Raw genomic sequence first — 60,948 nt, 5'->3', positions numbered from 1 at the left:
TAGATGCGGTCTCCTCAAAAAACCTTGCACATCATAATAATCACACACACACACCCTATTTAACTTCCCCTGCCCTAGTTCTCTTCAAATTCCATTGCAATCCACCTAGACCCTGAACACCTACTGGCCAAATGCTAGTCAAAAATTGTAACATCTAGTATAGTTTAGCTTCCATAAAATATTATCTATGATCGGCTAATACAAAAATTAAAAATTCAGGTCTTAAAATAGGAGTTTATGCTTTTATATGTTCATTTTAGACTTCGGTTTTGGAGGGTTTTACTGACGAAAGCCTGGTAATTCTACCAGTACTTGATGCTTTCCCAGTGCACATCCATTTAGTATCTTCCCTTCTGCAGTGATAGCACAGTGATTCCAACCTTCTTCTGCTAATTAGACTAGGATGCTTCCACCATTTTTCAGCTATCTTCCAGTGTTTTATTGCATTTTTGTAATAAATAATATTTTATTAAAATATTACATTATAGGTGAAAACCAGTATGCATGTTTTATAAATATAAATGACATTCACCTAATTATTTGGTCAGGCTAATCATCACCTGCACCGCTTCACTTTGGGATGGAACACGACGTAAAGGTATTTCCCCCAGTGCTCTAAGTTCCAGGACTTCGTTGCTATGAAGTTACAATGCTCCCTTGCTTCATCTTACTGCATCCACTTTTCCAAGTGCCACGCTGAATGCAGCTGCTCAAGTATCTCAAGCACAAAGTGACTGGTGTCCTTGACGTTACTTCTGATATACGAGTCCCCACTTGTATGCAGTTCAAGCCCTGGTGGTTGGAATAGAAGGGCCACTGGCATTTTAATCTTTTGTGCTGGCACCTTTATTAACTGTTCTTAGAAGGCTACCAGTTTAAACTTAGGATAGAAAGGCTTGTGGATTTCTTTAAGAGGCCCACTACCATTTCTCCATAATAGTTCAAGCCAGTTTTGTGCCCTTTTAAAAACCATGGGAGCAAACCAATAAACCTTTAAGGAAGAAAAATACTGCAGCAAACACTAAAAAGACAATGGAACACCATTTTGCAACCTTTTCTAAACCCCAGACAGATTCCTTCCCCGTTTTTTGCTTGAAAGAAAAAAGGCAAACTGTCCCCAAACATCAAGCAATCTTCTCAATTCATTTTACATTAGGACAGTTCATGCTGTCAGTGCATTTGCCTTTCAAGTTCTCTGATGATCTTAGACAAGCCACAATCTCTCACTCTACTGAAAACATGTTAAAGTTTAAATACCAGCTTAACATTCAACTGGCTAAATACGTTCCTAGTTCTGAATGTGAAGTCTGCTTTCAAATAAATGTTAATGTAACATCTTCAAATCTCACTGCTGTTGTCTGTTTGCTGCTGCTACAAAGACAAAAAAAAAACCCAAAGCAAATTGAAATAAGAAACAATATTACTAAGTCTACACATTGGCTGTGTTCACAAATCATGCTAAATCATGCTTTAGTGAAATAAGCATGGAGCAGGAAGAAGCCACAGCAAGCCTTGGGCTCTCACACTCCCCCATCTCTTTCTTCCTCCTTCATGGCTAGGTCCACAACTTTGGCAAAGCTTACTTTCAGTTTCCTTGAACCCTAGCATGTCATGCCACCTAGACCACAAATGATGGTTTATCCCTATCTATGGTTAGTTTGATGGATGGGAAGCGGGTGGCACTGTGGGTTAAACCACTGAGCCTAGGGCTTGCCAATCAGGAGGTCAATAGTTTGAATCCCCACAATGGGGTGAGCTCCCATTGCTCGGTCCCAGCTCCTGCCCAACCTAGCAGTTCGAAAGCATGTTAAAAGTGCAAGTAGATAAATAGGTACTGCTCTGGTGGGAAGGTAAACAGCGTTTCCGTGCGCTGCTCTGGTTCACCAGAAACAGCTTAGTTATGCTGGCCACATTACCTGGAAGCTGTCTGCGGACAAACGCCGGCTCCCTCGGCCTATTGAGCGAGATGAGCGCCGCAACCCCAGAGTCGTCCGTGACTGGACCTAACGGTTAGGGGTCCCTTTACCTTTACCCTTATGGTTAGTTTGAACAAGCTACTGTACCAATAACTCACAGTTCTAGGTTGGCTTGTTCAGAAACTGACCATATGCAGCAGGAATAAATAATAATGCATGATCAGCACAACACAATAAGCAGAACTTTAGGGAAACTGAAAGAAAACACACCCTCCTCCACATTTGTGGAGTGAGGAGGCAATGATGAAGAGAACATGCGAGCACAAGGCTCAATGTGACTCTGTCCTGTCCCTTCGCATCTCACAAAAACATGATGTAGCATTATGTGTGAATGCAAATGTTTTTAGCTATCACACTAAACTTCAAACCCAACTGCTTCCTAATTTCAAAAGAAACTGAAAGCTACACAAGCATGTAATTCAGTTTAGAGCAAACCAATGATCTTGAATGAAGTCCTCCTCTTTCCATTAAGAATCAAGAGTGCAGCATCTATATTTAAACAAATTTTATTAACATCGTCAAGCAGTGATTAACATTCACATCTATTGTCACATCATACAAATGTAAATACAAAATTACTACATTACAATATATATTCTCTGCATGATCCAAAATATTTGGTGGCCCCAAAAAACTCTTTAGAATTCAGCAGCTTATCAAAAATCAAAACCATATTCTATTTAGAATGAAGTTGTGTTAGCAGAGGCAGACAGGAAAAATCAACTCAATACAGCTTTAGAGGTTGTGGAAGGATGTTTGAAGGGAATATTCTAACATACAGAAAACACATTCAATTTAAAGCTTTCAAGCATAACTCATACAACCTAAGTTGTCAGCAGAAAGATCTGGCTACTTCAACTATTGTTAGTATATCCAACTCTTAACGATTAATTTTAGGACAGGTAGGAGTTAATTGAGAGAACTTTTGATTATGTTTTTTCCCAGAGGGGGGCATGGAGAAGAAAGAGTGCTTTTAAGTTTTGGAGAGAGTGCCCTCAAAAATTAGCCAAGGATTTGTACCTTTGCTGCACATCCAAAAGAGAACTCCATTCTTAAATGAACTGACATAAAGATGTGGCATGTGTGGAAGGTAACATACCATGAGTCCTGAAACTGATTTGCAAAATAACTGTTTTGCGTAAGAAGTGCATTTGTCCAGCAAAACTAAACTAAACTAACCATTAGTTTCCCTGTCATGCACACACAGATCTAAGTATCTTTTAGTTTATTCTCTTAGTGAATAAAAGCTGCAGTGTATGCCCTTATTAAAGTTTTATTCAGGACAGTCCAATCCTCATTTGCTCTGACAAGTAGAAAGAGCAAAACTGGGCTATGCACATAGTTCTGAAATGAAGAGTTATCTGAAACTGAGTGCAGTGTTGAGCAGAATTGTATTAATATGTAAAGATTATTTCTATTTTCATTTCAACATTAAAGTATCCCAGACAGCCAAATGCTTACATAGTACATAATAAATCCATATGCAATAAATCCATATGCAAACAGCAACATTATCTTACAAGATTACTGCTTGGTATTCAGTAGCTCACAAAAGCAGTCTGATCTCTGCTGAAGTTAACTGCTTAGTACTGCATTAAGAAGTGTTATTCTTTTGACTCTACATACTATGCTAAAAAGGTATAGGCATCTATACAAGAAAAATATATCAGAAGGATTTATGCCAAGTTATAATTAATTTTAAAAATCAGGAACTTAAACCTTTGCACTGCACAATATGAAGCACTCTTTATGCTGATTTTTAGGTGCTATTCTGCGCAGGTGCATTCTTCTCTTAAGAAGAATGTTACAAATCTCTGTTAATACATTCAATATGAATAAAATAGGTGACTTATATTGAAGCAGTCATTGCTGTTCCACAGTAAGTTAATTTAGATATGAGAGTTTAAGACATTAGGCAGTTCCTATATGAAAGACAAACTGGAACACTTAAGACACATTAGAAGCCTCTAGTTGAACAAAATGGGTAGAAGAGTATTTTACCTGAGATAAAACTAGTATGAATAATTCTTATCCAAACAGCAACATAAGTTTCAGCTTTGGAAATCCTCTTACAAGTAGTATAAATCTAAATTACACAATATTTATGTAGCTTAAGTAATTCATGCTAATGCTAAATAAAAATTCAGAATTATCACAGTGTGTATCAATAGTGTTTGTTACAAAACTAAAATTACTTTATGTTTCTTTTTTTAAAAAATCCTATTGGCTATGTATTTGAAAACATTATTCTATGCATGTTGCTATGACTGCACCCTTTTATGGCTGCCATCCTCAGCATACTTACTTGGAAGCAAGTCCCATTTAAAGGAATAGAATTTGCTTCATCGTAAACATGCCGAAGCATCAGGGTGCAAGAGATAGGATCTACATCTTATAACTGATGTCTACACACCAATTTAGAAAACAAATCAAGCTTAAAAAAACTTACAAAATGTATCCATTCCCCTTAGATTTAAAGAAATGAAATGAACATTAAGATACTTCTTTCCCTTAATAGTGAAAGTGTACCACTAGAAAACCCTATAATATTAGACAAGTTTAACTGCAAAAGAGATGCATTTAAAATGTTTTAAAATACACTTTCTGTTACCAACTTAGGTTGATCAGCAGCTTTATTCACTGTTAGAATCCTTCAAAGCAAGGGGCCCTTAGACATGAAAACAAAGGCATATATAAAAACAGTAAACACTGACCTCCTGAGGTTCCTACAACAAAAATATTCAAGTAGAAAATCTACATCACTTAGCAGCGGCTATTTCTGTAGTTTTGCACACTAAGCACTTTATTCACTGTGTAAGGAGCAGATTTAGTAAGCCGTGCTTGTAGCATGCCAAGAGGCAGAGAACACTGGAATGTAACAAAGACAAACTCACAAGTCTACCAGTATCAACATTCAGTCAACATTCAAATAACTGTCAAGACTACATGAAAAGATGCTTTATATATCCCATGATGCAATATAGTTGAATTACAATTGTTAGTGTTGTATCAGAGCTCTCCTCATCTCAAATTCTAACCCAAGTGGTTTCTGCAAATATGCTATACTTTACTCAGAATGAATGTTTTGGTTTGCTATGAACTTAATAACAATAATTACCATTTTAACCACAATATTGCTTTCTTGTTTGTTACTTTTCTGCCTGATCAGCTAAGTCACAGTATAACAGTCACTTCCTTCTACATTAACCCATGTAATAAAATTATATATATGTGTGTGTATATATATTTATGTAAGTGGCTACTTAACAGTTCAACTTCACAAGGGTAAAACAAATAAGTTTGTTTTAGAGAATTCCATATAGAAATTTTGGGCTAATGCTCTGTCTTCAGAAAGATTAATGTAAACCCTTGTCTAAGGCAAGTTTCACCCTAAATAATTTTTCAGATTTCCTTTCTTAGGAATTGATGATTGGAAAAGCTACAACTAGAGTTTTCAGCCAAAAGAAAAGTTGTAGCTACTGACACAGCAAGTTAATTTTAAAGTAGATCACCACATGCAGTTTTATTCCAGTAGATTTCAAGACCTAGTAGCATTAATTCCATTCTTCAAAGGCTTTCATATAGGACATGTATTAAAAAGGTCATTTTCAAGCATGTTTAATCCACTCAAATTTGTAAAGCAAAAAAAGAGAGAGGAATGTGTAAGATTTATACATGCTACCGTGCATCAAACAAAAATTTGAAGCCAGATTTCTTAAATTCACTCACACAAGATTGAACGTCAGTGCAATGGCTAAATCATCCAACAACCTTTATAAGAACCAAATCATGCAAAGTCAGACCCTGCAAAAACAGTTTTCCAGTAGTTGTTTTTGCAATGCAAAGATGAGAAGCAAAAATGTAAGGCGGCTGTTATGGCTTTTTTTTTTTTTTGCACAGATTAATTTTGCAGCACTTAAGGGAAAATGGAAAAGTGTGGCTTTTGCCTCTGACCAGCAGAGTTATTGTCCCTCCATTTTCCTTTATCATCATGGGATATTCTTTATTAATCACAACTTCCTTTTTTTTTTAATAGTAACACAAGATCAAGTGTACCAGTTAGGTTTTCACATTCACAGTACGTAAGAAAATACACATGGAAAGAAAAGTAAAGGGTTAACTTAACAAGGATTTATTCACAGGAATACAAGTGAGTAGAGGGGGTGGGGAAACAGAAAAGCTAAAAACAAATGAAATGAAGAGGATCCAAACCAACTTTCACTCTGTAGCGTTTAACTTGCACCATTGTGTCCTCTCTAGGATACAAAGGGCCACCAACATGCGCCAATACAGTGTAGATACCCTGCTTTACATCCACCAAATTATGCATCTCTTAAGATCATACTTTGCGGAGGAGAAAATTATAGAAAGGTAATACGTTGGGTGGGAATAAACACTGAAATGTAGCAATCATGTCATCAGTTTTCTACCATTGTCTTTACGTGCCAACTAACATTTATGTAGCCTTTAAACAGGTCTTACCATGTTAAGTCATTTTTAGGTTTGATAAAAATCACTAGTATAACCATGCAGAAAGCACATCACACTGACAGCACAGAGGCAATACTTTGCACAGCTATATCAGCTTTCCACATTGTGCAGGTTACACAATACAATATCAATCTTAATCCTAACAGATCCTAAAAAGATATTTGGAGGCCTAATTGTCACTACAGTATTTTATACCTCTATTCCTAAGAAAAAATAAAATCCACAGAATCATAAAAGGAATTTTAAACGCAGGGCTATACTGAATTGGTAAACTGCAACACAAAACTGGCGCAACATAAGAAAATGTATACCACTCTCACCCTTTGATGCAAGCATGCTACTTTCCCACTAAAAATACGCTTGATCACTATGATCCAAAATGCATGCCTGAACCTTAAACGGCACATTAAGAATTATGCCTTACTCTAGAAATTAAATCTAATGAAGTACAACCATCAAATCATATCCACTACCTTTGCAGTTTCAATGTTTTTTTTAAAAAAGATTCACCTTTCTTCTCTAATGCCCCTCCCCCCACCCCCAAAAAATGAAAAGGAGTGACTCATTTGGCATCTTGCAGGTTGCTTCATTTTGTTCATGTTAACCTTTATTACTTTATTATGGGGTTATTAAAATTTGTACACTGCAAGTGCCTGCTCCTAATACAGGTAGCAAGCTTTATTTTAACTGTACTAACTTCATTTGTTTAGTTCTTCATTAACATGCAACACCTAGGAATCCCATCAAGATGAAACAATGCAGAAACCCCTTATTACGACACACCTTTTACTCTCTGCAATCGCTACCCTTCGGTTTCCTTTATCGTGTTCACACAGTGTATTTCCTCTTTACATATCTCTATGGTTCAATTTTATAGTTTTCATTTTGGTACAGTTCCCCATAATATTGCAGAATGTGCTGTTGTAAATATATATATATATTTATATATATATTGAGCTTCTTCACATCCAGTGCAGAGTTGTAACAGGAGACAGACTTCCACCCACAAAAGCTCCAGATGTTAAAACATTTCCCAACATCGGCTTAATACAGTGACGGCAACACCTCCCTCCCGCCCCTCCCAGTAGGCTTGGGATTGTACTGTATTCCCTACTGGTTTACCCTTCCCCCCAGTAAAGGGTAACATTTTTTTCCCTGGGTGTCGAGGCTCCCTCCCAGTCTTCCAGACTGAAGGACCTGAAAGAAGCAAGCAAGTCACAGATTTAGTGTTCAGAAAGCAAGTGTTTTAAAATAATGTTATTACTAAATACACCACTATCTGAATACATAGCCAAAAATGCAAAGTGATTATGTTAAAAACATAAGAAGCTGCCTTATGCAGAGACAAACCTTCAGGGTCCATCCAACTCAGTACTGCCTACACCAACTGACAGCAATTCACAAGCGTTTCAGCCAAGGGCCATTCCCAAACTTCTTTGGAGATGCCGAGGATTGAACTTGGGACTTTCTGCATACACTAAGCCAGGCTTCCTCAAGCTCAGCCCTCCAGATGTTTTGAGACTACAATTCCCATCATCCCTGACCACTGGTCCTGCTAGCTGGGGATCATGGGAGTTGTAGGCCAAAAACATCTGGAGGGCCGAGGTTGAGGAAGCCTGCACTAAGCTACGGCCCTTCCCCAATGTGAACCTCCAAGAGAAGCAGTACTAATATATTTAGAGTGATGTTCTATTTCCTTTCTTTTTATTAGCAAATGACAAGCAGTTTTCGCAGGTGGTACTCTCCCCTTTCTACTCTAGTACCTTCCAACTCTATGATTCTATGCTCCTGAAGTAGACTCTTCTACATACTTTAAATCAGTGTTTCTCAACCAGTGTGCCTCCAGATGTTTTGGGACTACAACTCCCATCATCCCTAGCTAGCAAGACCAGTGGTCAGGAATGATGGGAGTTGTAGTCCCAAAACATCTGGAGGCACACTGGTTGAGAAACACTGCTTTAAATCATTCTGGGTTTAAAACATCACCTATGACGTTTTACTGAAAGCTCATACCATTGTGATGTTTGTCCCAGACAAGCAACTGACAAAACTTCTAGCAGGATAGTTATAAAGCTATATGCAGAACTACTAGAATTAAGGTATCAGATATATTTCCCTCTATTTCAGCCCCTGCCAACAGAAAGGGGGCAAATTCCATGTGATACGGATAAAGGGTCACCCTGCTATCAATGATTCTATGTGCAGATGCCATAAATTCATTTCCTTGCTTGCAGCAAACAACTCTTCCTCACTTGGCAACTGTCCCTGTCCTTCCTGCAAAAGCCTTGATCTTCACCCCAAGTTCTTCAAGGAGTAAATGAGGGGTGTGGCTTCTCTTCCATGAGGTGGGATTTTGCAGGAAGAACCCGTAACCCTTCAGAAGAGACCATGGAAGAAGATAAGTAATGACCATTAATGGTTGGAAGTTTCACCTCTGCAACTCTTGCACTTCATATATGAAGACTGCTTTGTACCCATGCAAGGGTATGGAAGGTTCCATAAGGTAATTTAAAAAAATGTGAAGTCAACAAAAAAAGCTTGCAGAAGAGAAACTAGCTATGGGCTTAGCTCAGCTGAATAAAGAGAATGCTGAATAAAGAGAATGCAGCAGTTTATGGCCTTTGGCATGTTTCCATGAGAAGGAATAAATCCGGGGAACCTCCAACCCACAGGCCAGATTTGGCCTATGAGTCTTCCCCATTTGACCCATGAGGCTATTTTAGTCAAGCCATGCTCACCTACCCTGCACCTGACATCAATGTGGAGCAGGCAAGGGTGGGAGCTCGGCCAAAAGGGGCTTTGCAGGCATGGTGATCGGCAGTGTCTGCAAACCCCCTTGCACACCTTTCAAAGTGCTCACCAACCAGCTGGTTCTTGGGAGCTTCTGAAACTTTGTATAAAAGAAGATTGTACACCTGTGCATCAGCTGATAACTTGGGGTGGCCAATCTTGTTTGCTATAGATGCTGAAGGGACCTGCACCTGCTCCATTTGGCTGTACTTTGAAGTGCTGACATAGGGACTTGAAAGCACCAAATCATTTGCCATGCTAGGTGATGTGTCCAATTTGGCCTGCAAGTAGTAGTGATTGGTGGGGCAGTACAGCGATGCTCACTTGCCTTCACCAGCCATCACTGCCGATTACAGAGAGGGGCAAGGTGCAGGTGACTCAGTGCGGCAGTAGGGTTGTCAGATTAGCTGCACTGCTGTGCCCACACTATGTTGAGCTCCCCACCTCTCCCTCTCAGAAACTGACAGCAACACTTGGTGTTTGGAAGGCAGATGAGCAACGCCATACTGATCCTGATAAGTGGGGCCAAAAAGGTCCCCAGTCCTGGAATAAATGAACAAACAAAATCTACTAAATGAGTCTCCTCCATTAGCTGTTGCTAAATAGGTGAAGAGACATGGTTATTTGAGGGAGATTAAAACTTCAGTTTATCTACCAGTCAACATACACAATAAAGAACAATTCATGCACTGGAAAAAGGGAGGAGTCTTGAAAATCAACCCAGCTTACCCCTCATTATGGTACTGCAGCTTGAATACTTTAGGTTAAACTCCATAGTAAGCTGCAAGGCGTTCTTTTAAGGGAACAGGAAACTGGTCAGAGAAACGCCTCCAATTTTCATCTCCAACTTGATTTTTAAATCCATGAAGGATCTAAAGGGGAGCAGAAAGTTAAATGTTTTCTTCAAAAACCAACTAAATGAAAAGTCTTAGAAGAGTGACCATCTGACAACAGAAAAACTAGATGCACATTGCTAATGGTTACAGTGTCTGCAAAAAGTCACATACTAGATCCAAAACTTCTTTTTAAAAATGAGTTCTATTTGAGCTACAAGTTTATCTTCCATCAAAAAGCCCTAGATTCTAGGCATATATTCATCTCTTCTTGCACACACATTCCATTCTCCAGCTGTTTTACTTAGAAAAAGATCAAGAGGGGTAGTGATGGAACTGTGTGTATTAACAATTCTTAGTTTCTGGAAGGAGCTATCAGGCTATTAGAACTCATAATGAATTCACCACTAATTATGAATGCTCAGATAGAAATACTGTAGAGCAATTTTTCAGAACACCAGAATAGTCTACATTCCTTTTGTGCCACTTTAAGTACACTCTAACCTCACATGTTCTAATAATACAGCCCCATAAAGCAAAAAATGTGAAATAACTCATTACCTTACAGAACATGTCTCGAAGATCATCTTTTGGGCTAATCCATGATGCAACAGCATCACAAAAAAATATAAAGTCCTGCAAATGTTTTCAAATGTGCAAATTAGAGAGGACTACTTACAAATAGACAGATTCTGCACAGAAATATCAATGTAATCAAATTCTAGGGACCTATCGGCACTATGCATTTAAAGAGCTATTTATACCACTTAAATCGCCATGGCTTCCCCCCCAAAGAATCCTGGGAACTGCAGTTTGTGAAGAGTGCTGAGCGCTACAATTCCCAGTTTCCTCAGAAATTCCCTGTTCAACCACTCACAAGAATTTTAACTCTGTGAGGGGAAGAGGAGTCTCCTTACAACTCTCGGCACCCATACCAAACTACAGTTCTGATTATTATTTGGAGGAAGTAATGACTTTAAAGTGGTATGATACTGCTTTAAAAGTATAGTGCAGATGAGGTCTAGCTCTACATTTTATAGTTTCTCCATCAAACATTTAATTATCTCCAATAAAAAATCTGAAGCCTTTTGCACCTACTGTATGTCAAATTCCTTCTCCTGTATCCTTTTTATAGGGAACAGTAGCAATGATTTCAGTAACAAATCTGTGATCTGCATAAACATTCAAATGGGTAGCTGGGCTCCAGACAGTAACTCCAAGAGCTCCATGTGAATTTTGAAACACACGCAGGGGCTTGGGTCAGGAGAATGGAGTTAGTTAAGGTTAAAATGATCAACTGTGAGAAATGTGCAGGGTTCCTCTTTGTAGCACTTGATCTGAAAGCAAGTCCCATTGATGGTAAAGCTAAGCAATAAATGTTTTTAGAACTGAACTTAGCATCTAGTTTGACCCCACTGGAGGAAGAAGCAGGAGTTTCACAATTTGAACTTCCACTGTTTCCGCCACCACTTCTGAAAAAGCAGCTGTCATGGGGGTGGGGGTGGGAATATTTCGACCAAAAGTCATTGTCCCCCCCCCCCCAAGTTCTACCTTCTGCAACTAAACAGCTGCAGGGGATTTAAATCAGAGAATTAGTGGTGGGTTACACACACACCCCGGCCCTAATCCAAATATCCCTTGCCAATCATTGCTTTCAAAAAAGGACAAAAAGTAGGGAGTACCAAATCACAGAACTCCCATGTAAGATGTAGTTACACCCTGTCTAAACTCTAAATATTTATTTCAAAGTTATTCCTGTTAGAAGCTGATCTGAAGAATGCAAAATGTAAGATTTTAGATACTACAACCCCACCTTTCTTTTTACTCATCATTCTAAAGAGAGAACAACACATCATCATATCACTAAATTAACTCACACTAACATTTTGAAGTGTCCACTTTCAATTCTGGTATTTGAAATAGTATATACTCATACCAAGCCATTAACAATGTATTTTGCAGTGACCAATCCACAGTGAAACAGACCAACACTTGATGTTCTTTGAAGCCAACTGCGACAAACACTGTGTGTGTGTGTGTGTGTGTGTGTGTGTGTGTGTGTGTGTGTGTAGATATCAAAATCAAATGAGACAACAAAGTGATAGAAATAAAGGTGCTGACAGTCGCACTATCTAGTTCTTGCTTACAGGTATTCTAGTCTGGCAATAATCTAAGAACTGTTATTCATAAAGGGATTTGAATACATGTCGGCCAAACAATACCTCAATAAAATAAAGACAGAGCAGAATTCCAGCATTTAATTTTTTCAGAAGTGGCTACCATGAGTAACAGAATTAAGAGGGGGTAGCTTCCTGAGGCATTTTAGAGAATCATTATTGGTTTGATCCAACACTGTGTGAGTGCAGTTCTGCTCATGCAATAGGAGCACCACTTTGCCTCCTTCAAAATTTGTTCTGGATAGACTCCCAGTCCTTAGAACAGATTTTGGGTGTGTGCAAGTTACTGCAGTGGGGAGGAAAGGAAGGTGAAGTCCCACTGCGCAAGGAGAAGCCCCTTCAGCTTGTGTGTGAACACCATTGGTTTCATCCCATATGTATAGTTTAAATCTGGTATCTAAATAAGATAATGTAACATGGGGCAGAGGATCAAATTTTAGACCATATGCCTGGCTTAAAGGGTCCTACCAATCTCTGATCCTCACTTTTTAATGTCTCTCAGCATTGTTCCTACAGTACTTTGGGCAGTACAGTGGTACCTCTAGTTGCGGACCTAATTTGTTTGGGGTTGCCGTTCGCACCCCAAAAAGTCTGCAAGTAGAGCGCCTCTTCTGCGCATGTGTGTGGTGCGATCGAGCACTTCTGCGTGTGCGCGAAGCGTGCAGATCGCTTCTGAGCATGCGGCAAACTCGGAAGTAAACACTTCTGGGTTTGCCGCATTCGTAAGCTGAAAGTGCATAACAAGAGCGGAAGAAAACACAAGGTATGACTGTATGTGTCTTGATTTTTTCCTAAAAATACACACCACCATCTCAATTCTTATCTGCAACCAATGGGGCAATGTGTTCATCTAAGCCAATCAAGACCAACACAAGACTTACTTGGACTACTCCACTTGGATTGACAGTGATCATGGTACAAATTCCACGGAATGCTGAATCTTTTTCTTCATTATCCCTTATGTTTCTGAGAGAGGTGCACCTATTAAAACAAAGAACAGAGGGTTAGATTAATCTCTGCGTCCAACTTTAGCTGGTATTGTATTTGATGGAATAAGTGTTCCAGTGAAGCTTAAGGATTATGCAGCACATACTGTCAGGTTTCTTACTTTGTATCCCTACTTTGTACACTTTCAACCTGATTTGAAACCCAAAGAATTTTATAGATGCCAGATCAGCCAATTTCAAATTCTTTCTTGTAGTGCAAGTGACCTATATTCCTATTTTCTGCATTGTATCATTATTAGCTTTCATTGCTAAAAGCAGCATATACTGCCACAGTATGAAGTCTATCAAATACCAGGAACAGAACATCTCTCACTTGTTTACAGCAGCAAGCAAGCTATTTTGGTACAAGTTTATAAACATGTATTTCAGACAGCAAGTCAAATCGCAAATGAGTTTGAAGTAATGTAATGCGATGTTTTAACGTTTTATGCTATTTGCATGCACATCATCATACTGGTGGATTTTTAAAAATGCTTTTAATAATCAAGCTTTAACACATCAAGCATGTGACAATCTTATCCCATGCATTAATTAGTTGTTAGCCACAACATGAAATATATACATGACGGTACTGCTAAAGAAACTCACAAACCTGATAGGACAAGATTAGTCACATGGTTGGCAATGATTAAGAATAGTGATTTTTGTAACCAACTGAAAAGTATATCTAGAAGTGAGATAGAGAGAGGAAAGAAAGAAAGGAAGGAAGAAAGAAAGAAGAAAGTGAAGAAAAAATGAATAAAAAAAAGATTGAATAATACACACCAGGGTCTTATAAACTGCTGTAGCATGGGGGCCACCTCTTGAGGACAAACGTAACCAAGACGACCAATTGTTATTGCTAAGGTAACGCAATCACGGTTATACACCACCAAACGCCAACCAAGACATGAGCAAATGAGGGGGGAAGGAGAAAAATAAAGAAAAAACAACAAATAACTCAGAAACAGAAACCAACAGAACCTGTGTATGATAATAACATAAGATTTCACCAGTGCTGTTCATTACCACCCCTAAAAATAAGGGGTAGCAAATGTGGCATACTATTTGGAGAAGGGGAAAAGGAATTAAGCAAATGAGAGAACACCAAAAGCACAAATTAAAATCCAAATGCTCAGTTTAAATAATATGGTTCAAACTGTGACAACACTATTTAATCAAAAGGTATTTTGAGTCACCTTTAGTAACAAGTCACTATTATTTATTACACTTAGTTCCTAGCCTATTTCTCAGGGTTAAAAACCCATAGCTACTTAGCTTCCTTGAACAAATACTATTTGTAATTAAATTTTAAATGGCAGATCTTAATTTTAAAATCAAAGTAACGTAAGCTTTTAAAATGTAAGATTTTCCAGGGAAAAAAATGGAATTCTATTCATAATGCTCAAAGAATTATTTTAAAGATAAAAGCTAAATTCAGCAGGAGTCACGGGGTTCTATCTGTATTAGCTTTTCATTACAAGATACGGCAGCTTTTAATTTTATTATCTAACGATTCAACAATTGTCAGAATTAATCTCTGAAGTCAAATATCTTTCATAAATATGAAAGAATCTGTTCAGTGTGAACTGATCTGTCAGGCACCTGGCCGTTCATGTGAAGAGGCTGCTTGGACGGTGACCCTGTGTGGCTTTAATGGTGTTCTCTCAACTCGCAGAGTAATTCTTCAGAAAAGGGAGAGTGTGGGTATGTTTAAGGATTATTTGAAGCAAACTACATGAATACTAAAATCCAGCAGATTCATATGAAGCAGAGAAGCCTATGCTTAAAAGACATTGTGCAACACTCCAGAACAGGCATTTGTGAACAATCTCATGAACACATGCAATAAAGCAGATGATGCTCTTTTCACTATGAGATTTGGTGTAGGATATACCAACACTATAAAATGGAATTACAATTAATATGGCTAAAGGAAATATTCGGCTTTGTTTTCCAATTGTGCTATACACGAATCAGCCTCTAATATTAACAATTCCTACCCTACCATTTACCAGGGATGTTATAGTAGTGGATTTCCTGCGTCAGCAAGGGACTGACCTAGATGACCTTTGAGATCGCTTCCAGTGCTATGGGCAACAAGGCCGCAAAGCTCATTCAGTTCCCATTGGAATTACTTATTTAAAGAATAATGGAAATGATGTACTGGTTGAGAATACAGAGTGGAATTTAGACTACAAAGCCTGTTATTTTGGGCAAGTACTCTTACAGAGTTCATTTCTTAAGCAGCCTACAACATAAGAAGCCAATTAGGAAAAGCACTCTAATGTTAAAAAGGTGCTAGTTTTGGTAGATCGATGCATGCTGCATTGAGATTTCAAGTATGACAACATCCTACAGTATACACCAGAATATCCCACAACAAACCTAAAGTACAACACATTCAACATTTATCTGTAGTATCAGCCTTTTGGATATTTACAACTAATATTTAGAAGTTATGGTGAGGGATCAAATGTCTCTTAACTTCTGCACTGTGTAAAAAGCAAGCACTACAGGTAATGTACCAATGACCATAAAGAACATGTACAGGTGTCACTCCCAGTTATTGCTAGGAGGCTTCTTTGATTTAAAATAATTGTTCCACAAGACACATCATGTGTTTGTACTGTGAATAGTGCAATACATAATGTGCCAAATTACCATGTCGCTTATCTTCCAGTTTAACATAAAATATACTGTTACGGTCTTTGCACTCATTGCTAGATATTTAACAAACATGCAAAGAATATAACCTGACTCACACCCACAGCCGTGAAGGCAATGGCCAAGTTATCAATGTCTAGACTGAAATTCTGGTAACCATTCATTTTCACTTCGGGCTGTAACTATAAATCTGCATTCATATTCTTAGTATCACTGGTATCAGATTACAGTGCAGACAGAGATAGTCAGAGATGACAATTAGCATTTTTCAGAAAATGAGAAGCTTTTTTAAAAAAGAAAAAAAAACACAGAACATGCTTTCTACTAGCACAGAACAAGCCTCAAACTCAATTTTAAAAGGTCTTTTAATCTTCAACCAATCTGCAATTTCTAAGGCCTCCATTTAAGAGCATGCTATATTTAATAAACTATGTAACAAGTTAGCAAGATATATATAATATATGATAGTCAGCTACTCTTTTATTTTTAAATAGCAGTTTGCTTGCATCCTCTTGCCAGCTATAGTTAGAAGGCTTCTGTAAATTAGCTATGTGCACAGAACACACATACAATTTGTACAAAAAAGTCAAATTCTATGCTACCTTTAAGTCCTTAATCAATAGCATCTGCTAATTGAAAATTAAATCTGTTTAATCTGACACTTAATTGCAAGACTGAGGTTTGCAACATCATCCAAACTGAGTTGCTTTTTCCTTTAAAACTGATGCAGTTTACCTACGACTCTCTGAATAGTCTGGTTTACAAACAGAAACCTGCATAACTTCATTCACTGCAAAGAGTTCAGTTGTAGGATACCTGTGTTTTCTAACAAAGTCTTTGGTGTGTTGGGTCTGTTAATGATTTCTACAAGCTGGTGCAAGACCATAGGAATATAAGGCTGCATCTCTATACCTAGAAAGAAAGAAAAAAAACACCAACATAAAACAATTCATTAAGAACCTGAATATATGCTTTCATAACAGGTACATAAGCGCAATTGAACACCAGAATTTACAACTGGTAAAAAATTTAATCTATACCATGCAAAATCCAAACTATAACTTTAAAGAAGCAAACCTTACCCATCTGAATAGAAATTTCTCCAATTGCCCATGTGGCATTGTTACAGACAGAAATGAACTCTGGGTTAAGGTTGGTTCCTAAAATAGGCATGAAGTCAGCTGAAAAGAACACAAGCCACACTGTTAAAACTCTCCCACAACTAAAATTTCACACAAATGTTCAGTTTCATATAACTTCAGCAGAAAACCCATGTGAAGGACAATCACTTTTTCCTAGCCAGAAACTCTTCCTAGTCATAAGCAACTCATGGCACAGTCCAGTAAGTTAAATTCAATTCCACTGCAAGCAAGGGATTTCAGCTACCAATTTGAGTGGGATGCAGATACAACCACAAGTGTTCAATGAAACAAAACAAAAAAAGCAGTTTCAGACATTGCCAACATTTTGAACAGGATCTTCTGCTATAAAGTAAGCATGTGTATACTAGGCACTGCCTAGCCAGAAACAAGGTCCTGGAGGAAAAGTTCTACATCAAACTTAGATGGCAATAATATATTCTCTTTTGTACCATAAACCGGTTAGGGGGAAAAACAAAACTCTCAAAAATTTCCCTTTGCACATAGAAGGAGCATTTCTAGTCACAATGATGCCATGCACGGACAAGACCCCAAATTTGAAGAATTTGCCTTGCTAAGTCACATACCAATGCATGGCTTCACATGTTGAAAACATGCCTTTGTCAGATCGCCCAGCAAGGCAAAAGAACTCTGTCGTACCTCGGGCATTTTATCCTAAAAGAGAGAAACAGAGTAAGTTTGTGTTTTTAAGCATTCTATTTCAAAAGCGAGGCAGGAGAAGGGGATTATTTGCCTCACCTGCATGCACTGGTACATGAGTGTCAGGATATTGCTCCGAGCCACTAGCTGTTCAATGTTGCCTCCGAGTCCTTCAGCTAAACCACTAAGTAAATCAAGAGCCACAATCATGAAGTCTTTATCAGGAGCTTCATACTGGTCTGGCTGAGCATTGTGCAACTGTAATAAAAACACACAGTTGGACACTGCTTAAAAGGCTTAATTACGTGACATACAATGAACCATTTTTGCTATTAACATTATTTTAAGTTGGTGAAATAATATTACAAATCTCTCCAGAAAACAAGTTTCACTTAAAATCCAATTGAAGATAAATTTCCCCATCCTCCAAAGGCCAACAACAGAAAAATACCATGGCTTGTGCAAGAGTCTTCTGTACCAGATTTACACAGCGCTGGTACACAGGTTCACAGTATGGAAGGAAGCCAGATTGCAAGGCAGTGGCAACCGAAGATAGGCACTGAAATACAGAAGATAAAGTAGTGAGTATCAGGGATATTCAACTGATATGAGCTTTCAATTGCGGGCATGCACGTTTGCTACAATTTCTTTTAGAAAGGCCAACTTTTTGAAGTATATCAACTGCAGAATTAAGGAACTTCGTAACAGCGTGGCCAGAGTTCTAGCTTTGGCCATGCCAAGACCCATGCAATTACCAACATCATTAATTGATACAGCTCAACCCTATGTGTCCTTCCCTCAAAATATATCCTGAGCTCAATGCATTCTGCTACACATATAGACAATAATCCCACCAAGTCAGAATGGGGTTTATTCCTAAGTAAGGGGGTGTAGAATTGTAAACGGGCATAGAATTAATCTCCCAGGAGAAGCTTCTCTCACGTATGTATATCAAGGAAAACTGCAAAACTGCAGCTGGAGGAGGAGGATAAAGAGAGGACAGAGGGTGAAGAAAGAGCTGTGAGTGGACTGGGGCCCTTTCTCCCTCCTCTGGGTTCCCTGAAAAACTCAACAAACCTGCTCTATCTGGAACTGGGTGTGGAGAGTGCAGCTGAATAGGACACAGCTGTGGGGGAGCTTGAGAGAGTTCCCACCCACCTTGGGCATGCCCATAAAAATCAAGTCTAGAGTGAGAGACTAGCGTTATGTCTGCTATTTCCAGGAACTCTTCCCATTGTGAGACTTTTCTCGGTGAGCTGAGAGTTTGCTTGGACTCTCAGCAGGAACCCAGAGGCTTAATGTCAGAAGGAAATGAAACATTTTTATATGTAACTGTGTATTTTTGTAATATTTTGTTTAAGTTGTCTGTTGTTGCTTCTTATTTGTATGCGGCTTAGAGATATTTTTAATATATTAAGCGTTAAAGAAATTAAATAATCAACCAAATACCTCTAATAAAGGGAAAAGATCTTTATCTTCATCCTTCAACATGTTCCATTTCTGGATTAATGGAGGCATAAGCATCTGAATATATTCCTAAAGACAATGAAATAAAATGACACATTTAAGTAAGCCATTGTAAATTCCATTAAATCCAGCATTGTTTCCACTTCAAACATCTGACACCTTTTTTTTTTCAAAAAATCCAGTATTATCAAAATTACAGAGGAATAATCTCCAAAAGTTTACCTTACCAAATGACAATCACAGACTCCCAAAAAGGAGTGTCATACTTGGTCTGGAGGCTCCCAGGTTTATATCTCACTCCATAATAAAGATCACTGGGTAATCACTAGCTCTCAAGTCTAACCTACATGACAGGAATGTTGCAAGGAGAAAGTGCACAAGTTCCAGCTTGTCAATATCCTCCATAATTTGTTGTGTCCAGAACTGGACACAGTACTCCGGGTATTGTCTGAGCAAGGCAAAATAGAATGTTACTATTGCCTCCCTTGATCTGGACACTAAACTTGGTGCAGCCTATAATAGCATTAGCCTTTTTTGCTGCGCTGCTGCATTACACTGTTGACTCGTGTTAGCTTGTAGTCTACTACGACCCCCAGATCCTTTTCACATGGCAATCCAGGTGTCCTCCATCTTATATTAGTGAAGCTGGTTTAGAACCTTACATTTGTTCCTACTGAAATTTTATTAGCTTTAGCACAGTTCTCCAATCTGATGAAGATAGCACCATAGATTTCATAATATTTCATAACGAACAGAAAGGAAGCAATATTCAGGACAGTGAAATATATGTTGAAATTTTGTTAAAGGATGATGAGGCAAATTGCTTGGTAGTTAAACAATGGAGTGTGATGAAATATACCCTCTTGTAACACACCAAATTAAGGAAATAAGCCTCTAGAATGTAGGACTAATGGAGAAGTGAACAAAATTATCAGTTTAAAATGAATGGAAGGATAACAATACTTACTGGTTTGTTTAGATGATGGCCTACAGAATCTGCTAAAGTTCCTATGGCATCGTAAAGAATGAGCAGATTCTTATGCTGGTATTTACTAAATGCGAAGACCAGAGTATCAAGTATATAAGCAAGATAAGGAACAAGTTCTGTACAAGCCTCCTCTTCTAGAGTAGCAAAGGCACTAAGAAGCAAAACAAAAATTTAGTTTGCAGTAATGCACCCTTCTCTTTGAGACAAACTTTCACAGCTTTTTTTAAAAGGTCACATGGGGGGGGGGAGAACCCATTCTGGTGAGATGCACTGAAAGTTGGCTTTGCATTTATTTTCACAGGTCATATCACCCCTGTGGATATAGAAACCCTACTTTAAACTGAAGGAAAGATTTTGCTCTTCACCCAAGTATCTGATTAAAGTGATTAAAGTGCTGATTAAAGTGCTTGCAATATATAAAGTTATATTTTGTCTGGTTTCACATTAAACTGTATTTAAGTGAAATACTGTTCTATTGTATTTATTGTATTTCAAAGTTGTTTGTTGCTTTGGGATTGGGTGAACAATGAAGAGAGGGTAGTAAATTATTTTAATAATAAAACAAAGCCATAAACCCGAAGAGTTTTCAAAAGTCCCCAAGTTTCCAAGTAAAAGCTAGGCTGCAGCTCCAAAGGTATGGAAATCCGAAAGTTCTAGTGGGTGTGATGGGTTACTTGAATGTGTCTCTGGATTAAATTCTTAAAATAATACCTAGAACAGAACTTGCTGACTTGACAATACACAGCATTCATGTTCTGTGCAAAGTGAGGATCAGTGACAAATGTTATCATTCCCACAAAAAACAAATAAAAGCAGCTACAATGAACAAGGGCATTTAGAACAGAAGAGAAACTCCTAAGACAACTTCAAAAGTAAGATGTTTGTCTAGACTATGGTAATGTTTGTTCAAGATCAAACAGAATATTACAGCACAATGAAAAAGGGTTTCACATCTTCACCCTGTTCTTTGAGGACCACTGGCAATACTTTTATGACTCTGACCTACCTGCAGGCAGCTTCTTGTACTCTCTTGTTGCTATCCAGGATGCGCTTTAGCAACTCAGTCATTAATGGCTTCAAGTACGTGTCTGGGGGTTGACTGACTACCCAGTGTGCATAGCGGCTAAGAGTCCAGCAAGTAATGGAGCGCACAAGAGCCTTTTTATCAGAGAGGCACTGAATAAGGTGAGGGATTAGCTCGGGAAGATATGGAATCATACCCTGCATACAACCTGTAAAAATAGGTTACAAATTAGAAATGCCTAGCAGAATTTGCCCTCCACACACACACACACAAAGGAGTGAAGCCAGCATGAAAAAACAATCCATAATATTAACAAACTTCCAGGAGGCAACATATTTTAGCAAACACAAGTGGTGGCTGTTGCCCACTGGGGATGGTAGAGAGAACAAGAAGGAAAGAAAACAACAGGGCAGAGGCAACTAACAGCAGGTGGAGTTTGGGGCAGGAAGAGCCAGAGGTCACAAGAAGCAGACAGGGTGAGGAGGAGGGGGAGAAAAAGCATGGCCAGGGGCTGGCGCGGAATATAGGATGCTAAGCCTGTCTTTGAAAGTACTGACTAACCTTCAGCAATTGCTCCTAGTACTAGGATGCCTGATTCTTTCACAACCCACTCTGGATGAAAAAGCAGTTCTTTTAGAAGGGGCAAAATGTGTGGCAGCAATTCATCGCGGAATACATTGGCAAGGACATCAAGAGCAGCAGCTGAACACTTCCCTAAAATAGATACACAAACACACATTCAATACATCTGAGACACATTTTAGTCATAAAATTTCAACTCAATGCTGCATTCGTATTAATTGTAGGCCACAAAAACTTTATAAAATAATCAAAACAAAATCACTCCATGCATATTATCAGAAGGTTTAACTGCTCAATTAGTTTTCATTACAGCATTCATGAAGGCAATTCACAAGATGTGCAACATGTTTTGAATGCTTTTATTGAATAACATCTGAGTAACACTCAAGACATGTATTAAGTAACAGAACTTTCTGAAAAGCTTGAAAAGTTTTATTTGCTCAACTGTGAGCATGATTTCCTTAAAAGGCTCTCAAGCCCCCATTAATTTCAATAGGGTTTGTACTTCATAAATGTTTTTCACACCTTTTATCGAAAATCTGCAACAATTGCAAAAATCCAGAAGAAATATTCTACTTGTGCTCAGTGACTGATAAATTACAAGTACAGAACATAATCCAGAGGACTTTTAAAAAAACTAGAATTTTTACAAAGTTGGCAGTACAACTTCAGAACAATTGCTGAATAGGTGAACAATAATATAAGGACAGTTGGTAGACTCTTAATCACAGGGTCGTGGGTTTGAGTCCCACATTGGGCACTGCAGGGGGTTGGACTCGATGACTCGCAGAGTCCATTTCAAACCTACAATTCTACAAATTCACCACATAAATATTTTGACTGCACAGTATTTTATATGGCCTTACTTAAATTCCAGTCAGAAATAGTATCATCGTCATCCAGCTCATCCTCTTCCTCCTCCTCCTCTTCAATGCCATCTTCTTCATGCTGCTGTGCTACCGTCCGTGAACGGTGAAAGCGGGGCCTTATGTCTTGCTCACTATCTGGGATAGCTTCATCTTCTTCAACATCTCCCTGTAATCAGAAACCAAAATGACAAAGAGCCTATACATGCTGAAGTAATGTCGGTGTATTTGTTTTTGTACTATCTGTGCAGAGTTGAGACTTCGACATTATGTTACTTGCCCTAAACCTCTGGGCACTGAAGTAGAGTAAAAGTGTGATTTAAATCTATTTGCAAAGTGAAGGACTTCTGAGTTTACAACATATAAGCCCAAACTGCCGTATCTCCAAAAACTGATCTTACTCTGGAAAATCCAGCTTGCCTTAAATTTTAGCTTCATAGCCACCCTGCACCCAATCCCATTGTTTAATTCAGTGCATTGCGTCTTCCCTTCATAGCCCGTGAAACAACAAGTGGGAAGGCTGCAAAAAACAGCAATGTTGCAACAAAGCGGTCGGAGTCCACAAATAATCAAGAGTTGTTTGAATGTTGTGTGTGCTGCTGCATATATTGTGCATGTTAAAGGCAAACATTGTAAGAGTATCTAATATAAGGGGCAGTGGCATATCTTCAACAAATGAGGGGGGAAATCATGCTTACCTTCAGGAGAATTATATCTATCTCTGAGTATTTCATGCCATTTACCAACACAGGTATCAACCTAAAGAGAAAGGACATTTCTTGAATATCAGCTGGTTTGCAGCTATATAATTTCCTTTGCATCCAATAAAATATGGAGGTATCCAGGAAGCATTCATTGAGGCAGCTGTGGTTTCTGAGCCTCTAGCACTTGCACTTACAAGGACACCCCCCTTAACCCCACTTGAAGGCATAAGATTTCAGCAGCCTTGCATACATTCCCAGTATTAAAAAGGTGTGCCAGTTATCTTCCTTGCACACACTGAAACACCACCAATGATCACTCTCAACTACGCTACCATCAATGCAAAAGAATGTATAAGTTTTATACGTGGATTCTTGCCTCTTGTCTGGTCCCAAAATCAATTTTTAAAAAAAAGACACTGAAAGCATGATGCAAATAAATTCTGAAACTATTAGTAAAATTATGGACGTAGGATCAACTTACTTGGTAAGATGCCGACACAGAACATCTTTACAAATTGGCTGTTCAGCCAAAGTCAGCCAAAACTCACAAGCCTCCAAAGCCACATTTTCATCTTGGTCCTGAGTCCTTTGTAGCATATACTACACACAATGTCAAGGGAATGAAATTGTACAGGTGTCAGTTTCTTTGTAAATGTGATCTAATTCAAAAGAGTTTAATGTAATAATCCACCACCAATGGGGTTGCTTACAAGAGTGTGTTTGTTTTTTTTACTGAAAGTGCCAGCTAAGCGTGAACACCACAGTTAATTCTTTTTTCCCCCACTGCACTGACTGACCCTTTATGATAATATTTTTGTGCTCAAGCTCAGATTTCACAAACAGCTAACCATGTTGGTAGTATGAGTGTGTGCATGTGCATGACAGAGAGAGTGCTCCCCTAGATTATTCCACTTCCCCTAGATTTGAGCCATTCTGAATCAGGAAATTCACAAAATGTGTTTATGTATCCACACTTCACACAGAATTTGACAAATGGAGAAACAGCTCACAAACATAAAACAGAACATTTAGAACAACCCTCAACTGTATATTTGATTTTGCAATGGACAGCCAATACATATTTAATCTAGTGCAAAAACGACTCAAGGCAAGATTACTGCAATACATAGGGCTGCCTCTGAAGATGGTTCAGAAACTTCAGCTAGTGCAGAATTCAGCGGCCAGGTTGCTCACCAGACCAAGACAGTTTGAGCATATTACACCAATCCTTGGTCCGACTGCACTGGCTACCAAATAGTTTCCAGGTCCAATTCAAAGTGCTGGTTTTGACCTATAAAGCCTTAAATGGCTCAGGACTGCAATACATCAAGGACTGCCTCTTTCCATATGAACCTACCCAGACCCTGAGATCATCTTCTGAGGCCCTCCACCGTGTGCCTCCTCCTCAAGAGGTCCGGAGGGTGGCAACATGAGAACAAGCCTCTCTGCAATGGCTCCCAGTCTGTGGAATGCTCTCCCCATGGAAGTTCACCTGGCGCCTTCGTTATACACCTTTAGGCACCAGGCAAAAACATTACTGTACTTTTAAACAGGGTCCCCAAAGTAAGGCCCGGGGGCCGGATGCGGCCCAATCGCCTTCTAAATCTGGCCCACGGCAGATCTGGGAATCAGCATATTTTTACATGAGAAGAATGTGTCCTTTTATTTAAAATGCATCTCTAGGTTATTTGTGGGGCCTGCCTGGTGTTTTTACATGAGTAGAATGTGCCCTTTTATTTAAAATGCATCTCTGGGTTATTTGTGGGGCATAGGAATTCATACATTATTTTTTTCAAAATATAGTCCGGCCCCCCACAAGGTCTGAGGGACAGTGAACCGGCCCCCTGCTGAAAAAGTTTGCTGACCCCTGCACGTTGTAAACAAGACCTTTGGTTGATTTGATTGACATCCTATCCCCTTTTAAAATGTGGGGGTTTTTTTGGGGGGGTATTGGGTTGTTTTTATTTTATGTATTTTGTGGTTTTATATTTTGATTTTTTTTTCTGTGAACCGCCCTGAAACCTCTGGGTATAGGGTGGTATACAAATTAAATTAAAAAATAACCCCACATATGCAGAAAAATCACTCAGTGAATTTAAATAGTATGGCTTTCCTTTTACATTTGACACACACATGTATGTCTGAACATATGTGAATCTTACCCATTTACTTCTCCTCCCTCTCCTTCTACACACAAAAAACTTCTATCATGTATTCATACAAATACAAAAACTTCTATCGTGTATTCATACAAATACAAAAAAGTTACCTCAACAATACTAATCATGTGAGGAAGTAAGCGGTCCATTCGAACTTCCAGGAGCATCACTAGAGCCCGACACACATTTTTGCGTACTTCAGGCTCCTCATCGCCCGCCAACGCGAACAGATTCTGTTGAAGGGGAAAAGGTATTGTGAATAGGAGCAAACTAAATGGTTTACAGCATCTATGAGGTTTAAAATATGTCAATTCATTTTTAGTAATCCCCTTATTTGGAAGGAAAGAAGTGGACCTAAATATTAATTTTTTAGAATTATTATTTTGCCTTACTATCAGATTTACTTCAGAGCTCAAGCAGTTTTTTTTTACTGTGTTATAAAGATAAAAAAATTTAACTTCATTGGGAAAAAGCATCTGTCAACTGAAATAGACATTTTTACTGGATTAGCTCATATTAGGGACTGGGGGTCTGTTGTGTTTTCTCAAGCCAAAAGCTATTAGGTGAAATCCAATGTTGCAAGAACACAATTCTGCTTGCATAACACCTCCCATGCCTCACTCAACCCTCCAGCACTGATTTAGGGGAGGGAGAGGAGACAGACGGAAAGTTCTGTTGTGCACACAGAAGTCAATTCCACTTATGGACAGACACCCATGGATTTCATCCATTGCATAGCCATGAAATTTCTGCTTCTAAAAGTCTTTTGGCTGGGCAGGGGGAAACACTTATGAAACAATTGTTATAGTGGGAATTCTACCAGCTTTGATATCTGCAGGGACCATTTTAAAGTTTCCATTTAATTACTACTGTAGCTCTTCACAAGGAAGGATCTACAGTTTGTGGCTACCCCAAAATTGTAGCCATCATCCCTCCTCCTCACCAGGTAAGCCCACTGGCCTTTCCCAAGGGAAGGGAATGTGGGAAGCATACCAGGTTGTGCGGAGCTACCTGACAGTGTGGCCTGCCAGGCCAAAATGGTTCCCCACCCCTGCTATATATATAATACAGAACTTGAAAGCAGCTATTGTTCAGAGTTCTAGGCTCTGCAGTGGTTTAACACACTAATAAAATTTATGACTTCACACATTTCATTCTTACCCTGCTTTGTGGGAGACCTGCATGTTTGTGTTCAATTTCCATAGTTTAATTAAAATTTTATCAACAATTTTAAAGGATCAGACTCAGAAAAGATAAGAAACTTTGTGTCACCTACCTCAATAAATCCATCAATGTGCAACATAAGGGCCTGAGTCCTACTGATGATAAACTGATTGACACATGCAACTGCATGGGACCTACAAAAATGTAATTTTTTTCTTTTAAAACTCAAATAAAAAAGTACATTCAACACTTCTAAGACTCAAAACAGATTTGAAACTGATGTGTGAAAGAAACAACCAGCTTTTTAAAAATAGTACAATGGCAATAGCATGTCTGTATAGCAACTATTAGCAACAAGAAAAGACTCAGGAACAGCAAAAACATTCTACACCAGTTATAACCAACTGTAATCTCTAAAGCATGCCCAAATTTTAAGTGAGCCCAAGGATTTGCAAGTTACAAAACATGAACACTGCAGCCGGGATCCAAAGAGGTCTGCATGCAAGTCAAGACATTTATTTTTGGACTGCTGCTCCAAAGTCAAGGCTCTTTCCAAATGTCATACACACATTAAGATTCAACTGTGGTTAACTGAGTAGTTTGGGAACACTAAGATGTGGAGTGGGGGAGAGAGGGAGTTTACACCCAGGAGACAACTAGAGGTGTTTCTGTTAGTATCCAGTAAAAATACACCTGTTGACTTTGGAGTTTTCTTGGCAAAATGAGTGAGAGCTCCAGTGAGAGCTGGACCATAAAGAAGGCTGATCGCCGAAGGATTGATGCTTTTGAATTATGGTGCTGGAGGAGACTCTTGAGAGTCCCGTGGACTGCAAGAAGATCAAACCTATCCATTCTGAAGGAAATCAGCCCTGAGTGCTCACTGGAAGGACAGATCCTGAAGCTGAGGCTCCAATACTTTGGCCACCTCATGAGAAGAGAAGAATCCTTGGAAAAGACCCTGATGTTGGGAAAGATTGAGGGCACTAGGAGAAGGGGACGACAGAGTTGGTTGGACAGTGTTCTCGAAGCTACGAACATGAGTTTGACCAAACTGCGGGAGGCAGTGGAAGACAGGAGTGCCTGGCGTGCTCTGGTCCATGGGGTCATGAAGAGTCGGACAAAAAACAACAACAACAAAAATACACCCATGTTGCCTTAATGACAAAAGTTTATTGACTGGTTTCCCACCTGTACTTCCTAATCACTTGCGTCATAGCAACTGCCTTGGGCAAAAAGAACCGACTCTTCTGGTTTACAGTAATTTCCCTTCCTAGAGGCCAGGTAAAATAACTGTTTACAATGGTGCTAAGCTCCAGTGAAGTGAACCATGCTTTCATGAAACGATGCTGAGGAACTTCAGCAAATGCAAAGCATTTGTTCAAGGTCTCAGAAACTGGAAGAGTATCAGTCAGACTAGATAAACAATTTTTTTGGCCTGAAGTGTTATTCAAGTTAGCCATGTTTAAAATACCTTCCCATAAAATCTTGCTAACTGAAGTATTTGAAAAATGTGTGTGTGTGTGTGTGTGTGTGTGTCTGTGTGTGTGTGTGTGTGTGTGTGTGTACAAACATGCAAGGTCATCTCTTACCTTATCTTTGGACTGCTATGCTTGAAGAACTGTAAAAACTTAGGGATCATGATATTGAGAGGGCGATCTAATGCATCGCTATCTAAGATTTCAGCAGAATCTTCGCAAATCTTCTGAAGAGCTCCAAATGCACCCTGCCAAATAAACACACATTTTGGTGATCGTTTGAAAAATTCTATATGGACACCCTTATTATTTTAGAAATACTTACTCCCTTATCTCAGTATACTCATATTTAAAAAATAACACCTGGTAGCAATTTCTAGATTAAAAATACAAGCAAAAAAAAATCCTGCTGGAACCAATCAGTTAGACCTGCCTGGGATCCTGTAACCATCTGCTGTGGAAGCAAAAGATAGATTGACTCCAGGGATGAAGTGGGAAGGTTTCCCCACGTTAGCCCTCAAAGTGGATGGAGAGGAAAGCACCAAGCATCTGGGCATCAAAAAGTAGAGGAAGTTCCTGTTTTTTCCTAATTGAAGGAGAGCAATCAGATTACTGTGATCACTCCAAATAGCAGATCGTGACCTTGAAAGAATGATGTCATCCAGAAGGAGCTAGCTCAGGCAGACCTATAGAGCACTGCAGGACTACAATTCCTCCTTCTCACCTGTGGCTAAAGGCATTAGAGCTTAAACTAGATTGAAATAACTAAGCCAACATCAACAGTTCAAACACTAAAAATCTAGGACAGGAAAGAGCAGCCCCATAATCTCAGAGTCTTCAAAGGTAGGTCAGACTGCCCTAGCTTCACTTGGAACAATTTGTTGGTAAGTAACAAAATTCCTTCTCTCCTCCTAAGGAAAGTAGGGCAATCTGAAACTGAGGTATACAGTAGCAATGGGTGTGAGACAACCACCAAGAAGGAGATACACAAACCATTCTTATGAAGATATAGGCCAAAGTCCAGAGGATAGTTCTGCAAGTGTCTTTAGCTTGGCCCAGAAGATTCTGTCACTGGTCAGACCTGAGCATCAGAGCTAAACAGGATTGGCTTAGGAGCAGCTATGACAAGCAAGTAAGAGCAGATACAATCCATTTTATCTCAAGTGCTAACTCAGCTGTCCCCATCTTGGTGCCCTCATGTCCTGCTTGTGGACTTCCCATGGTCTGGCTAGTCACTATTTGAAACTAGATAGGACTTTTATCTCACCCGGCATGGCTAATCTTGCATAAATCCAGACAAGTATTGATCATATGTGCATTGTCTGGGGTTCCAATTCCTTTTTAGGCAAATCGTTACGGATGCCCTTATAATTACAATGCTGTTATGAATATCTGCTTTGCCTATTGATGAAGGCTGTTTAGCCTGGTCCTTCCATCTTGGATGGAAATATTCTGCGTGCATATCATCACAATATCTTGGTCCTTGACTCTGTCCTAGAACTGAGATATGATGTGTTTGATGATTTCCAGCATCTTCTGGCAGTAGGCTCCAGCTGAATAAGCTGCATTAGTCAGGATAAGGGCCCTGAAGGAAGATGTCCGAGAATAGCCACCAACCAAGACTACCCTTGACAGCATAAGGAAAAGTAAGGAGTCAATGCCTCCTCTTCACTATGAAACACAGAATGTTACATAGGAATCGCTGAAGAACCTCTGGAAGAGGTCTGATATGGAAGCTGACTACCTTCTGGTAAGATGTGAACATAAAAACAGAATCCAGGTGCTCCTGCTTGGTAAATAGTAAATTAAGTACCCAATCTTCTGTCTGGGGAGATAAAGACCAGTCCCAAGTAGGGTCCAGGGTGCAAGCAGTATAGCCTCCAAGGAAATTGCAAAACATTCTTGTCACTGTTTATCATGTTGTGCTTCTCAAGGCAAAGGATCTCAGTAAGATGTCACTGAAATACGGAGTGATTCTTGGGTGCAAATTATTCCTGGGTGCAGAGATCCTGAAAAAGCCTGCAGAGCAGACATCAGTTTAATATGTCAAACCCAGTATTTCCAAAGCCAGTTTTTATATGAAATTCTCAGGAAGTGCCAACTGCTCAGCCAGACGCAGAAAGGTTGTGGAAGGTAGACTGAGATGACAAATTTGCTTTTTAAAATTGTTGCCATGTTGGAGCAGATTATCCACTGAAAATTCTCATGGTGCTTCTAAAGTGACTACAGCATGGTAAAATCACACCTACAGAACTCTATGCCACCTCTTTCAAACTGAGGAAATCAACAGTCTATTCCCCACTGTAGAAACTGAGGGAAAGCATTGTAACCCCATTTGGGAGGGGGTGTGTGACTGCAATATTCAGTTCTCAGTGCTTCTGGCCCACCCAGGCAGATGGAAGACCATACTCCTTCCTTGCAGAAAACTGTAGAACTACTGAAAACAAAGTAGGGGAAGGGAATCAGTAAGACAAGCAGAATCAAAGGAAGTCCTTCCTTCAGCTCCTGAATAAAGTAATTGTAAGTGAGCATATTTTAAAAGAGAAACAACTAACTAGGAATTCTTTTAATGAGATCTCTGAATAATCTATCTTCTGCCATTAAGACAGTTGGCTTGCAAAAACAGGAGCTCCTCCTTCTGGAGGATGACATCAGTGAAAGAAAATTCTTTGCTGCCAAAGGAGAAGTGATCCCAGTTTACAGAATGTCCTACTACCACTAGAGAAATGAATCCGTATTATGATCTGTTACAATGGAAGAGATCTAAGTAAAAACACCACTTTTTAAATCAAAGACCAATTAATTCATGTTTTAGCTCTATTCATTATTTTATTTTGCAGCACCACATAACATTTGTTGCTTTCTTATTACTGTCTATTCATCTTGATCATTTAAATGCTACAACTAGCAGTTTCAGTACTCCAATAAAAATACTTATTTAAAATAAGCCAATGCAAAATAAAGAGTACAAGGTTTTTCTTTAAAAACATTTACTATGTTAAAATATTAAGATACCACCAACTTAACAGAATTCTTATTTTAAATATCAAGAAATGTAGCCCTGAGTTTTGGCACCCAAGCATCCTGCCTAAAGTCTTCCCAGATCTCATAGGACAACAAGATTTTTTGATAAATGCAAAAATCTGTATGAACAAGTCTTGCTTAGCCTGTTCTCTTGGATGTCTCCAATACTAAACAGGAATTCTTTTTTTTTTTTGTAGGATTACATTGACATGTGAAAGAACATTTGCACACTTGAGTATCAGGCAGCAAAAAAATTGGACCTTGTTGAGTGTCTGTTATACAATAATTATCCCAACATTTCACTCTACTTTCACTGAGAATTATGCTATTTTCTTATGGGTAACAGATCAACACTAATGTGCTTGAATGAGCATAATCATTTAAATCGCTTTTTGGAAGATTAAAGGTAAAAATAGATTCCTACACTGTTCAGCAGTAATTATGGTTAGATTACAATGCAATTTGAATGCAATTTAAAATTTGGTTATCTTCTACCAAATGCAAATGTAGTAGTAGATGGAAAATAAGTCATACCTCACAGGTATTGTAGTCTTCAGAATCCAGCAGGCTACAAAGCTTTGGTAAGAGGTCAGGCCAATTCTGCAATTCTCCTTTTGAGGCAATGGTTGTAATCAGGATACCTTGGATTTGTTGGAAAAAGAATAAAGTTAACCAACCCATTTAGTATTCTGTTGTAAGCGTACAAGGGTTAACAAATTATATCAGAAACAGGAGCAGTCTTCCTCTTTAGAATATTAAACAGAAAGATGGCTGAATCGTTCGGTCTGTGAACAGAATTAATTTGATAAGTACCGTAAAGAAATTCCTTTGCTCTCAAATCCATTGTTTTTCTAAAGCTACAGAAATATTAAGTGATGAAATCAACATTCCAAGCAACACTGTTTAACACTAGGCAGATAGATGGCCACTTCTGGCCATTACTACAGGGGGTGAGGGAATCTAGCAGGCAGTGGTATAGCTATATATGCAACTTTTCAATTGCGTATTTACAGGGCAGTAATGCTTATACTACTCTAGCTGCAGGCAGCCATTTATGGCAGCATTGGGAACACTTGGGGACCACACTTGTTCACCTAAAGTAAACATGTGAGTACCAAGTTATAATAGTGCAGAAAGATCAATAATTTTGCTCTACAAAACTAACACCAATCTTAACACTGACCACACTCAAACTGATTGCTGGATTTGCCTTGTAACAAGCCATTTATTAGGTTCAGATTATGGAACTACTACCCCCCTTAGGCAGAGTTGATAAGTCATTCCTCTTTGGAACAATTACCAGTCAGCTCTGAAAGATCTCTGAAATACCTTCAAAGCACAGAAACAAGGCAATCATTTCAGACTGAAGACATTTAGCTACACCATAAAGCTATAAAAATATTCACATTCTAACGTGTGGCAGAGGGAAATAAGAGAACTATCAGTAAATAACCAGTGCAAGCAAAACAGATTACACTAAACTTTTCTAGCGGTAAAGACTTCAAAACAACAACCTCCAATGTTGTGGCTCAAACCTAATGTTGAAACCCTGTGCACATTTACAAGGAAGCAGGGAACTTACTTCTGATTAAAATCCTTGTGATCCAGCTCCAAGCTATTCAATGTACTAAATGGCTACATCACAAGTAGTGGTCAAGAGGATAGACCTACTAGTATAAATAGCTTCTCTTAAACCATTTGCCAAACACTGATTCATATAATCCCCCTTTAAATATTGTAGCTTATAGAATCAGCTAAGAAAACACTTCCACTTGCAAAATGTGGTTGTGCCAAAGGAAACGTGCTCCTCTCCTACTTCACAGAAGAAAATATGACTTGTATTTGCATTCTGTAAGTAAAAATCCCACCTTGATAATCATACTCTACACATTTTCCTTAAAATGTTACATTTCAAAAGCATGGAAATGGTTATTTATCAACATGGATTGGAGGTGTGGAGGAGACTGAACTGTGGAGAATTCAGCTGTGTCCAGCAAAAAGCCATTTAAATGTTTCAGAAGTTAGCCAACCATATATTGACAGAATGTAATCCATTTTAAAGTAATTGCTTCCTTGAAGTGCAAGGAGAAAGCTTTAATCCATCCTCCTTTCCACATGTCAAAACAATGTCACCATACTCCACACTCCAATGACTATCTTCTAGGTAGCCGTGTGTTTGTGTGTTTCCAGAAATGGGGAATCAGCCACTGTTTCGCCTCTTCCCAGTAGGCATTTTGTGAAACCTGATAACTGCACAGCACCTAAGAGTTTCATTTGGATCTCTGCTACCTCATCCCACATTCTATCTGAAGACTTACCAGATGTGGACTCATTCCACCAGCCAAATTTTTCACCCCCTTCCTGCTAATCTGATGAAGAGTTCTTCAGAACCCTGGCCACCATTTTATGATTATTTTGGTTAGCCCAACAGAAGGTATTGCCCTAATTCTTTTTTATGAGCCAACACAGCTACCTTTACTTTGTGTGTGACTTTTCATTGTAAAGACTTGTAGACAGCAACTACTTTCTTTTTCCCTGCACTAACATATAACACACTGCTGATTGTCACTACAACCAGAACATATATATAGTAAAGTCTTATTTATTTAATTTGTATACTGCCCTTCATCCGAAGATCTCAGGGCAGTTCACAGTCAGCTGAAGTTTAAAACCCATTTCAATTTTTAGTCACAAAGATGAAACATTACTTTAACACACATCTTGACCAGAAGAATAGTAACTGGTCAAAACAAAAACATCTAAAGAAAAAAATGTTGTTTTCTGTGAAGATCAGAACAAAGGAATATGAAACCAATGATATATTAAACTGATTTATGTCAAAATGTCTCACTACGGCAATATAGACCACAATATTCCAATGTTAATTAAAATATTGAAGTACAGTACACTATCCAATTCAATCAGATTGGATTGGTACACTAGCATATTTGGACCTCTTAATTATTGAAAAAACAAACACATTTTAAGAAACCCTCTAAAACAGCTATCCCAGAAGCTTTTGAGTCATTTAGCATAGCATGCAAACAGTTGCCACCAAGAACTGGCCTACAAATACTTTAAATACCGGCAACTCACCTACAGTGGCTCTGATTAATGGGGAGGAGTCTCCAATATTGTTTAAGCACTCGCTTTTAATGAAATCAGTTACTCCATTAGGAAAATTGTGAAAGTGGGCTTTCACATTATTCTTCAAGATGAGACCACTCAACGACCGTGTAGGTTCATCTAAAATGAAGTGTTTTAAAAAGGAATTTAAATATTTTAGTAAAATAATACATACTCTACAGAAACTTTAAACACTGCTAATATTTGATATGGCAAAAATGTATCAGGGGCACATTAAAATTAGCAGTTAAAAACGCAAGAACTTGATAGTACAGTATGAGTTAAGCACTCCTTTACCTAGAAACAGGATATACCAGTCATCTTGTAGCACGGCTCACAATATCAAGTATAAAATTTAAATTGTTTTATATTTCATGGCTGTCACTAAGGAATAAGGCCTATGGTACTAGAGTAATATCTTGAGAACAACACCTCACTTTGTCCAGAGTTTATTTATCCTGTGCTTTGTAGTGGGAAGCCATCTATCCAGAATACTGTACATGGGAACCTTCCCATGGCCTGCATCAAAATTTAAGGAAAAAGAAATCCTAAAAAGTCTTATGTGAATAAGTCTCTTTCTTAACTATTGTATGGAAATGCCATATTTTCACCTCCAAAACATAAAAAACGTACAAGGCAGATGAGGGATTTTTATACACTAAAACCCATCTGAAAAGAAAACAAATATTTGCATATGAGTAGTTTCCCATTAAGGTACAATCAAGGAATTGAAAGCATAATACAATTTAGACCCTATTGGATGTCTTAATTGCTTCTTTGTCCCCTCCTGGATGATTTGGTGAGCCAGGCTAGATACTGACATTCTAAGAATGAACCCTGTTGCTTATTTAGTTAAACAGAATTTCAAGTGTGTTAAAAATACAGTCATACCTCGGTTCAAGTCCACTGCGGTTTGAGTACTCCACAGACCCGGAAGTGTTTACTTCTGGGTTCCGCCGTGCACGCAGAAGTGATCTGTGCGGTCCGCACATGCACAGAAGTGCTCTATCGGCACTTAGCGCACACGCGCCATCGCCACTTCGTTTAAGTACTTTTCGGGGAGCAAATGGCACCCTGGAACCAATTAAGTACTTAAACCTAGGTACCACTGTATAAACTTCTGTTGGAAAACATTCCATGATTTGAACACCCAGACTAAGGCTGCAGTCCTGCATACACTTACCTGAGAATAAATTTAATAGAACTTAATGTGTCTTTAGTTCTAAGCAGGCCATGAGTAGGATTCCACTGTTACAGGAAATAGCCAAGCACAAAACCCAAACTAGAGGTACACTCCCTGCATAAAGACCAAATCCCACCATCACACAAACCAGTGCTTTTTTTATTATCCAAATGCCACATTTAGTAAGAATCCAGGGCTTGAATAATTTAGCAGGAAATACATGGTTATGGATCCAAACATTGGCCTTTAGAAGACCTTAGCAGGGAGCCATGCATCAAAAGCAGGATTAGAAAAGAATGTTTTATTTTTTAAAGATGGATGCATTGTTATGGAGCCACTGTTAATGTATAGGGAGCTAGATTACTAAAGGGGGCATAAAATATCTAAACAATTGGCAGACACACAGGAACAACAACAGTAGCTCAAAATAAATGAAGGCTAGCAAAAGTGCATAATTTTATGCACTCCTTTTAAGCAGAAGTTCTCTGCTTTCCCCCTCCACAGTTAAAATCTCTGTACTATTTAGCATCACCATCATTTTATAAATGTTGGGGGGGGGACCCTTGCCCTAGAACTTTTGCTTTTCTGTGAGATATTGTAGCCATGTAACACTACTGTATTACTAGTTTCATTGACATAAACACATCTGGGTTTTTTAATAAGAATCTTGGAAAGCTCCACCAATACCTGTTACTCACAACCCTAACTTAAACAGATGTGCTTGAAAGCAAATTCCATTTGTTTCAAAACAACTGATCTTGGGACCACAGCATAAGAAACATTTGATTATAATCAAGTCTACAGACTGTATTTATGTATGCACTGAATTCCTACGGTGCCTTTCATCACACACAGCAAACACAGGATGATTGTAATCTACAAAATTGCAAGTAAAAAGCCCCCAAACATGAAAAGTGCCTGCGTATTTTTTCTAGTTTTGTGAGTGCTTATTAAAAATGGTATAGAGCTAGTGACCCACCTTCAGATTTTAGCTTTGTAAGAACAAATATCAGGTAGTTGTTGAAGTCTGGATACTGATTGAGCTGTTCCAGTTTCTACAGTAGAGCATTTTGTTAAAGACCATTTCTTGTGCATTGTTTGCAAGATCTCAATACATTTAAACACACAGCTGAAACTGTTTTGTTTTTTGTTTGTTTTTAAAGATCAAAACTGGAAGAAAAAAGTTTCTAACTACTGACAAAGTGTAATCAGGACCGCAAACACAGCAAGGTACTTCAATACAAATCTGGAGGTCTTGTTATTTGCCATTTAACTGGCTGTCAATAACAAGGAACATTTGCCACCAACAACCACAATAGAAAAAACTAGAAATTTAACGCAGTACCATGTGGAAGGCATGCATAGCTATGTCTCCCTTCTGCTGTTAAGAGCCTCCCATACAGCACTGTTTCCTAGCTCTTTGTTGGATGCAAATATAATTCAGATCATTCCTCTTCCCTGCTTAGTAGGGGTTAGCATATACAGAAACCATTCCTCCCCCATCACTTGCCTTAGGCCTTGTCAAATCCAAAGCAAATGGCAGCAAATTCGGGTCTCTGCTGGGCTCAACCCATGAGACTAAAGTAATGAAACACAACTGCCATCAGCCCCAAGCCACGGCAATGGTCAGTGGTGATGTGAATTATAGTCCGTAACATCTGGTGAGTACCACACTGGCAGAAACCCAGTGCTAACTTTCGCAACTCACCTAGATTTTTGCTGTCGTTTAAAGTTAAGTTACTCACAGACTGACTACTGCGAGAATCAACTGATGCAAAGGGACTCATTTCAAGATTAACTGAGCATACCTGTTTACACTATGCATGCTTATACATCCCATAGCTCAGGGGTGGCCAACTTCCAAGAGACTGCGATCTACTCACAGTTAAAAACTGGCAGTGATCTACCCCCCTTTTTGGGGTCCAGGTCAAAGTTGTTGAGGCTTTTTTTAGGAAGTAGGAAAGTGACATTGAGCTTTTTTTTTAGGAAGGAAAGCCCTGTTTTTGGTGGTTCAGGTCATTTTAGGGGTGCAGAGCAAAGGTGTTGATTTTTTTAGGGGAGCCAAAGATTTTTAGCTTCTGGGGGGGGAGAGCCATTGATCTACCGGTGATCTACCACAGACATCCAGTGATCACGATCTACCTGTTGGACATGCCTGCTATAGCTTAATCCCATGCTCACCTATTCAAAAACAAATCCCACTGGGTCCAATGGAATCTTATTGAGAGTGTCAGGATTGCAGCCTTAGGCTGCAATGAAAGCTACCATACTCATACTCTCAGTGCCACGCTAGCTTTGTACATTACTTCTGAATACAGGCTGTTAGCTAAGCACTCCCTACACCCAATTAACAATCAAAGAGGTAGGAGGGACATACAGTATCAAATATTCCAGCCATTGAGCCATGCTATGAAAACAGTTTCTGCTTCTCCCTACTATCTATATAAAAGCATATTATTTTTGTAATTTGTAATTAAGGTTCTTTACAAATGATGGTTAAGGTGCTGCAATGACTCAAGTAGAAAATTCCTTATGTTCCCACTGCTATGTCAATGGTTCTCAAAACGTAAGAACTTCAGCAGAGAAGTCTAGACAGTTGTCAAGTAAGGATCAAGTTTCTCACTGATCCTTTTGCAAGATGCAGGCCATGATATTCATGTCAGAAAAGTAGTAATTTTGTCCCATTTGGCCAGCCAAAAAGCAGGCCAGTGGCACAATGGGTCAGTGCATCTGGCAGTTAACCAGAAGGCTGGTGGTTCGAGCCCACCCAGGGATGGTTGTGGACAGGATTCCTGCATTGCAAGGGGTGGACTAGATGACCCTCAGGTCCTTTCCAACTCTACAATTCTATAGTTTTCTACTCATAGGGAAATGTACCACCTTCGTTGCGCTCATGGACTGTTGTGACACTTTTCTGCAATTAGGTTCCAAATTAGTTAGTTATCCGTGACAATAGCCTACCCCAACGGAGTGTAGATGGGAAAACAAAATAATGCAATCTAGTGCGACCCATCATAGGCTCATAAAATTGTAGAGTTATGAGCGAAAGTCACCCATCATGACCACTTTTTGTAAAAAATGAGATTTTTTTACATTTCTCCCATCCATTTACTACACCGTGCTCAGTGATATTTCATTGTAAAGTACTCTGGAAATCTGAATTTAATGGGGATAAAATACACATTTGTAAACTGAAAATCTGAACAAACCATACCTATCAACCACCAGCTGTTCAATCATTTCAATTTAGTAGCACTGTGCCTTGTCGTACATTTTAGGTTTGATTAGCTGCATGCTTTTTACTTAGATTCAACCTCCTGAATCATACCCAATCTCTAGTCCAAGGGAAAACAAACACAGTAACTTTGGACCCTAATGCTATAAACATCCATTTGCAAGCTTTGTCTTAACCATACCAATACACATGTAAGAACTACATGCTTTAGGGGGTGGGGTTCAACCGAGAAACCTTTGATTTCATTCAGCCTTTAGCAGAAGTATGAGTGGCTCCTATACACCGACATTCAACAGCAAGCCCATCCATCAGCTCTCTACCCGAGTCCACAACAGACAATGGGTCTTCACAATGCAACAAAAGGAAATCTGGGAACTAACGGTTTGCAGCCTATTTCCCCACTTCTGAAGGTGACCCTTACCCTCTTCGTCTGCAACAGCGACCCGCCGTTCTTTCTACCTGTTAAACGAAATGCCAACAAAGCCAGCTTGCCTCACCGGGCGCTATCATTCACACCTGCACCGGGGTGGCCCGACACGACTCCGTGCCCGGGGGTACAAAGGACCGCTTCCACACGTGTCTCGTCCAGATCCAGCCAGGTTATCCAGAGGAACCACCGGCGGAGGGTTGAGCTTGCCCCCCGGCAGGACGGGACGAGAATTCATGGCCGAAAGGGTCCTCATGCCCAGGCCCGGAGATGAGGGGAGACGAGACCCCGGGCAAGTGACCGACACCGGAGCTGCCAAGCCTTTAAAAAGCAAAACGGGGCTCGGCGCCAGGCTCGCAACAGGTGCGAGGCCGCGAAGCCTCGCGGGGCCGGAGCAGGGTCGCCGCCTCCGCCACAGGCTCCGTTCCTCGCGGTTCAAAGCCCGCGCCACGGCCGGGCCTACAACGCCCCCAGCCTTCGCCAGCCAGCGACCCCCGAAGGGAAGCGGCCTCCTCCGCCCGCCCGGCGGAATCTCTCCCTCCTGCGCGGATCCTCTGGGGCCGCCTCTGCCCTTCCCGCGGGGGGCCCAGACGATGGGCCCGGCCGGGCTCCCGCCGCTTGGCGTCGGACTGGCTGCCTGGCCTTGTGGCCCCTCATCCCCTCCCGGCGCCGCCAACCCTTCGGGAGGAGGATACTTGTTGCACGGCTCTCTGCGTGGTGGTGTCCGGGGACTGCGACTCCTTGAGCAGCTGCAGGATCTGCTGGAGCCCCTGCTCGTCGGGTTTCCACTCGTACTCCATCTTGGCGCTCTGCAAAGACAACAGGCGGCGGCCGCCGTTAGCGGTAGCGGCGGAGGCGGCGACGCTAGGCCCGAGCGGGGAGGGGAGCGCGGCGGAGGAAGCCGTGGCGCTCCGGTCGGGTGGGCCCGGCCCAGTTCCCTCCCCCTGTCCCTCCTCTCCCCCCCCCCACGGCCCCCTCACCTCGAGCCCCACGGACCTGCTGCTCGCCCGAGCTCAGCCCCGGCCGCCGCTGCCGCTGCCGCCGCCTACTGTGCGCTGCGCAGAGCCGACTGAGTCACGGAGGAGAATTTGCAATCTGGCTCGGAGAACCCGGCCGCGCCGCATCCCCCTGGGTCCTAGAGCCGCCTCTCCCGCGCCGGGCTGCTGGCTCCTTCCCCCCGCCCTCGCGGAGAGAGAGGAGAGCTTCCCCTCGGACCGCCCAGCCGAGCGCTGAGGGAGAGGAGAGGAGGCCTCGGGATGCAGCAGGCGCTCGAAGAGGTCGCCGTCGCCCCCTGAACCCTCGCTTGTCGTTGGGAGGCCTGCAGGCCATCTAGACTCACCCCCTCCGACGAGGCTCTAGGGGGCGGCAGAGAGCATTGGGGGGGGGGGTCTCATGTTACGGTATCTAAGCAGGCCGGGATGCAGGCGATACAGCCAAGCGACGTCCTCTCCTGCTCAAAGGAAGGAAGCAATGCCTGTTACCTACACATTTGAGAAATTCCCTACCCATTTCCCTCGTTGGGTCTCCGCACAGGCCTTAAAAAAAATCAAAAACGTTATTGTACCGTTTTCCTAACAGCAATTCTGGTGCAGACTTAGAGTCACAGAATCGTAGAGGTGGAAGGGACCCTGAGAGTCATCTAGTCCAACCCCCTGAAATGCAGGACTCTCAGCTAAAGCATCTATGACAGATTGCCTCTGCTTAATAACCTCCAAGGAAGGAGAGTCCGCTAACTGTTCCACTGTCAAATTGTTTAGGTTTGCCATACTAAAAAAACTCAACAGTTTATGGAAGTCTGAATCTCCTGCCTTGTAACTTGAAGCCATTGGTTCATGGCTTACCTTCCAGAGCAAGAGAAAACAAGTTTGCTCCATCTTCCATGTGACAGCCCTTAAAGATATTTGAAGATGGCTATCATAGCTCCTGTCAATCTCCTCCAGACTAAACATACTCAACTCCCTCAAACATTCCTCATAATGCTTGGTTTCAAAACCCTATCGATCTATGCATTTTCCCAAAGGAAGTGTGTTCCTTGCTGACACTTTTATCTTTAACATTTTTTACTAGGGATGAAGCCCACTGAATGCAGTGGAATTTACTTCACACTGACTATCGGTCGAATAAAGTATATTGATTGATTGATTGATTGATTGACTTCACACGAAATACACCCTGGATCAGGCTGTTACACCTTCACTGACTTTATGGGTAAACCTTATTTCCCTTGGACATACTGTACTGCTTAAACATCTACTGCTTAAAGCCAAATAAATCTATCTGTATACAGACATTAGGTCGAGTCTTGACCTTGAACAGCAGAAAATAAAGTTTTGGGGTGTTTTTAGGATTTTTAAAATGTTTTTAGATTGGATATTTCATTACTGTTTTTTGTATAGTTTTAAAATATTTTCTTACATTACAAATACATATCCCGAGTCATATTCCTGTTACCACATGCAGTCAGCAACCATTTTTTATTTTTTATTAATAATGTGGAGGTCATCTTTTGCACTGTATATAATAAGAGTATGCCAATCCACAGAATATGTGTCTTTTCATTTCATTCTGCTTGGTATGTTAGGTTTAGTAGTTGTTTTTTCTATCAGCACTAGTTGCTGGACTTTTTGGTACTCTATGGTCAACACTGCACCCTCTAAACATTTCCAATATGTATCTATTACCAGCCCAACTGCTAATAAAAGCTGGCTAATAAGGTGCTAAAAAGGCAGGTTTGTGTCGTCCCCTTGGTAAATATGAAATAAAGCCAACTTTGGTCCTTTGACTAGATTTTTGTACAGTTACTTCTCTAATTACTGGCTTTTGTTGGTGGTTATAGGTGTTGAAGTGTGTGTTTTTGTAGGTTGTAAGCCACCTTGAATTCATTTGGGGAGTAAAAGGCAAGATGCATGTTTTGGTAAGAATTACCTTTCGGTAAGAATTGTCTTTGAATTTATGTGGACAGATTTTTGCCAATAGAATATTGCCTAGATGGTGACAAGGAAATTGGAGGAATTTATTTGAAAATGTGGTCCTCAAAAACCTGCTTTTTTAATGTAAAACATTGATCCTCCCCCCCCCACTCCAAAACACATACCGGTACTTAGGCTGTTAACATTCTTTAAAGCTGGCTGGCACCTAATAACTAGGATTTAAGTAGTTAATACAATGGGCCTTATGCATAACAGGGTGTTTCATCTCTGAAATGAATCAAGGAGAGGACAGCATTTCTACAAAAAGTAACCTGGAACCCTATGCCATATTTTTTTATATAAATATAATAGCACAATAAACATTACCCCTTTCTGGAGCAGAGGCAAATGGAGGTAAAGGTAAAGGGACCCCTGACCATTAGGTCCAGTCGTGACCGACTCTGGGGTTGCGGCGCTCATCTCGCATTATTGGCCAAGGGAGCCGGTGTACAGCTTCCAGGTCATGTGGCCAGCATGGCAAAGCCACTTCTGGTGAACCAGAGCAGCTCATGGAAACGCTGTTAACCTTCCCACTGTAGCGGTACCTATTTATCTACTTGCACTTTGACGTGCTTTCGAACTGCTGGTTGGCAGGAGCTGGGACTGAGCAACGGGATTCGAACCGGCAAGCCCTAGGCTCTGTGGTTTAACCCACAGCGCCACCCATGTCCCTCAGAGCAGATCTATTAAAATTAATGAACATTACAAGTTGGCTCCAAAGTGGGTCTCCTTTGAGTAGAACTTAGTTGGATACAATTTATAGCCTACTCCCCAATAACGTCTTTAAAGGGCCTGTCAAAGGCTCAGTCCTTTATTCTTATTCTTAGATCAGGAAATACACATATAGCACACATTCTGCCCCCAAAAGCATGGCTGGTGAGCAACAACAGCAGAAATAAAGTCAGTGAAATGGTCAGTCATAGTACTAAAAGGCACCAAGTTACACAAGATTCTGAATATCCATCAGTACTATAGAACCCACTTGCTCCAACTAAGAGAAAGTGAAAGAAAAAACAGTTGTAGACTTTAAAATGTATTATAGAAAGTATGATTTTCAGAAACATTCTATTAACTGAATAGAATAAAAAGGTGCCATTTTACATTTTAAAATTCAGCAAAGAAACCTGAGTTTTATAACAATAATATTTGATATCTTAAATATAAAACCATGAATTAATATTATTAAGGGTGTTGCTGACTTTAAGCAAAATCTGTATGAGGCTACATGTCTAATCTTCACAAAACTACAGAGTATTGGGCTACAGCTGCTCCTCATACCTTCAGAAACTAATTTAAAAAACTTTTAGATTGCACTATAGCCGTCAGACCACATTCGGATACGATTATAAATCTAAAATTGATCGTTTTTGAGTAGAGTTTTACAAATTATATTAATATAACACCTTACCCAATTATTTAATTTTGTTAATATGCTTGATAAATTATCCAACTCTTAGCAAGAAACATACGGTAGATTGTACTAATACAGAGGCATGGTAATGAAGCCACTCCCAAACATGTTGATCAGTCTTTATATATTTAAATGTATGATTACCCAGAAACTGTACAAAATAACAGATTAACACATTCACCACAATGTGTCAAGGTTCAAACGAGGAGATAAATGAATGATAATCCAATGTGTGTGCTGATGGTAATACACCAGACCAGGAAGGTTCAAATTTGATTGCCCTATTTTCTTTGGATGCTTCTAAAGCTTTTGACTATGTAGAGTTGCCATATTTGAACATTATTATTTTTATAATAGAGAACAGAAGTAAATGACGAATAATACCTTCGCTGGAACTAACACACAGCACCAACATAGTCTGCCAAAGTGTCAAAAAACCCAGCACAGAACAGGTTAAAAAACGAACGCTATTACACCCATAATCTGCCAAAGCGCCAGAAAAAACAGCACAGAAAGGGTTAAAAAAACCAATCTCTGGCTACCAGCAGCAACAACAAAAAAGGATCCGGGTTTTAACAGCAGAGACAAGCTCTAGCAGAGACAAGCTGTAGGAGGAGCAGGAGAACAAATGGGGGAAAAACAACAGCATGAATGGGCCGATGGAGCACGTGCTAGCAGTGAGGGTTCTGCGTGTCATAGGTTCGCCTTCACTGCCCTATGTGCACTTAAACAGATGAAAATACTGGCTGCAAATTAGAAACCCCCATGCTGAGGCATCTAACTGCTTTAACACAGTAACTAAAAACACTTGGTTGTCAATTTTTTCAAGGTTATAAGTCTTAATTTAGTTGCCTTGTAGAAGTCATGCAATATTTCTCACCTCTGCCAAATACCTCCCCCAAGAATCAAGCAATGCATTAAAAGATTTTCTCTTAAGTACAACGAAGAGCTTTCTTCTCACCAGACTATCTCCATCACCATCTTGAATGGAATACCATATTTGAACATCAACGAAGCGGTTGGTCAGGGGTAAATTCTTATGTGTAATATTGAGGAAACAGGCAGGGTTGTCTATTGCCTCAATTCTTCTTTATGTTGTCACTGGAATCCTTAATATGCTCCATTAGATGGAGTATGCAAATAAAAGGAATGGTTGTAAATAGACCCACATAATACCAATATTTTATTTCAACACAAGTGCTCTACCACCAAGCCACAGCCCAATAATCACAGGCAACTGGGCAGAGATAGCAGATCTTTACTGTTTGTGTGCATGTAGGCTGTTCATAGAGCAATACAGTGTAAGCAACTTAGGTCCAATAATTTCAGCGGGTCTGCTTTGACCATAACTTACTTAGATACAACCCAAAGAGTGAAAAATATTAGATCTTTAAAGGTTTAAAAACAACTTTATTTAAACTTCCATATTTACAAAAAACATAATATTGACAATAACAATGACAATAGTAATAACAATACCCATGATAGCAACAAAAGGAAGGGCATTTTGAGTTCAGTTTAGATTCAGTTAGAGTATTTCCCTGAATTTCATTAAAAAAAAGATCTTTAATAAAATCGGTATTGTGATAAAGTAAATAAAGATAGCAATTAGTAAAAAGTATTTTCTTCAGAAGCAATCTGTAGTACAGTTTAGGTTCTTGTGCTATATTATGAAAAAAGCAAATCCTAGACTGATACACAAGGCTGGCGAGAAAGTACTGCCTATAGTCTCAGTGTGGAATGTGTTACTAGAGTTGTGAAATATTCTGATGTGCTACTGATGTCTGTGGAAATGTAATTTAGAAGTTACAGAAGGAGTCCTAAAGAGCGTGCAGTAAGGCAACTTACCACACAATCCTAACTAGTTATTTACTAGTGATTTCAAATACTATAGTGCAACAAAGGACATTCCAAAAAAAAAAAAAAAAAAACTCGACAACTTTTATGTCCGGGTTTTCACTTTTTGAAATATGACAACATTAATTAAAGATGTTATCCTTAATTAACAAATGACTTAACAACTAATGAGGAGATTCTGTACAAATTATTTCTGGTGATATATGCAAACTATGTACATGCATGCATTTAGTTATTCTTCCAACAGGCAGCAGCCATTCCACCAGATTGCAGCAGAGGGAGAAATGGGAAGCATGGCCACTTCATTGGGCCTGCTGAGCAGCCAGCTCCTTTTGCTTCCTCTTCTCCCTGAAGTATTTCCACCCCAGCTGTTTCTAAAAGAACTCTCTAATGTTAAGAACTGGTGTCTGGGATTGCTCCCGCCATCCTGCCTTCCACTTTATGTCGTGTCTTTTAGATTGCAAGCCTGCTAGCTGGCCTCCTGGTTTGTTTGTTTTTTAATTATCTTTAACTCCTCTGGCAGCCTTTTTTGGCTGAAATGCTTTAGATAAACATGTACATAAATTAATTCTCTAAAATTTCTATTCTACTTATTAGCCAAATGTGGGGTTTCAAATCAGCTTACCCCCCGCCCCCAATCACATACACTCTGCAAACACAGCAGCACTTGTGAATAAGGCCTCCTGTTTGTCTGAACTGTTCAGTTACATATAAGGCACAGTAAAACCATTCCTAGTTATTTATCTTTCTAAATATAGTACAAATTAAGATACACATAATAAACTAATCTGGCCTGTTATTTTATATATGGCATGATAAGAATAATAGAATTAGAAGGGGCCCTGAGAATTTTCTCATCCAACCCCCCCCCCCCTGGAGCTGTCCCTTACAGGGATCGAACCTGCAACCTTGGTGCTATCAGCAGCAGGAAAGAATGATAATACAACTTGTTTTTTAAAAGCTACAAGCAATACTTGATAAACTGTTAACCTCTTTATCATGTCAGCCTGAGCTGTCGTAACCTACCCAGGTTCCTCAGCTTACAAGGGAAATTATGTAGGTAAGTGAAGAGGTCGAGGGTGACAAAGTCCTTCTGTCAACAGACAAACTGTGCACTTCATAAAATGCACTGAATATTGTCAACAATACAGGACTGTCAAATTTCACAATGACTAATACACTTTGAAACTTGTGCAGTAAAACATGTCAATATTCAGAAGACAACTTCATGTTTTACTTATGAACACACTTCACTTCCTAATTTATATTCTTTTCACATTGACCAGCCATTTTACTTTAATCAAATATTTGAATAACTTCATTTTAATCAACTAGATTTTTCTGCCGCAGGATTGATGTGACTGAAGTATAAATTAAAGAGTGGGTCCTCTGCAGTAGCACAGGCAGACAGGCAAGGCAAAACTTTGGGAGTTTATAATCAACTTTTGACGAATTATGGTGCTGGAGGAGACTCTTGAGAGTCCCATGGACTGCGAGAAGATCAAACCTATCAATTCTGAAGGAAATCAGCCCTGAGTGCTCACTGGAAGGACAGATCGTGAAGCTGAGGCTCCAATACTTTGGCCACCTCATGAGAAGAGAAGAATCCTTGGAAAAGACCTTGATGCTGGGAAAGATGGAGGGCACTAGGAGAAGGGGACGACAGAGGACGAGATGGTTGGACAGTGTTCTCGAAGCTACGAACATGAGTTTGACCAAACTGCGGGAGGCAGTGCAAGACAGGAGTGCCTGGCGTGCTATGGTCCATGGGGTCACGAAGAGTCGGACACGACTAAACAACAACAACAACAACAACAAAGAGTTGGAAGGGACCACAAGGGTCTTATAGATTCCCTCACTGCGAGATGTGAGGTTACAGGGAACCAGGCAGAGGGCCTTCTCGGTTGTGGCGCCTGCCCTGTGGAATGCCCTCCCATCAGATGTCAAGGAAATAAGCAACTACCTGACTTTTAGAAGACATCTGTTTAGGGAAGTTTTCAACGTTTGATGTTTTATTCTGTTTTTAATCAGTTGGGAGCTGCCCAGAGTGTTTGGTGAAACCCAGCCGGATGGGCGGGGTATAAATAATTTGTTGTTGTTATTGCCACTGATGACAGATAGATGGTGTTCTTGTTTGGTGATGTCTGCAGTTACTGCAAGCGGCCCATAAAAGAAATGTTGCTATACTGCTATGTTTTCCCCAGACTGCTGCAGAGCTAGAGGGCAAGCATTGCACACTCCTTCCCTCCTAACAAAGGACATCATAATTAAATCCAAAAGTGGCATCTTTGGCTTAATAGAATATTTGGCAGTGTTTGATCACTGTGTCTTTTGACAGGTCACTTTACCAGATACTCAAACTAGCTTTCCCCCAAGATAAATGTCAAATTTGCTCAAAAGATGAGATGGTACTGATTATCCATTTATATACACAAACATACACCCATATTTCATACAGATCATAGAATCATAGAATTGTAGATTTGGAAGGGACCACAAGGGTCATCTAGTTTAACCCCAACATGAGGTCCAAACCCATGACCCTGAGATTAAGACATCTCATGCTCCACCAACTGAGCTATCCCAGGGTATGCATAGTTGTAAATATGAGGGCATAGGAGCCCTTCGCCCCCCCAATAAAATATTTGAGGGAGCTGCACCCCATTTGATGGGCATTGCCATTCAGATGGTGTATGTGTACCGTGTCTTGTGATCGATTAGATGGGGCGGGGCTTACCTGCCCCCCACCCAATATTTTATTCAAGTTGGCACCCCTGCATGAAGCACAGTCTTTTCAGAAACATTTCAAAATGCTCCCCAAAAATATTTAGGAGAGAAAGAACCAAGTCTCGATTCTATATTTGGTTCCTTCCCCAAATCATTTTTAAGAATGGAAAAGAGTAATCTTCTGAGCGACTGGTTTTTGACAGCCACAGAAGGATCTCATAATTGAGTGCCCCAGGGAACATTCGCAATATCACATTTCCAAACACTGCAGGAACTTTAAAGTGTGCGCCATGAAAAGTGTTTTGAGTCCCTGTGGGGCACGGGGAATGAAAGGGTTACCACCGAATCTGTCTATAAAAAATTCCACACTAAATCAAACTATCCAGGAATGTAACAGTTGCTGCCTTGCTTGGTATCAGCGCTATTTCCTAATGCAGCTCACTGCCTCCGAACCACCACAAGGGAGACATTCCAAGAGTTCTGTGTTCAAACGTCTCTTGGCCGACATCCATAATTCAGCTGGCATGAACTCAGTAATAAATTCTGTGAATATGTATGCTGGTGGTGCCATGAAATGATTTATCTTATTATGTTATCCACAACCACATTCAAAGCATGACAGAGGGAACATGCAACGTTGTAGTGCTCAGTTCTGAACTTTTATTTTAAACTCAATTTAAAAGGCAATGAGATGTGTATTATGATCATCACTCCAATAGTTGTGAAAATCCCTTTTTTTAAGATGTACAGTTCAGGGCGTATCTTTTATTGAGTCTTGTACAACACCATCTACACCGATGGTTCTGACTCATTGATAGCGTAGATTTATTTCTGCCTATTGTAACTTACTGTTGATAGAATCTGGAATCTGGAGAGCTCCTAGCAGAGCCCTGAGTGCTTTGAAAGCACAATATAACTAAATACTGTAGATTTATAACAATATAAATAAAATAAAAAATAACTTTCAGCACGTGCATCTTAAAAGTTGTCGTAGGGCAGAAACTAAGCACTGGTTGACTCAGCAGAGAGATATATGGTCAGACTTTGACGTTTTCTTCATATAATGGGCTAGGCTACGGGATCCTAAAGTGCTACTTGCACTGGGCGAGGGATACTTCTCACCCTGACAAGGAAGTCGATAGTCAGTGCCACCTCTTCAAATGGCAGACAGTGAGGGGGTGGCTGAGGGCAGACTGGGCTGTGCTCCTTCACTGGAAAGAAGGACTACAAAAAAATAGACATACCAGTTTCCATGTTAAGTAATTATCCCAGCCAGATCTGGTAAGTATCTGTTTCATTGTGCGAGCTAGAGCCATGAGTTGCCACAGATACCAGTTGGTAGTATTTATTCATTTTATGCCTTTCTTGGCCTACTAGCCACTCTTTTGTTTTGTATTTGAATGTTTTTCTTTCTTTCTTTTTACTGTATACTGCCATATGATTGCAAATGGAAGTATTTTAAATCAATGGAAGACCTTTCCAGAAAATAAGCAGAAGAGGGTATGTCTTCCCCCATCTCTCCTGGCTGGGAGTGAGGGGCATGTCCACATCTGAGCATTACATAAGCTGTTAATCCCCTTCCCCCCATTTGAATTAGACCAGAGTTGTCTACACCCATATATACTTGAATTTGTATATGAGGAGCAACTGTGGTCTTTACTGTTTATACCCTTTTGTCTCCACCTTCTGATTTATTGATTCTATTATGCTGATTAAGTACCAAAAAGGTGGGGGGGAAGGTAGCTGTGCAATATCTGATGTATTTTCCGTTTGTTGCGATCCCTCAGTTTTGCACAAAACCATAAAACTGCACAAGGACGTCACACTACAATTTCCACTTAGTATGGTTTGCTTGTCCAGTTTTCTGGTTTTGCGCAAATCTGAGAAATAAAAAGCAGGGAGGCATGCTCCTCTGTTCAGCAGTAATGGAAATATTGTAGACCACAGCTGTCAAAGAAATTAAAGCAGTTGCAAATCCTCAGTACATACTTTTCAGATTAAAATGCTGTGTAACTTCTGCTGTAGAATTACCGTATTTTTCTCTGTATAAGACGCCCCCATGTATAAGACAACCCCTAATTTTTTAAACCCAAAATTGAGAAATTAAGTTGTTTAGCTTTTCTGGGGGGTGAGGGAGGTCACTTCCGCCAATCACTCACCTCCCTGCCCACCACTGCCGATCGCTTTCCACAGCCACTGCCAATCGCACACCTCGCCGCAGCTGCCAATTGTCTGCCCACTTGCCGCTACCAGCAGCCCACCTGCCCACTTGCCGCAGCCACCAATCGCCTGCCCCCCTCACCATAGCCACCAATCACCTGCCTAATTGCCGCAGCCGCAGCCAATTGCTAGCAGGCCTTGCCGCAGCCACAAATCACCCACCTAGTCGCTACTGCCAATCTCCTGCTTGCTGCTGCCATCAATCACAAGTCGTTCCCCCCCCCCCGCATTCCCTATCTGTGTAAAAGACAACACCCAATTTTTGCCAAATTTTTTAAAGCAAAAAGCATTGTCTTATACATTGAAAAATATGGTAATTTTTTAAAATGTGGTTTGCTTGTCCACTGTTCTGGTTTGTGCAAATCTGAGGGATCAATGGGAAAATCAAGAGTGTGCTAGAAATTGTTATGAGCATGGCTAGAAAAGAAATTTAAGCACTGAGAGAGTAGTGGGTATAGAAAGGGGAGCAAAAAGTGATAGTTAAGCCATCTACCCCCAAACGCCTAAACAAATAATCTATAACACTGAATTTGGAGCCCAACTGGATGCCTCCCATGTCTAGTTTAGGATATTAGGCCCAAGCAGGAGGCAGGGCTAGAAGCACAATGAGAAAGTAGCTAAAGGAGAGAAGACCTGGTCTACATACTTTTTTAATAGAACTATTTCTTATTCAACTCGTCTTACTTCACCACTAAACATTACTGCATTGGCATTGGTATCGAAAGAGACACAGAGTTGCTCTCTGAGAGAATCCAAAACAGTGACTTTGGTGCCTCACCTAGAAATTTGATAGCAAACAGGATCTTCTGGAACCGCCCATCTCAAGCTCAGCCTGTGCATATGTGTAAATAAGCATTGTATCACAGATATAATTGCCATTAGTCTTCAGTGACCTTCACTCCAAGGTATGGGACCCTCAGAATCTCTCACCACTCAGAGACAGATGCATGCAACAATATTTTGCTAAACCCTGAAACCTGCCCTTGTCCAGAATAAATAAGTTTTTGTTATATTTAATTGGAAGCCACAGAAATGTCACTGATATAGTAACATAAATAGCATTGGCTGGATCTCTTTGAAATCCTTGAGTACAAAAATCACATATTTTTAGATAAAATAACATCTGAGCATATCCTTGGTGAAGGTGACCTTGAAAGCCTTGTTTTTGATATGCAAAATGTCTATGCAGTGAATTTTTCTTCTTCCCATAACAGCCTTGATCATGCCTATAGTTTCTAGAATGAATTTGCTTCTCCTCCTTTAAGTATCTGCATATCATCCTCTGGGTAGGAGGAATATTTTATTTCTGTTGGCAGTAACATACAGGATACAAACTACAAAGGTAAACTGCCCAAGCCCAACAAATGAAGAAAACACACACATCACTTTTAATAGGGAACTTGAGAGGTGTAAAAATATAGCCATTTTCAAAACACGAAACAAAAAGCCACACAATTTGTATTCCCAAGGACTGCACTTTTTTGAAAACCTATTTTGCTACACCTGGACTAGAGGCAGACAGTGTTTCAGGTGTGAGGCCCTGAAATTTCTGCCCACAATTTCTGCCACCTTTGAGCTTAGGCTCGCTAGTTTTGTTATCCTTGAAGTATCACTTATGTCCATGCAAGAGCATTGTCTGAATAACAGCCTTTTGGAAATTAGCTCCCATAATTATGGCTTGCCAGAATATTCACTGCAACTTTCAAAGATGCGGTGTAGCAATGTGACATTCATTTCAAGCAGAAGGAATTTCCCACTTGAAAGATGGTACAAGCAGATTCAGGCAAGATGCCCGTGCATAGCAATCATTTGTTGATACCGTGGAATGTTAGATGAATCTGGCTCACCATCTAATTATCAGTTATAATTTCATGAGGGCTGTGCAAAATGAGGAGATCGTCATCTCTCTATGCTTTTTTTGGTAGCTTGACAGCTTGCTTAATTTGCCCTAATGGGCCATTGATATTCTGAAGCCCGGCATGCGGGTCACATCTACCCGCGAGGTGGAGGAGACCAATGTTCTGCCTGTATGCTGTGTAGATGGCAGGACGTCGATTGATTCAAGCATGTCCACTGAAGGATAGTGTGTGTGTGTGCTGTTTTGATTGATAATGAGTTGGCTCAATTCTTGTAAATCTTATTGGATTACAAGTGGTTTGTTGGTTTAGGGTAGAGGCGGGAACATTTCCAGCTCGATGGTCACATTCCCTTCTGGACAAGCTTCTGGAGGCCTCATGCTGTTGGTGGTTGGGGCCACAAGCAAAAAGTGAGTGAGAAGGGAAGTGGCTTTTACCTTCTTAGAGCAGGTTATATTGAATCAGGAGTTTATACACATACACACAGAGACCTCTCAATTCAAGCAAGCAAGAGACATTATCACATTTCAGGAACACAATCTACCCAGGCAAAAGTCCTTGAAGAGGTCATGGAGCGGACTCGTGGGTGTGGCCTGCGAAGAGAGGGTGTGGCCTAGGGAGGAGGTGAGACCTGAAAAGAGTCTGAAAGTAACAGAGAGATGTGGAGAGTCACTTCTGAGCTTCCAGTCAGAAGTTCCATGCTTCTGGTCTAAATATATTATTCTTCCTTTGAGCCAGAGAAACTCAAAAAGAGAGAGACACTGTACAAGTGGTTATACGCTAATGCTAAAAGCCTCCAAGCCAAGAGAGGGGAAATGGAGTGCCCAGTCTTAGAGGATGGGACTGCCAGGAATTTCCCACTTCAAATATGGTACAAGCAGATCTCTATCCAGGAACAGCAGTAGATGGCAAATGAGCCATAGTTGGGGGGAAAGGAACCAATGAAACCACTTGCATTTCCTGCAACAAGGTAGAATCCAGAGTACCCCTAGATTAAAAAATACAGTCTCAACCAAAAAAAGCCGCTTACAAAATGCATGGTAACCACCAATTAACAGGACCTCCATCTTTTGGGGATTCAGCTTCACTTCATTGGCCCTTATCCAGATAGGATAGAAAGCCAAAATGGATGTAATGACAATTTCTTCAGAGATTTTAAAAGTTATCCATTGATTTTATTGATTGAAAACCCCAGTTTAAGTTGTGTTTTTTTTTAAAGTTAGACTCTTGAAATTCTGTTATTTATCTCCTCTGTTGTCTATTAATAATAATGGCATAATGATCCTCCTCCGGAGAAGTGTAGCTTATTCCTGCTGCATGGATCATGCAAATTAGAGTAATAATACAGTTGCAAGAGGAATTTCTGTGTAGGTAGGCAATGTCCTTCAAGAAGGGTATACGAGACAAAGAAGTAAACTTGGGAGAAAGGGGGGGGGAGAGAATCTCCCAAAATAGAACCTGCTATTTTGTTATTATACTCCAGTGCTTTGCACTAACCCAGGGACAGAAAACTTTTCTCAGGCTGAGGGCCACATTCTGTTTCCAGAAAAACTTCCATGAGCTAATGAGTAGAAACAATGGCCAAAGTGGGCAGAACCACCACCATAAATGTCACCTTCTCCCCCCACTCTCACACAAACCTCCCTCTGGCACGGAGGCAAACAGGAATCATTGTCAGAGTTCAAGGCCAGGCAAAATCTCATAAAAAGGCTGAAAGCAGAGCTGGAGAGGGGGTGAGGCTGAGGAGTCAGGGGTATGACTAAGGAGAGCCCTGAAGGCCCAACAGAGATGCATGAGGGGTCTAAGATTGCCCACCCCTGCAGAAATCCAAAACTCCATGGAGCTCTGATGTACCGTGCATGGGAAGCTCTGCACAACCTGGAGCTGCCCTATACGTTTCAGTGCTGGATAAAGCTCTCTGTCCAGTACATAGATAATGCAAGCAGCAAACTTCTCCCCGTCCTCAAAGCTGAAGTAAAACCACTGCACTGAACTCTGTGCCCTCTAGTCCTGTGTGCACCAGACCCACTGAGCAGGGGCTTTTATCTGGGCTGTGTGTACTGTACTTGCAACTGCACAAACCAGAACTTTGTACTCTCCCGGCAAACCATTTAAAAACAACAACCCAGTGCAAGTTTAAGTGATGCATGGTAAGTAAAAGTAAATCTCCTTGTTTATTTTTGCACAAATTATCCTGCTTCTGATCCATCATGGGAGAGAGGCCAGGTAGCACACAGAAAGCACATTCCAATGGCGGATCTTGGGGTCTCAGATTTCAGAGGCGCCTTGTGTGATGCCAAACTTCAGCGCCCCTCTGACTCTCGCACTCCATTCTAAATCATACTTGTGGCGCCCCTGGTAGCACCTCCGACAGGGGCGTACCCAGGATCAAAACCAGGGGGGGCCAAGGCATGGGAGGGGAGGGGCCACAAAGTGGGAACGTGGGCGGGGCTACGGAGAACGATGATGGTGATGACGACGTAAGTATAAAAATGAAAATAATAAAGAATAACTTCTCGCAGCGCCTGGCTATCCTTCTAGATCCCAGCCCGGCCTCCTTCTCCTTCTCCTTCTCCTTCTCCTTCTCCTTCTCCTTCTCCCTGCCGGCGCCTTCCTCCTCGACAGGAAGCCATTCTGGGGGCGGCGAGCGGCCTTCTCCGCCGACAGAGGCGGCCCGGAAGTGAGCGCTGAGGCGGCAGAGGCAGAGGTGGCTGGCAGGCCGCTCTCCATTCTCCCTCCACCAGGGCGTCAGGCTTGGGGCCTCCTCTTCCATGGGTGCCAGCGTGGGTGCCAGCGAGTGCCAAGGATCGCGGCGGCGGCATACCTGGTGGCCGCGGGACAAACATGCAATGAAGTGCGGCCGCTGGCAACATCAGAGAGCGCCGCAGCACCGGCGGCCCTGCCAGGAAGCCCGGGGTGGAAGCAGCCGTGCTTCCTCCCTGCTCCTGCCGAGCTCCCAAGGAGCGCGGCAGCATCGGCGGCGTGCCTGGCAGCCACAGGGAAAGCATGCAGTGGAGGGAGGGCCGAGGGCAGGCTGTAGCGCAGAGCTCAGCCACCTCCCAGGAAGCTGTAAGGCGCGGCGCTGTGGGCGGGAACGCTGAACTCACACTCCGTTGGGCTGTGCTCCGCCTCCGCCTCTGCCCACCAGACCCCCCGGCCCTGCTTCTAGGGGCGGCAGCTGCCCCCCTGCCCCGCGCTGGGTACGCCCATGACCACGGAGGCTCCGCACCCAGTGCACCCAAATCAGTCACACCCCCTTAAATCTGCCTCTGCAGTTTCATTACTTGTTTTCCCCCTCTAAAAACTAGGTGCGTCTTATCATCAGGTGCGTCTTATGGAGCAAAAAAATACGGTATGTAGGTTGACCTTGACCTACAACATTATGGAGATTCCCCTGTAGAACATAGAATCTTTGCACTACTTCTGTATCTCGTCTTAGTTCTGATGATAATCAGGAGAAACTATTGTTGTTTTTCAAAAAAACAATCAAATGTTGTTTATTAAAACACCTTGCAAAACATTACATACATAGATCTATATCTATTTTCGTAGGAGACTATTTCTACCAGAAGCCGAAGCCTCGCACTTTCAAAAGCTTTCGGCAGAATGCATTATGCTAAACATAAGCGTTTTAGCTTTTAGACTTTTCAACACCCACACAGTAAAATTATCTGAAAAACAGGAAGAAGAAAAAAAGCGCACCAGTATCTTATCCAAGGCATATGTGGTGCCGAAACTAAATCATACAGCCTTAATTGAAGTCAGTATCTAGGGCATACTGTTTTTCCTCCTATTAACAATAACATTTAATGAAAACCTAAATAGCACAATAAGCTCCGGTGAATTAGTTTTGATTTACTAATCAGTAAATTAGTACCCCCCCATATATACATTAAAAAATAGGAACATAGGAAGCCATTGTGTATGAAGTCAGATTATTGGTTCATCTAGCTCAGTGTTGTCTACAATTACTGGTTTTGCCAGTGTGGTGCCCACACAGCCATCCCTGTAGGTCTGTACAGACTGTAAGGTCCCCTCCCCCTCCCTGCCAAAATTAGGCTTGAAACGAGCATTCTACTGTAGATAATAGACTAGATTGCAATGTGGTGTGGTGCCCATGACAGTTTCTCTGGCTCACAAATACATCTGCAGTGCAGTTCCCTTAAGTTTGGAGATCCACGCCAAAAGTTATGGTGTTCTTGCCACAAGATATGGTGATGGCTTAGGCCGGCATCAGACAAGTGTGTTTCAGTGAAAGCCCAGCCCCAGAACCCAACCTAAGCCACAATGACCTTACAAATTATAGGAAGATCAAGAGTTATGGATTCAAGGAAGGCCAGAATGAGAAAAGCAATGGCCTGCCTGGAACTCAACTATTTGTATACATTTTGACCACGGCGGGATGCAGGTGGCGCTGTGGGTTAAACCACAGGCTTGCCAATCAGAAGGTGCCTTGGCAGTTCGAATCCCTGTGACAGGGTGAGCTCCCGTTGCTCGGTCCCTGCTCCTGCCAACCTAGCAGTTTGAAAGCATGTCAAAGTGCAAGTAGATAAATAGGTACTGCTCTGGCGGAAAGGTAAACAGCGTTTCCGTGCGCTGCTCTGGTTCGCCAGAAGCGGCTTAGTCATGCTGGCCACATGACCCGAAAGCTGTACGCCAGCTCCCTTGGCCACTAAAGCAATATGAGCGCCGCAACCCTAGAGTCGTCCATGACTGGACCTAATGGTCAGGGGTCCCTTTACCCTTTACCTTTAAAGTCTGCCACAGAAACTTCTTTCCCTCGCACCTTCTCTCTTCTTTCTTGATTAGTAAAAATAAAGCATTACAGGCAGTGCTAATTCTCTAGAAAAAATTGGTGCTGGAACTCACCATGAAGGCCTCCCTAGTTCTCTTGTAGGACGAAGTGCTACAAAATGGCTGGCAACAGTTCTTCATAATGCTCCTCTTAATAAATTCTGCTACCCTAAGCTCTGTTGTGTAAGAAACTACCACTTGAAAGAGAATTTTTAGATTTTTAAATTAGTTGACCTTGGATAGATTTGCACACTATGCTTGGAGACATGGATCACCTCCTGATTGCCATTATTTTACAAGCACATTTTTTTAAAAGCAGACTTGTATCCTGTGGCATGAGAAGGAGTGCACCATACTCTTCCCTAATTTATAGTTGCTCAGTGAAAGTCCATCCCCAGGACCCAACCTGAGCACTTACAGCCCCTTAACAGTTTTGGCATGGGCTTCAATGACCCTACAAATTACAGGAAGATCAACTGGTAGGATTCCAGGCAGGCCACTATGAGAAACAAAAAAATCACATCCAGACAAAGACAATTAAAGCATTTAGAAACTCTCCCACTTATTGTGCCCTGTAAATTGCTTTTGTGTCTCTGAAAGCATTCTAAGCGCTAGAAGGTCTAAAGACTCTAAAGGAGCTAACAATGAATTATATTGCTAAGGAGAAAAATGAGTCACATATTCCTTTTGTGAAGCTTTACTATCCTGCGAACTAAGAAAGAGCTCGGAACAGAACAAGACTGAATGCATTTAGAATAACAAAAAGAGACAGAACTTCTTTAAACATTTATATGCTCTCCTTTTTCTTTTTTGGACAGAGTGGGAGGGGGGAGAATCCCCCAAACCAGCTAACAATAATTAAGTGGTATAACAAAAGACTAATAAAATAAGCAAAACAAACCTACATCAACTCCCCGAAGCAATTGCATGAAACATTAGAACCCTAATGTGTCATAAAACCTTGTGTGAATGAGGCGGTGTGCACGTTCACCTCAAGTGCCAAAAGCCAGAGTGCAGTGGTTCATCTCCAGCATTTGCTGGAAGATGTGTAACGAAGGTGCCAGACACAACTTTGTGGGGAAGGAGTTCCACAACTTAGGGGCTGCTGCAAAGAATGCTGTCACCACTTCCTGAACCTCTGAACGATTGATCACCTTCCCCTTAAACTGAAATTCTCCAGTACTTGTCCCTCTTTCCTCCATCTTCTTGAAGCACGTACATACCGTGTTTCCCACATTTTAAGACACCGTCTTATATTTATTTTACCCAAGAAAACAAGCCTATGGCTTATTTTCGGGGGGTGTCTTTTTTTTTTTAAAAAAAAAAATACTGTACACGTTGTTGCTGCTGGGTCCCACGGACTCAGGGCTCAGGACGTGCAGCAAGCCTCCTTCTCCTTCTGCCACGTTGCTGCTGCTGGAGGCGGCCTGCCAGGTTGGCGCCCAGCTGCGCTGGCACTGGGCATGGGAGAGAGCAGGAGACTGATCAGCCACTGCGGCATCGCGCTGCCAGAGACTCGCAGCCACTGAGGAGCTCGCGGCACTGGGGCTTGAGGGCGGCTCTCGCCTTGCCGCCCTTTCTCCCGCTCCCGGGGGAGACGCGGCTTCCATCCCCCGTTGCCAAGGAAATGGCCCAGGGGAGAGACGCCAGAGCGGAGGGGCCGCCCGGCTGTTGCCACCGCCAAAAACGGCAATGCTTAGGGCCGCCTCCTCCTCACGCGAGATGAAGTAAAGCCCCTCGAGCGGTCTAGGGCTCGCTTCCGAATGCGCAGGGATAGGGCTGCGCCATTAAACTGCTTGCAAACTCCTTGGAAAAAAGAAACGTGTCCTGCAGAGCGCCAGATCAAGGAGGTGGCCTGCGGGGTTGTCGCCGCTCAGCACCGCGCAGAGCGCCGGATTGAGGAGCCGGTCTGCAGAGTCGGCGCCCAGCAGCGCGGCGCTGGATTGGGGAGGCGGTGCTTCGTGCGGAGCTGCTGGGCACCGACCCTGCAGACCGGCTCCTCGATCCGGTGCTCTGGGCGGTGCTTCTGGGCGCCGACCCGGCAGGCCGCCGGATCGAGGAGCCGGTCTGCAGGGTCGGCGCCCAGCAGCTCCGCACGAAGCACCGCCTTCCCAATCCAGCGCCGCGCTGCTGGGCGCCGACTCTGCAGACCGGCTCCTCAATCCGGCGCTCTGCGCGGTGCTGAGCGGCGACAACCCCGCAGGCCACCTCCTTGATCTGGCGCTCTGCAGGACACGTTTCTTTTTTCCAAGGAGTTTGCAAGCAGTTTAATGGCGCAGCCCTATCCCTGCGCATTCGGAAGCGAGCCCTAGACCGCTCGAGGGGCTTTACTTCATCTCGCGTGAGGAGGAGGCGGCCCTAAGCATTGCCGTTTTTGGCGGTGGCAACAGCCGGGCGGCCCCTCCGCTCTGGCGTCTCTCCCCTGGGCCATTTCCTTGGCAACGGGGGATGGAAGCCGCGTCTCCCCCGGGAGCGGGAGAAAGGGCGGCAAGGCGAGAGCCGCCCTCAAGCCCCAGTGCCGCGAGCTCCTCAGTGGCTGCGAGTCTCTGGCAGCGAGATGCCGCAGTGGCTGATCAGTCTCCTGCTCTCTCCCATGCCCAGCGCTGGCAGGCGGCGGCATGGCTTATTTTCGGGGTATGGCTTAAATTTTACAAAAGCTTTCAAATCCTGCCATGGCTTATATTATGACTACGTCTTAAAAAGGGGGAAACACGGTACTTTTCATCCAGATGAACCCCAAAGGACATTGCAATCGCAAATAATCTGTAAACAGGAAACACATGTCCCCTAATTCACATCCCTTTTACAGTTCAAACTTACTAACAACGGGTAAGTGCAAGAAAATAGTTTGACGTTGTGATATTTGCACATACTGTATATGTCTTTTAAGATCTGGTTTATGATTGACGTCACTATCTATTTTTCTATTTGTTGGAGAAAGCTTTTCTGATTGATTGATTTAACAATATTTATGTAAAAACAGCAACAACCCCCAATTGAGTTTACAACAACAAAAAATGAAATATTAATATTAATATTGCCAGTGAGAACAGTTAAAAGAGGTACAGTATTAAAATATTAAGAAGATGATCAAAATCAACACTAGCTAAAAGGAAACAGAACACATGCTGCTGCTGCATGTCTGGATACCCTTGCCCAAATAGAAATGTTTTAAGCAGGTGCTGAAAAGAGATCAGTGAAGTTGCCTGCCTGGTATGAATAGGGAGTTTCAAAGTTTAGTGCTGCCATGCAAAAATATCATTTTTTTTAAAGTGTGGAATGAGTATTATGTGGCAAGTATAACAATGCCAGTTCCACAGATCAAAGCAGCTGAGTGGATATAAATGGGTAAGACTTTAGATCCTAACACATCTTGGCACATGGCAGCAGCTGTCTAACTGACCTTGCAGACAGACATGCAAAAACTAGCAGGTAAAGGGCGGGTGGCGCTGTGGGTTAAACCACTGAGCCTAGGGCTTGCCGATCAGAAGGGGCAGGCCCAAGGCACGGGAGGGGAGCGGCCACAAAGTGGGAACGTGGGCGGGGCTACAGAGTCCAGGTGAAACTGACTCCGGTCTCACCTAGGCGCCGCGAAGCTTTTTGCAGTCGGAGGCGCCGGGGCTCCGCTGACAGCATGCAGCCAGGGCGCTCGCTCTGGCCCGCCGGGCTGCCCCCAGTGCACTATGGCCAGGACCCCAGCGGAGCGCGCAGCCGTGGGTGAGAGCGGCGCTCCCGGCAGGGCTGGTGGGTGGAGGTGGAGGCGGAGCACAGCCCAGCGAAGCGCGAGTTCGGTGTTCCCGCCCACCGCGCCACGCCCTCCAGCTTCCCGTCGCGCTCTCTGGTTCCCTGCCACGCTTGGCCTTGCCGGAGGGCGTGATGGGGAGCTGGAGGGAGGGCGCAGCGTGGTGGGCGGGAACGGCAAACTCGCGCTACACCAGGCTGTGCTCCGCCTCCACCTCTGCCCACCAGCC

The 60,948-nt window shown here is 41.4% G+C and overlaps 1 protein-coding gene across 3 annotated transcripts; it reads right to left on the bottom strand.

Moving 5' to 3' along the window:
* Nucleotides 1-6,085: 6,085 nt before the first annotated feature.
* Nucleotides 6,086-40,275, bottom strand: TNPO1 (transportin 1). 3 transcript variants are annotated; one of them, XM_035099728.3, is made up of 25 exons: nt 40,140-40,275; nt 39,839-39,952; nt 36,461-36,536; nt 34,269-34,418; nt 31,707-31,813; nt 28,263-28,396; nt 26,786-26,867; nt 25,620-25,742; nt 23,832-23,950; nt 23,345-23,405; nt 22,647-22,815; nt 21,760-21,912; nt 21,181-21,406; nt 20,154-20,325; nt 19,169-19,255; nt 18,171-18,278; nt 17,819-17,977; nt 17,647-17,734; nt 17,003-17,101; nt 16,737-16,832; nt 14,040-14,115; nt 13,149-13,248; nt 10,652-10,726; nt 9,987-10,129; nt 6,086-7,664 (listed from the first exon to the last, which is right to left on the bottom strand). In XM_035099728.3, the coding sequence occupies exons 2-24, from the start codon at nt 39,941-39,943 to the stop codon at nt 10,022-10,024; spliced, it is 2,673 nt and encodes an 890-aa protein (XP_034955619.1). In that variant the 5' UTR covers nt 39,944-39,952; nt 40,140-40,275; the 3' UTR covers nt 6,086-7,664; nt 9,987-10,021. The 3 variants fall into 3 exon arrangements, 2 of the variants coding, with proteins under 2 accessions (XP_034955619.1, XP_034955618.1); XM_035099727.3 differs by having other exon boundaries at nt 40,124-40,270; XR_015946242.1 differs by lacking the exon at nt 14,040-14,115 and having other exon boundaries at nt 40,124-40,270.
* Between the last annotated feature and the right edge of the window lie 20,673 nt (nt 40,276-60,948).

Source organism: Zootoca vivipara, chromosome 10 (assembly GCF_965207765.1).
Source record: "Zootoca vivipara chromosome 10, rZooViv2.hap1.1, whole genome shotgun sequence".
Taxonomy (NCBI): domain Eukaryota; kingdom Metazoa; phylum Chordata; class Lepidosauria; order Squamata; family Lacertidae; genus Zootoca; species Zootoca vivipara.
The sequence above is the reverse complement of the archived record's forward strand: the minus strand, read 5'-3'. Positions and strand labels throughout refer to the sequence as shown.

What these genes read in the sequence shown, in the direction of transcription:
- TNPO1 (XM_035099728.3), bottom strand. Translation starts at nt 39,943, where the DNA reads ATGGAGTACGAGTGGAAACCCGACGAGCAGGGGCTCCAGCAGATCCTG. An exon ending in TACAAAGCTAAAATCTGAAG is followed by an intron (nt 34,419 to 36,460) that starts GTGGGTCACTAG and finishes ACTTCATTTTAG; the next exon opens with ATGAACCTACACGGTCGTTG. An exon ending in GCCATCATCTAAACAAACCA is followed by an intron (nt 19,256 to 20,153) that starts GTAAGTATTGTT and finishes CATTGTCTTTAG; the next exon opens with GAATATATTCAGATGCTTAT.